Genomic DNA, 67,541 nt, shown 5'->3' on the forward strand with positions numbered 1-67,541 from the left:
AGATACACAAGTTTAAGCCAATTATTACACTTAACAAGAATATTCAATGAGTTTTTGTTATAAGTGTATAAGTGTAATAAACACTTCTTTTATATTTTTCTATACATGTATTTTGAGTGTGAATCGTTGATGATTTTTTTAGTGTTTATGTATATCAAATCTTCTTATTTCTTCAATCTTCAATGACCTCTTTATATGGACGCAAATAGATCCGTTGGGAGGTCAAAATGGAAGATGCTCTATATGAACGTTGTATGAAGGTCACTTCATATGCATTAATAGAGTGACGCTTGCACCCGAGATTTGGTGAGGTTGGTGGGACATGAGAATTTTTTATGGTACAAAGTACATTACTTTATATGGAAAGTATATTTGATTGTGTACTTCTGTAACATCAAACAACATTAACAATTTAATATGTATCTTCTAGTCAAAGGCTTCTTATGCAAGTGGATTGAAGCTTGAGTAGAGATCACATTCAGCTTTCAGAACTTTGGTGAGACTTCAGAGTCTTTGAAGTACGAGGTTTTGATACTTTCAGAAATGTTTACTTTAATACATCAGAGTTGACTTGATTGAACACACATTTTTATCCTTTAGTTCAGAGTCTGGACATTTTCAGAGTTAGAGTCTGTTTCCAATTTTTTGCATACTCAACAAAACGTTAGAGTATAAAATTGTTCTTTATACTTTGCTATCATCAAAACTTAAGGATAGTTGAAGAATCGATTTTGTTCTAACACATAGGCCACATAAGTATTTTTGAGAAAGGGAAGAGGAAGAAGGAGAATAAGCGATTAGGGAAAATTAATTCATGCATGATTGGTTCAAAATTCTTAACTCGGTTCTTATGAAAAAGACATTTTATTAAGAGGTTTTTTAAAAGAATCTGCCAATTGATTAGATGAAGAAACATACTCAGTTATGCATTCCCCTTTTTCTACAGGATCCTTGATAAAATGCTACCTAATCTTAATGTGAGCATGATAGTGAATTACTATATTTTTAGTGAGATTTATGGTGTTAGTGTTGTCACATTCTATTAGAATATCTTCGAGATCAACTCCATAATCATTTGGCTAATGTTTCATCTTGATAATTGGTGCACAAGAACTATATGCGACAACCTATTATGCTTAAATTGTGGATAACTCCATAATTGCTTGTTTCTTGCTATGCCTAGAGACATGTGATTTACGAAGTAGATGACACATACCATACCATTGGTGCTTTTCTATCCAATTTATAACCAGCAAAATCAGAATTAGAGTACCCAACTAAAACATATTATGTTCCTTTGGGGTACCCCATTTATGGTGTGCTAGCAAGATATATCATAACGCGTTTGACCATTACGATATATGATTCTTTGGGGTTTTCTTGAAAACAACCACAAAGATAGACATAAAAAATGATCGTGTGATGAGATGCAGTGAGATAAAGAAGAGAGTTGATCATACTTATGTACTTACTTTCTTCAACTAGCTTTCCTTTTTCATCTTTATCCAAGATACATGAAGTACTCATTTGAGTTAAGATTGCCTTTGTTTTATCTATAACAAATAATTTTAGTTTCTATTTAAAATGCTTTTATTTACTCATGAATGTGTCTTCTTTGGATTGATGAATTTGAAATCTTAAGAAGTGTTGTAGACCCCCCATCACGGACATCTCGAATTCATTTTTCATCATCGCTGAAAAGTCCTTGAACAAGGGTTTGTTAGTAGCACCAAAAATAATCTCATAAACATATATTTGAAAAATTAAAATATCATACTCATATTTTTTGATAAAAATAGTTTTATCAACCTTCCCTTTTTGAAATTTTTTCAAGCATAAACTTGCTTAAACGTTCATACGAGGCTCTAGGGGTTTGTTTCAAATTGTATAGATCTTTTTTCCGTATGAATACATGATTAGCAAAATAAGTATTTATAATACTGAGAGGTTGATCAAAATACACTTCCTCTTGAATGTAACCATTTGAGAACATACTATTTATAATCATTTGGAAGAGTTTGAAATTTATGATGCATGAGAAGGCTAAAAGCATCCTTACAGCTTTTAATCTAGCTACATGGCTTAAGTTTCATTGAAATCTACACCTTCATGTTAATTGTATACTTTTACAATAAGTCTTGTTTTATTTATCAAAAAAAATCCATCGTTGTCAAGCTTGTTACAAAACACTCATCTGATTCCAATCACTTAATTAATTGAAGCTTTGGGAAAAAAGTTCTGAAATGTTGTTTCTCTCAAATTGATTTAACTCTTCTTGCATAGAAAGTATTCTATACCGGAACCAAAAATATGTGTAGTCACAGAAGATGCGACGAAGGAGAGTTTTTGATGCGATGGAACTGGGGTACCTGCAAGGTTAGCATTCCAATACTCAAGTTAATATGTGAATGATGAGACAATATTCAAAGTGTGTTCAACACATTCAATAGCGCCATCTATATATGTAGTGAAGCTGAATAACTAACTCTAATTGTCCGACGTAGAATGCGATGGACCGTTGGATGCATTGGAGGGATGAATCTCCTATTTCTGAATTACTGAAGAACCAATGTCCAGAAGGGCGTTCCAGAAGTTTTAGTATGTACTTGGGTTGGATCCAAGATGTTACGCCAGGAGGTGACTAGTTAAGAAAAATAGCATGCCTGGATCAGATCAATTTGGGGAGTTCTTTCTCTACGGTGGTTGGGCCTCTGAAGAGGGACCGAATTGCCGAGGATATTACTACCCAGAACAATTGCCCCAAGACTTCCGGGGTCTTAGGAACCGGGGGTCTTTTTGCAATATTGGTTGGTCGTATCGAAGGTGTTTCCCGGATGCCTAAACAAATGGAAACAATTGGAATACTCTGTAGAAGTATGTGGTGCATTTAATGTTTCTTTGTTCTTGTCATGCTGTCAGTAATGCCCCAAGTTATCATTTAAGCAATTCATTTAATTGTTTGCATAATTTGGTGACTTCATGAGAATTTGGATATTTTCGGAATATATCGATAATTTGGTGAATTATTAATTCCTGGGTTTGAGAGTTTTATAGCCGATAAAATAATATTAGTGAGATTATTACAAATAATTAGGCATTGTAATTATTTTGTAAATATAGAAATTCTAATTTAATTATTATTTAAATTAAATATTTATTTAATTAAAATATTTATTTAATTTAAATAATAATTTAAATGAATAATTATCTGGGCAATTTGTGTGATTAGAGAGGAATAAGAGATGAGAATGGAGAAGAGAAGAGTAAATGGGCAAAAAGTGCAATATTGAGAAATATAGCCCATATAAATACTAAAATGATGGAAAATGGCAAGGTAAGAAATTCTTCTATACGTGAGAAAGAGGTAGATATGGAATTTGGAATTGGAAAGACTTTGGGAAACCGGCCGTAGGAAGAGAAAGAACAAGGGAAATGCTCCAATTTCGAGGTAAGGGACAAGATTGTCTACTTTTAGGTGGTCTCTAACTTGCAGGATAGTGAGAGTTTATTACCCTCTTGTCAGCGGCATTTTGGAATTTTGATGGGTTTTCCCTAATTTCTCTTTTATGTGATTTATGAGCTACAATATTTTCGTGCTTGGATTGTTATTGTTTTGTTCTGTGTTTTCATCATAAATCCAATTTGTTAATTTTGGACAAATCCCCTTAGGGTTCTATACCTTCAAGGTAAGAGGTATGACCTTTTAATACTATGTAATATATAATTGTTGGCATGTTACGTGTAATTGACTACTTCTGTGTTGGAATTTATCCTGGAGTTTTGAACGACCTTTTGAGAGTCTTTTAATTTCTCAAAATTTTAACCTTTTGGATCTGAATTATTTTCTCATTAGTGGACTTTTTCTGAAATTTTCTCAAAATCAAGAGAAACTTAAAGGCCATAAAGGAAAAAGTTCTTAAACTCTTTTTTTTTATATATATTTTTACAAAATAGTCTAAAAATAATAATAAAATAACTAAATTAACTCTTTTTTTATATTTTTACAAAATAGTCTAAAAATAATAATAAAACAACTATTAACTCTTTTATTATTTTTATAACATAATCTAAAATAATAAAAGAAAATAATTAAATTAACTTCTTTTTTTATATACTTTTACAACATAGTCTAAAAATAGTTACAAAAATAACTATTAACTCTTTTTTATGACTTTTATAATATAATCTAGAATATTAAAAGAAAATAACTAAATTAATCTTTTTTAAAAATATTTCTACAACATAGTCTAAAAATAATAATAAAATAACTAAACTAACTCTTTTTTTATATTTTTACAACATCGTCTAAAAATAATAATAAAAATAACTATTAACTCTTTTTTATGATTTTATAATATAATCTAAAATAATAAAAGAAAATAAATAAATTAACTCTTTTTTTATATTTTTACAACATAGTCTGAAAATAGTAATAAAAATAACTATTAACACTTTTTTACGATTTTTATAACATAATCTAAAATAAATAAATAAATAACTAAATTAAATCTTTTTTTATATTTCTACAACATAGTCTAAAAGTAATAATAAAATAACTAAATTAACTATTTTTTAAATATTTTTACAATATAGTCTAAAAATAATAATAAAAATAACTATATTAACTTTTTAAATATTTTAGAACACAATCTAAAAATAATAAAATAAAATAAAAAGTTAAACTTAATTTTTTTAATTTTTTTATGACATAATATAATAATAAAAGAAAATAAATTTTAAACTCGATTTTTATGATTTTTATAACCTAATCTAAAATAATAAAAGAAAATAAATGAATTAACTCTTTTTATTTTTTATTTTCATGTCTTTAAAAAAGAAAATAATTTAAATATGAATATTAATATTTCTCGACTAATACTTAATATATTGAATCATTAAAATCTCAAATAATTAGTAACTATTTAATAAGACATTAAAATAACAACAAAACTCAATAAAAATATAATAAAAAAACAATGGAAAATAAGGAAAGAATGAGCCATAAAAAAAGGGACAAAAAGCCCAAAAGAAATGGGATGAACCCGAGTCAAGAGGTCCATATTGGGCCTCAACAAACTGGGTTCGGTTCACTAAACAAAAGTGGAAGATGGAAAGAGTTAAATCAAAAAATTAAAAACTCTCAAAACCCATAATATCTCACTTCTCTCCTTCATTCCAGACCCTCTCTTCAAAACCTTAAACTTCTAACACATACCCCTTGAAATCAAAAGATCTGAACCTTGAACCACTATCGCACAACACATAAAAAAAATAACACACACGACAGAAGCAAACAAAAATCAAAGCAATTTCAAATAAGATCCACAGATTACACAGCAAAAACGTAAAAATGCAAACACTGTTTTTCTATTATAACTGCAGCATCAAAATAAAAACTCTGACCAAAAAGAGAAGAGTTCATATTTCAGGCGATGGAAGACAAGTTGAAAGGTCCCTTTCCTTTGGAATTTTCTGTTATATTGAAAAGTTTCTGGTTTTATTACTATAACAATAAGTTGTAAAAGAACTATGTATTGAAAAGTTTTTTTGTTTTATTATGTTACTGTAACAACAAAATGTAAAAGATCTGAATGTATAGAACTCACTTTTTTTTTAATTTTATTTAAATAAATTATGATATAAAAAAGAAATAAAATGAAACTATTTTTGAAATTAAAAATATAAATAGTAATAATAATAATAAATAATAAATAAATAACTCTAATTATAACCGTGACAAGAAAATTTTAAATCTAAATAAAAGGAAACAAATAAAATTACCATCTTTTTATAATTTGTCTTAATTTTAAAATTGTAAAACAAAAATTAAATTATTTTTACTTATTTTCCAACAAAAACAACAAAGAAAAACTTTGTTAAGATCTAAAGACAAAAGTTAACAAGATAAACCAAACAAGACTCAATGTATCTTTAAAATAAAATGCAAACTTTACTTGATTAAAGTAAACCCTTAATGACAAAGTTTTTAAACCTTCAAAAGTTCATATAAGGCAACAAGTACCAATGTAGTGGATTGATAGAAAAAACTGTAAAAAAAATGTATGAATGATATGTGATAGATGTGTGCATGAATGCAGTGATGTGGTTCTGATTGATTAAAAATCAACTAAAAAAACCTAATGAAAGATCACCATCAAAAGACCTAAGTCATTAGTCTTATTATAGACATGTAATGAGTAGAGACCCCAGAGACTCGTTAGAACAAATAAATCAAATAAGGTGACTAAAAGTTCTTAATTTCTAACCTTGATTTAGACCTTTATGACCAAATGAAATAGTCACAAGAAGCTAAATCAAATAATGGGATACAGATAAGTCGAGTGTTTTTAAGTTGTTTTATAGAAATACACTTTTTGCAAGAAACTTCAAAATAGAAAACTTTTTTTTTGAAAAAACGGATTTTTGGGAATAAGTCAAAAACTGGAACTTTTAAATAAATCAGAAATTTGTTAAATATGGAGAAAAATACAGAAAAATCGTAGGTAGACTTAGAAAAGGATTGACCGCCTTATTTCAGGCATATTTAGAGTTTTGGGACTCAGATTGAAACTTGGTTCTAAGAGTTAAAAAGCTAATATGATAATATTTATTTTGAAGTAGAGAAAATGGGTCTAGGGGCACTACAACAGTAGAAATTTGTTGGTTTTTATACCAGACATAGTCTATTTTGGTCCTATGCTGGCCATCATGGTTCAAGCATAATTTGAGTTTCATAAGTCCTTTTGGGATTCCTTCGATTGCTTTAGAAAGAGGGTTGAATGATCTTTTTAATTGGAAATATTCCTAATTTTATCTTAAGTATACAAATTTTGGCGACATTTTGAAGTCAGGCGAAACATTTTGCCCGATGTGAGTACCCGCATGTGGTGTTTGATTCAACTAAATCGGTTAATGTATTAAGTCCTGAAATAAATATCATATTCTTAAAATAGACTCTCTAAGATTCACATAACATATTTATTTGCTTGATCCCAAATCCGTTTGATATTTTAAATAATTATTTGAATATGATGTGTAACTAATAGGGCACGTGATTTTGGGGTTGTTTGATGAGTTTGTGAGAATTATAAAATTTTGAGACACTTTGAACTCCCTGAGTAATTTAAGAAATTCAGGAAACCGCTTTAGTAAATTTATCACTCGTGAATTTTTATTCCTTTTTAAGGTTTTGTGCATTTTGAAAAAATATGAGGTTATGAGCATTTTGAGAAAATAAGAGTTTTTGAGAAAATATGGATTTTGAGAGTTTTTTAGAAACTATGAGTTCTTGAGACTTTTTGAGTATTTTGTAGCAGTGTGATGAGTTGAGAACAATTGGTAATAACATAACTTTATCTTTTATGATAAATAATCAATTTTTTTAAAAAATTATATTTTGAGTATAGTAATTCAGAGAAGAATTACAGTGATGGTCTTGAATGGAATTTGAGATAGTAATCCAGAGACGGATTATAGTGATGGTCGATTATGGCAAGTTACAAACTCAAGAGTGGAACCTTTTGTAAATGATTGAGACTTGCATCTTGTTATGATATTGAGATGATGATTTTGTTGTATGTTGTTTTGTGGTGATCATGCATTCATGTATTTCGAAGATAGGTAGTACTTCGATCTATTCGGTAGCCTCATATCCATTTAGTGGAATCGTTGGTCTAATTGAGAGGCCATAGGCGGGTCTCAGATCCATTTGGTGGGATCGTCGGTTCAGGTGAGAAACCGGGGATCATAGAAGAAATCAGTAACATACATTTGATATTCACACACATAAAAACTTGGTACCACATGCATATAGGTGAAGAAGATGGTGGCATTGCATTGCATTTGCATTCTGACTTGTTTGATTGTGTGTTGAGTGTTATTTTAGAATATTCTTATGTTTGTTATTACTACGTTGTATCATTGTTATTCGTCGTTAATAATTGTTAGATGTATTCTCACCCCATGTCTCTTGTTGTGGCGTCTGTGCTCCTCGGAGTACAGATAACCAGGTACATGAATAACTTATGAGTAAGGGATGGTGTCTATTACCCCTTTAGCTTCTATCATTGGGTATTAGAGGAGTCAATCTTATATGTAGAGTTGGGGATAGGATGTCATTCGTTATTGCGTGATGCTTTTATTTCATTTTGTTGAAGTTGTTGATGAGACTTGATTTTTGAACCTTGTTATATTTCTGCTGCGTATTTGCATGACTATTTGGTTTTTTTAAGTGTATGGTTTGGTGATAGTCTAATACTCGATTTTAATCAAACTATTTAATTTAAATATTCAGTCGGGGAATTAGGGTGTTACATAGTGGTATCAGAGCAGTTCGGTCTATCCGGTCAGATTTTGTAATGTTGTTTATTCCCTAATACCTGACATGTGTGTAAAACATTGTCGGTGCTCATTTGTTTTTCTAACTACTTGTCTGTATGAGCGGGATTGAAATAAGTGGGGGAGAAGCTTTTGCTTCTCTGATATGTTTCAGGTGTGGAGGATTGGTTCCGTGTGCCGCTGATTTCAAGGGTGCGGGTTTTTGGACAAGTTAGTGTCATTTCAAGAGTTTGATGCAAGTGATGAATTGTTTGTGTTGGCCAAGCAAGTGGATGAGCTCATAAAGGATGAGGTCATAATGTTTATGATATTAGCTTATATGAAGGTTGAGAGTAAATTTGTGATTGGTGAGTTGACTGTGGTGTGTGACTTTTTAGAAGTGTTTCCAGATGATATCAGTGAGGATAAATATCCACTTTTGAGGATTAATGATTTGATGGATCAGTTGGTGGGTGCTTGTGTGTTTAGTAGGACTAATTTATGTTCGAGTTATCATCAGATTGGTGTGAAGCCTGAAGATATTCCAAAGACTACTTTCAGAACGAGGTGTGGTCATTACGAGTATTTGGTAATGTCGTTGGGTATGTCTAATGCACTTGAGGTATTCATGGAGTACATGAATATAATCTTTAATCCATATTTAGACCAGTTCGTGGTTGTGTTTATAGATGACATCTTGATATATTCAAAGTCGGATGAATGGTAAGTGGGACATCTGAGGATTGTATTACAGACATTGAAAGGGAACGAGTTGTATGCAAAGTTGTCCAAGTACAAGTTCTGGTTAAGAGAATTGAGTTTCCTTGGTCATGTGATTTCTAGTGGTGGTATAGTTGTGGATCCATAGAATACAGATGATGTGTTACAATGAGAGACTCTGAAGTATGTCGTTGAGATTAGAAGTTTTCTTGGATTGGATGGTTACTACAAGAAGTCACTGCATATGTCAATATTGATGGTTTGAGAGTTATAATTGATCGAACAGTTCAGAGACATGAGTTTAGCATGTGAAGAGACTTATAATAGTGTGAAGTTAAGATGTTGAAGCTGACTAGTAGTATCCTTGAAGAGATCAAAGAGGGTCAGAAGACTGGCGTGGGATTGGTTGGTCGACTTGTGTTAATCAATTAAGATAAGGGCGGTGACTTCATAATGGATAAGAATGGCGTGATGAGGTTCAAAGACAGGGTTTATGTACTAGATGTACCCAAGCTTAAGAAGAGTATTCTTGAGGAGGGTCACATAAGTGGGTTGAGTATTCACCCAGTGCCACTAAATGTATCAAGACTTAAAGAAATTTTTTTGGTGGCCAGGAATGAAGAAGGAAGTAGTTGAGTTTATGTATGCTTGTTTGACTTGTTAGAAGTCAAAGATTGAACATTAAAAGTCATTGGGTCTGGTGCAGCTGTTTAGTATTTCAGAGTGGAGGTGAGATAGCATTTCCATGGATTTTGTAGCAAGTTTGTCAAAGATAACTAGGGGATGTGGTTCTATTTGGGTGATTGTTGACAGGCTAACTAAATCGACTCATTTCATACCGATAAGGATCAACTATACTTTGTAGAAGTTAGATGAGTTATATATTGAGATGATTATTAGTTTGCATGTTCCATCGAGCATTATGTCGGATAGAGATATGAGGTTCACATCAATGTTTTGGCAGAGTGCAAGAGGTAGTGGGTACTAAACTGAAGTTAAGTTTTTCTTATCATCCGTAGACAAGTGTTCAAACATAGAGGACTATCCAATTCTTGTAGGATATGTTGAGGGCTTGTATGCTATAACAAGGAAATGCTTGGAATAGCTACTTTTCACTGATTAAGTTCACTTACAATAATAATTTCCACTCAAGTATTGGGATGGCCCCGTTTGAGGTGTTGTATGGTATGAGGTGTATGATCACTGTAGGTGTTTAAATTGGCTGCATTGTATGGTAAAACACTAGCTGGATTCTAATGTCTTGACTGATGTCATGACATGTTGTGGAGATGTTTGTTTGACTGCATTGTATGTTAGAATATCTAGCTGTACTCTGATGTCTTGGCTGATGTCATGACATTCTGAGTAGTGTACTGCAGGATTAGCTAATACAGGATTTATTGAATGTCAAACTGGATGTTATGACATTCGTCCCTGTCAGCAGATACTGAGGAATAGAACAGGTGGTGTTCTACTATAACTCATTATTTATTATCAGTCTGCCTATCAAGAGGATAACAGACCTGATGTAAGTCTCTATGTGTGAATGTCAAATTGGGCGTTTTGACATTTATTATTGTACGCTGATACTGAAGCATGGACAGATTGATTCTGTACAGTACAGCAAATTGTACAGTCTGTTTTCAAGAAAAACAGACTTAGCATATGGTCCTTGATTTGGATGTCAAACTGAATGTTGTGACATTCATTCCTGACAACGTATGCTATATTGTAGGTTGTTTAGTTTTTCTGTTTCAGCATTTTTCTCAGGCTATTCTTCAGGGATTCAACAGCTAAGAGAAAATTCAGGAAACCAACAACCAAGCTACAATTAATGAACCTAACAAATAGCCTATTTGTTAGTAACCTAGATGTGGAATTTAGGGGAACTCGCGTGACCTTAATTTCAGAAAAATACAAGTACAAGGCCCAAGTGCTGCAATATAAAAGGATGGCAATCCTTCATTCAGAACTGGGGATTTTAGGCGTGAAGATTTAGTGTGTTCATCATACTTCACTGTTGTATTTTTGTGTCTTGTATTAGACGTATCTTATAAGCCAAGCTATTATCACGTAGATGATTGCTTTGGTATAGGGTGTTCATTGAGTTGTAAGTGTTGTGTCACTCTAAGCTTTTAAGCGTGAGTGGTGTGTATCTTGATTAAAGCTGTTAAGCACAATCAAGAGTTGTTTGAAGTGTGACTTCATAATTGTCTTTAATATTGATTAAAGGTAGTAATCACTGAGGTGATTGAGGGGGAGTGAGTAGGAACTCTGATCTTAGTGTAAGATTGAAATTGCATTGGGTAGGGATTAAGTGAAGAGTTGTAAACGGGGGAGTTTAGCTTTGAATTAATACTACTAATAGTGGATTTCCTCCCTGGCTTGGTAGCCCCCAGACGTAGGTCATGTTGGACTGAACTGGGTAAACAATTACTTGTGTTATTTACTGCACTTACTTTTAAGTTCTGCATAATTCTTGTCTGTGCTGAATTGGATGTCATAACAACCCGTGTGACATCGAAAGTCTGATAACTAGAATTTCAATTGGTATCAGAGCAGGCACCCTGCCTGTTAATTTCTGGGTGAGATCTAGGGAAGTTACTTTCTAGTACCATGGACAAGGATATAGGACACTCAAATAGACCACCCATGTTGGATGGTTCTAACTATGATGACTGGAAGCCTCGTATGATAGCCTTCTTAAGGTCTCTAGATAGCAAAGTCTGGAGAGCTATCAACAAAGGATGGGAACATCCAACGAAGACAGGGGAAGATGGAGGCAGTGTGCAGATTCCTGAAGAATAGTGGGACAAGGAGCAAGAGGCATTAGCCCTTGGAAATTCTAAGGCCTTGAATGCATTGTTCAATGGAATCAGTAAGAACATCTTCAGACTGGTGCACCATTGTGAGCTGGCTAAGGAAGTGTGGGATACCCTCAAGGTAACTCATGAAGGTATCTCCAAGGTGAGGATGTCTAAACTTCAGATGTTGATCACCAAGTTTGAAAATCTGAGGATGAAAGAGGATGAGACTATTCATGACTTTCACATGAATATTCTTGAGATTGCAAACACCTCTGGTGGCTTAGGGGAGAAAATGGCTGAAGAGAAACTTGTAAGAAAGATTCTCAGGTCATTACCTAAGAGATTTGCCATGAAGGTTACTGCAATAGAAGAGGCTCAAGATATCTGCAATATGAAGGTGGATGAGCTCATTGGTTCTCTCCAAACCTTTGAAATGGGCTTGTGTGAGAATGCTGAAAAGAAGAACAAGAGCGTAGCTTTTGTATCAAATACTGAAGAGGAGTCAGAAGCAGGATATACTGGAGGTGATGAAAGCATATCAGAAGCCATAGCCATGCTTGGGAGACAGTTCAACAAGTTCGTGAAGAAGATTGATCAAAGAGGTAGACCTAATGTCAAGAACATCTCGTCTGACGTCAGGAAAAGATCAACTTCTGAAGAAAAGTTCAACCAAGGCAAGGGAATCCAGTGTCATGGTTGTGAAGGTTATGGACACATTAGAGCTGAATGCCCTACTTACCTCAAGATGCAAAAGAAGGGGCTAGCTATCACATGGTCTGAGGGAGATTCTGAAAGTGAATCTGAAGGAGAATCTGCTAAACATGTCACTGCACTAACGAGTGTTTGTGCCACTGATGATAACTCAAGTGCAGATGAACTGACCTTTGATGAACTTGCTGCAGCGTATAAGAAGCTATATGTCACCAGTGCAGAAGTGCGTGTACAAGGAGAAAAGCAGAAGAAGCTCATCAAGGAGCTGGAAGATGAGAGACAGAAGCATCTGACAGTCATAGAGGGTCTAAATGGTGAGTTAACCCTGCTGACCTCCAAGCTGGATCAAATGACTAAATCCATCAGAATGTTGAATAAAGGAACTGACATCTTGGAAGAGATCCTAAAGGTGGGACAAAAGTCTGGAACCATATCTAGTTTAGGCTTTGTGAAAAAATCCTCAGCTGAACTCAAACGCCCAAAGGCTGAAGTTCATAAATTCAAGCGGAGGTCACATCCAATGTCTCAACATCAGGGAACCAGGATGAATAATCATCAGAAGAGGAAATTCCAGAAATGGAGATGCCACCACTGTGGGAGGCTTGGCCATATAAAAGCCTTCTGCTACAGGCTTCATGTTTACCCTAACCAAGCCCCTCATGTCAGGCCTAAGCATAAGACCTATAGGCACTATGTCCCCATCAAGAAACGACAATGGTATGCTAGGTTAGCTCACACAGCTCTAAGGGCATCTACCAGAGAAGACTGGTACTTTGACAGTGGTTGTTCAAGACATATGACTGGTATGGAGAATATATTGGTGGATATACAACCTCACACTACCAGTTATGTGACCTTTGGTGATGGTGCTAAAGGAAAAATAAAAGGTGTGGGTAAGTTGGACTGCTCTGGAGTCCCAGAACTGAATAATGTACTGTTAGTAAAAGGACTGACGGCCAACCTCATCAGCATAAGCCAGCTGTGTGATCAAGGATACTATGTTCAGTTCACTAAGGAGCTATGTGTTGTGACAAACAGAGATAATCAAGAAGTTATGAGAGGATCCAGATCCAAAGATAACTGTTATCTGTGGGAACCTAAGCTCTCAAACTTCTCCACAATGTGCTCCTCTGCCAAGGAAGAACAGGAGGTGAAGCTGTGGCATAGACGCCTTGGTCATCTACACTTAAGGGGAATGAAAAAGATCATATCCAAGGAAGCAGTTAGAGGAATCCCAAAGCTGCTTATTGATGAAGGAAGAGTCTGTGGAGAATGCCAGGTGGGCAAGCAAACCAAGATGTCACATCCGAAGCTGGGACATCCTACAACTTCCAGAGTTCTAGAACTGTTGCACATGGACTTAATGGGACCTATGCAGGTTGAAAGTCTGGGTGGAAAGAGATATGCATATGTTGTGGTTGATGACCATTCCAGATACACGTGGATAAGCTTCATCAGAGAGAAGTCAGATACATTTGATGTCTTCAAAGACCTGTGCATCAGACTTCAAAGGGAAACAGACAGTGGTGTTGTCCGAATTAGGAGTGATCATGGTACGGAGTTCAAAAATTCCAAGTTTGATGAGTTCTGCTCGTCTGAAGGAATAAGTCATGAGTTCTCCTCTCCTATAACTCCTCAGCAGAATGGGATAGTTGAAAGGAAAAATAGAACTATTCAAGAATCTGCCAGAGCTATGATTCATGCAAAGAAGCTCCCTATGCACTTTTGGGCTGAAGCTATGAATACCGCTTGCTATGTTCACAATAGAGTCACCTTGAGAAAAGGAACCTCCTCCACTCTGTATGAAATATGGAAAGGCAGAAAACCCACTGTGAAGTACTTTCATATCTTTGGAAGTAAATGCTACATTCTCACAGATCGTGAACAGAGAAGGAAAATGGATCCCAAAAGTGATGAGGGTTTATTCCTAGGATACTCAACTAACAGCAGAGCTTACAGAGTGTTCAACTACAGGACCAATGTCCTGATGGAATCCATAAATGTTATTGTGGATGATAAAGAGGAAGGAATCGATGTCATAGATGATGTTGGAACATTCCTTGATACTACAACAGACATACCAGTCAAGTCTGAAGAAGTACAGGAGACTCCTACTGAATGTGAGGTAGATGCACCCACCAAAATGCCATCTATCAGAATTCAGAAAGACCACCCTAAGGATCTTATCATAGGAGATCCCAATAGTGGTGTGACTACCCGATCAAGGGAAATTAGCTCAAATTCCTGCTTTGTATCCAAGGTTGAACCAAAAAATGTGAAAGAAGCCCTGACTGATGAATATTGGATCAATGCCATGCAAGATGAACTGGAGCAGTTTAAAAGGAATGAAGTATGGGAGCTAGTTCCACGACCTGAAGGGACTAACATCATTGGTACCAAGTGGATCTACAAAAACAAGTCTGATGAGAAAGGAGTAATTACTAATAAAGCAAGACTAGTAGCTCAAGGATACACTCAAGTTGAAGGGGTTGATTTTGATGAGACATTTGCACCCGTTGCTAGGCTTGAGTCAATCAGATTGTTGTTAGGTGTAACATGTATTCTGAAGTTCAAATTGTTCCAAATGGATGTGAAGAGTGCATTCTTAAACGGCTACTTAAATGAAGAAGTCTATGTGGAACAAACGAAAGGGTTCTGTGATCCTAACCAACCTAAACATGTGTACAAGTTGAGGAAAGCCTTGTATGGGTTGAAGCAAGCACCTAGAGCTTGGTATGAAAGGTTGACTGAATTTCTGACCTCAAATGGATACAGAAAAGGTGGGATGGATAAGACCTTGTTTGTGAGGGATGAAGATGGAAAAATCATGATTGCTCAAATCTATGTGAATGATATAGTGTTTGGTGGAATGTCAGAGCAAATGGTAAAACATTTTGTCCACCAGATGCAATCTGAGTTTGAAATGAGTCTGGTTGGGGAACTGACTTATTTTCTTGGAATGCAAGTCAACCAAATGGAGGATTCTATGTTTCTCTCCCAAAGCAAGTATGCCAAAAACATAGTTAAGAAGTTTGGTATGGATAATGCTAGGCACAAGAGAACTCCTGCACCTACTCATCTAAAGTTAACCAAAGATGATGGAGGGCCCAGTGTTGATCAATGTTTGTATAAAAGCATGATAGGTAGTCTTCTATACCTAACTGCAAGTAGACCTGACATTTCCTATGCAGTTGGAGTGTGTGCTAGATACCAAGCAGAGCCCAAAGTGAGCCACTTGAATCAAGTCAAGAGGATTATCAAGTACATCAATGGGACTTGTGACCATGGGATGCTGTACTCACATGGTTCTGAGCCTGTCCTATCTGGGTACTGTGATGCTGACTGGGCTGGGAGTGCTGATGACAGAAAAAGCACATCAGGAGGATGTTTCTTCTTGGGAAACAATCTCATATCATGGTTCAGCAAGAAGCAGAATTGTGTATCTCTGTCCACTGCAGAGGCTGAATACATAGCAGCTGGAAGCAGTTGTTCCCAACTGGTTTGGATGAAACAGATGCTCACTGAGTACAATGTCTCTCAAAATGTCATGACATTGTTCTGTGATAATCTCAGTGCCACCAACATTTCCAAGAATCCCATCCAACACAGCAGGACCAAACATATTGACATTAGACATCACTTCATCAGAGATCTGATGGAAGACAAAGTGATTACCTTGGAACATGTAGCCACTGAACTCCAACTGGCTGACATATTTACAAAGGCTCTGGATGCTACTCAGTTTGAAAACTTAAGGGGCAAACTGGGAATATGTCTCTCGGAGAACTTATAGCAACCAATGATGTTTGGGATGTATTGTTTAATATCTCTGCCTATTAAATAATTGGAAGTGTGCTCTGATTGGTCAACAGATCATAACTATGTCACTTGCAACAAGTGTGGCAACAAGAGGTTAAGGAGATATCCTACCTTGAGGCAGCCTATGCTCCTGCAGGAGTTCAAGGACAATGTTCATGCAGGAGTAGTTCTGGATGTCAGACACAAAATCATGGCATCTGATATGGTGGTACCTACTGTAAAGCAAGAGTGTGTGACTAATTGATCAAAGCTGTGAAGCAAGATCAAGTGGGTGTTGACTTGGTTGAAACTGTGAAGTAAAACCAAGTTTGTAATTCTGTCTTTGTTTGTGTAATTCTGTTTATGTTATGTGGATCTGTAATTTAAAGTGTTGCTTTGGCAACATTTTTGACAAAAAGGGGGAGTAACAACAGGTGATACCCCAGGACAACAGATTGTTTTGCTTATTGCTAAACAGATATTCAGGACAGATATTCAAGATTGTGTTGCAGCTGATGTTCCACTTCTAATGAGTGTGAGTGTGTATGTGTGTGCTGCAATTAGAAGTTTTTATTTAACTTCTGTATGTGTATTGTTTTGTGAAGTTTTTATTTAACTTCCATGTGTGTGAGTGTGTTGCCACTCTGAGTGTATTAGCTAGGTTAATTTCCTGCTAGATGTGAGATTTCTGCTGCTATGGACTCTGTTGTGAGATCAAAGTGTTTTAGCCAAAAATTTGCCAAAGGGGGAGTTTGTAGGTGTTTAAATTGGCTGCATTGTATGGTAAAACACTAGCTGGATTCTAATGTCTTGACTGATGTCATGACATGTTGTGGAGATGTTTGTTTGACTGCATTGTATGTTAGAATATCTAGCTGTACTCTGATGTCTTGGCTGATGTCATGACATTCTGAGTAGTGTACTGCAGGATTAGCTAATACAGGATTTATTGAATGTCAAACTGGATGTTATGACATTCGTCCCTGTCAGCAGATACTGAGGAATAGAACAGGTGGTGTTCTACTATAACTCAGTATTTATTATCAGTCTGCCTATCAAGAGGATAACAGACCTGATGTAAGTCTCTATGTGTGAATGTAAAATTGGACGTTTTGACATTTATTATTGTACGCCGATACTGAAGCATGGACAGATTGATTATGTACAGTACAACAAATTGTACAGTCTGTTTTCAGGAAAAACAGACTTAGCATATGGTCCTTGATTTGGATGTCAAACTGAATGTTGTGACATTCATTCCTGACAGCGTATGCTATATTGTAGGTTGTTTAGTTTTTCTGTTTCAGCATTTTTCTCAGGCTATTCTTCAGGGATTCAACAGCTAAGAGAAAATTCAGGAAACCAACAACCAAGCTACAATTAATGAACCTAACAAATAGCCTATTTGTTAGTAACCTAGATGTGGAATTTAGGGCAACTCGCGTGACCTTAATTTCAAGAAAATACAAGTACAAGGCCCAAGTGCTGCAATATAAAAGGATGGCAATCCTTCATTCAGAACTGGGGATTTTAGGCGTGAAGATTTAGTGTGTTCATCATACTTCACTGCTGTATTTTTGTGTCTTGTATTAGACGTATCTTGTAAGCCAAGTTATTATCACATAGATGATTGATTTGGTATAGGGTGTTCATTGAGTTGTAAGTGTTGTGTCACTCTAAGCTTTTAAGCGTGAGTGGTGTGTATCTTGATTAAAGCTGTTAAGCACAATCAAGAGTTGTTTGAAGTGTGATTTCATAATTGTCTTTAATATTGATTAAAGGTAGTAATCACTGAGGTGATTGAGGGGGAGTGAGTAGGAACTCTGATCTTAGTGTAAGATTGAAATTGCATTGGGTAGGGATTAAGTGAAGAGTTGTAAACGGGGGAGTTTAGCTTTGAATTAATACTACTAATAGTGGATTTCCTCCCTGGCTTGGTAGCCCCCAGACGTAGGTCATGTTGGACTGAACTGGGTAAACAATTACTTGTGTTATTTACTGCACTTACTTTTAAGTTCTGCATAATTCTTGTCTGTGCTGAATTGGATGTCATAACAACCCGTGTGACATCGAAAGTCTGATAACTAGAATTTCAATCACTCTGTGTTGGTACGAATTTGGAGAAAGTGCAGTGATTGAACCTGAGATTGTTCAACAAACTTAAGAGAGGATGAAAGCTTCACAGAGTCGCCAGAAGAGTTACCATGATAAGAGGAGGAAAACACTTGAGTTCTAAGAGGGTGACCATTTGTTTTTTAGTGTTACTCTAGTAATCGATATTGGTCGAGCTTTGAAGTCCCGAAAGCTCACACCATGTTTTGTTGGCCCATACTAGATCTTGAAAGAGGATATGAGAAGTTGCCTATCAGATTGCCTTCCTGAAGGTAGTATGGGGAGGACCAACTGGTGGAAGCATAACTTGCTAGCTAGAGAATCGGATAAAGGAGTCATATCCAGACTTATTCTCTACAGGTAATTTTTAAAGACGGAAATTCTTTTAAGTGGGGGAGAGTTATAACGTCCAAACTTATTATTTAAGCAATTTATTTAATTATTTGCGTAATTTGGTGACTTCGTGAGAATTGGGATATTTTTGGAATGTAGGGATAATTTGGTAAATTACTAATTCATAGATTTGAGAGATTTAGAGCCGATGAAATAATATTATTGGGATTATTACAAATAATTAGGCATTGTAGTTATTTTATAATTAAAAAAATAGAAATATAGAAATATTAATTTAATTATTATTTAAATTAAATATTTATTTAATTAAAATATTTATTTAATTTAAATGATAATTTAAATAAATGATTATGAGTTTGGAAATTTTGTGTGATTAGAGAGGAGTAAAAGGTGATAATAGATAAGAGAAGAGTAAGTGGGCAAAAAAGTACAATACTGAAAAATATAGGCCATATAAATACTAAAATGATGGAAAATGCTAGGATAAGAAATTCTTCTATACGTGAGAAAGAGACATGTATGGAATTTAATTGGAAAGACTATGGGAAACCGATTGTAGGAAGAGAAAGAACAAATGGAAAAGCTCCAATTTCGATGTAAGGGGGTGGGAGTGTCTACTTTTAGGTGGTCTCTGGAATTTATCCTGGAATTTTGAACGAATTTTGATAGTTGTTTGATTCCAAAATTTTAACCTTTTGGATCTGAATTGTTTTCCCATAGTTTTTTTAGTCGGCTGTTTTCTATGAATTTCCCCCCAAAATTGTAATTTTGGAATCTATAATATTTTTCCCAATTTTCTTTTCCTGAGTCGACTGTTTTTCTAAAGATTTTCCCAAAATTAAGAGAGACTTAATTTTTAAGCTATTTTATGGAAAATCACTTTTTGACAGAAACTTCAAAATGGAAAAACATTTTTTGTTGAAAAATTGGATTTTTGGGGAGTATTTGAAAAACTAAACTTTTCAATAAATCGAAAATTTGTTCAATATGGAGAAAAGCGCAGAAAATCGCAGGTAAACTTAGAAAGGGATTGGTCGCCTTATTTCATGCATATCTGGAGTTTTTGGACTCGAATTGAGACACGGTTTGAACTGTTAGAAAACTAACACGACAATCTTTCTTTTAAAGTAGAGAAACTGGGTCTATACGCTCTACAATAATAGCAGTTTGTTGGTTTTTATATCAGATGTATAGTATATTTCGATCCTGCGTTGGTCATCATGGTTCAAACATAACTTGAGTTTCATAAGTCCTTCTAGGATTCCGTTAGTTGAGTTAGAAATAGATTTTAATGATGTTTTATATGGAAATTTTCACAATTTTATCATAAGTATACAATTTTTGGCGCTACTTTGAAGTCAGGCGCTAATTTGGTTAAACTGAACTAATTGGTGTATTAAGTCTTGAAATAAAAATCATATTATTAAAATAGACTCTCTAAGATTTCTGGAATATATTCATTTGCTTGATTCCGACTCCGTTTGATATTTTAAATAATTATTCGAATATGATGTGTGACTAATAGAAAGCGTGATCTTGGGTTGTTTGATGAGTTTATGAGAATGATAAATTTTTGAGCTCCCTAAGTAATTTGAGAAATTGAGGATATTGCTTTAGTAAAGTTATCACTCGTGAACTTTTAATCCTTTTTATGGTTTTGAGTATTTTGAAAAAAATATTTGGTTTTGAGCATTTTGAGAAAATAAGAGTTTTTGAGAAAATGTGGATTTTGAGAATTTTTGAGAAAAATAATGAATTTTTGAGAAACTATAGGTCCTTGGAAATATTTGAGTATTCTTTAGAAACGTGATGAGTTGAGAATAATTGGTAATAATATAATTTTACCTTTTGTGATAAATAATTAATTTGTTTTTAAAGATTCAGAATATAGTAATTTAGAGAGGGATTACAATGATGGTCTTGAATGGCGTTTGAAATAGTAATCCATAGAGGGATTACAGTGATGACCGATTATGGCGAGTTACATGTTCAAGATTGAAACCTTTTGTAAATGATTGAGACTTGTGTCTTGTTATGATTTTGAGATGATGATTTTGACATATGTTGTTTTGTTGTGATCATGCATTCATATATTTTAGAGATAGGTAGGACTTCGGTATATTTAGTAACCTTAAATCTATTTGGTGGGATTGTTTGTCTAGTTGAGAGGCCAGAGGCGGGTCTCAGATCCATTTGGTGGGGATCGTCAGTTCAGGTGAAGGATCGTAGACTGTGGAAGAAATCAGTAATATATCTCTGATATCCACACAAAAAAACTTACATGCATATTGGTGAAAGAGATTGTGGCATTGCATTTGCATTATGACTTGTTTGATTATATGTTGAGTGTGATTTAAGAATATTCTTATGTTTGTTATTACTATCATGTATTGTTATTATTCATCGTTAATAATTGTTAGATGTATTATCACCCCTTGTTTGTTGTTGTGGCGTTTGTGCTCCTCGGAGTACAGGTAACTAGGTACAAGAGTAGTTGTTGAGTAGGAGATACTGTTTATGCCCCCTTTAGATTTTATCATTGGGTATTAGAGGAGTCACTCTGATATGTAGCAATGTGGATGGGATGTCATTCTTTATTGCGTGATATTTTTATTTCATTTTGTTGAAGTTGCTGAGACTTTATTTTTAAACTTTGTTGAATATTCGCTGCGTATTTGCATGACTATTTGGTTTTTGAAGTTTATGGTTTGGTGACACTCTAATACTTGGTTTTAGTCAAACTATTTTATTTAAATGCTCAGTCGATGAATTAGGGTGTTAAATTGTCTCCTTAAGTCGTCAACACGTCACCTTATATACGTGGGTTAGGGATCGATTGCCCTACCTAGGTTATCCAAGTGCTTCTTCATTCGAGGGGATTAACGATACAAAAAGCATGTTACCCTCAGATGGTTTGATCTAGGGGTTGATTTTTGTGTTACTTTTCCCGATAAGAGTTTAGACGCTTTTTTCCCAATTTTGTAATTATTTATTGGCATAATTATTCACTAAATCCTTTAACTTAATTTAATGTTTCTCTTTAGTCCCTTAACTAAAAAATGATACACTTTGGTCCCTTAAAATTAGTTTTGTTAGTATTATTGATTCTTTCCATTAATTTTTCTGAAAAAACTTTAAATGTTGCCAACATGGCATGAAAACTCAACAAATTCTTTATTATTTATTTATTATGATCATCTTTAACTTAAATGATGGGATTTTCATTATTTCTCTATCAAAGTATCTTCCACAATTAAATTTTATCATCACTCCTCAATTTATCATCATCTCTAACCCATTTTTTTTATGAAATTTGATTTGGTCACATTATCAGATTTTCTTCAATCCAGAATATTTCTTAACAGTTTTCCTCATCCATCAAAATCATCTATTGTCTTCCACAAATCAAGAACCGTGATAAATCCATAATAAATAAAGAATTAATCATTGTTCTTCATAAACTCCTAGAATAAAAAACCCTAATCCATCTTTCTGTTACGCGTTTTGTAATAAGCAAAAACAAAAAATAGCAAAATTTCTCTTCCACACTTAGACCACCACCACCCTTAAATCCCTCCGGCCACCTTCACAAAAAGAATTGATTCTAACATTTTTCTGAGCAGTAACAAGATGTGTCCAACATTCGATTTCGTCATATGGACAACGAAGAAGAACAACCTTTTTTATTTCGAAGTTGTAAAGGATTAAAGCCAAGGATTAGATACTAAAATGAAAATATTTTTAATAATTATATTTCCAAGCCAAAATATGTGATCCAACATTAATTTGTTGTCTTTTGATAGAAATTCAGAATGCAGTATCTAATAAAAATCTTAGAGAATGATGCTCTAAGCATTTGAAAATTCGTAAAATGCAATGTAACAGACTAAAGAACAATATAAAAGTGAGAAGATAATGAAAAGGAACAAAACTTGGCCTCGAACGGGTCTGTGTAAGTTATAGAACATAAAAGTCTCAATCACATCAAAATAGATTGAAAATTGGTTCAGGTTCAAAGTATGAAAACAATAGGTAGAAAACGCCATTATTTTAATGTTCTTCATAATAAACATCCCAACCTCATTCAAAACGCCACTATTTTTCCTTAACCCGGAAAACTTTCACCTCGAAATCCCCACACAACAACACCAAACACAAGAACAATGTAATAGACAACAAATCACAACTCAAGCAATGACAACATCACAACAGTTGTTCTGTCTTTCTAAAAATAAAAAATAAAAAATAAATATTTGTTGTACAATGTTGGAGAGAGAAGAAGAAATAAGGAGAAAGAGAAAGATAAAGAAGGTGGCGGCTACAAGTTTCATTAGAGAGCCATTAAGGTTTGTTTCAAATAATGAATATAAACGGAAGTAAGTGTAGAAAATATGAAATATATTAAGAAAATGTGAAATATATTAAAAATAAAAATAAGTGATTTAATAAAATTAAAAGATTCCAAACAAAAAACCATGTTAGATTTTAAAAAGACAACAGTAGTGCCATGTAGGCAAGTTAACGTTTTTTGTAAAAAAATTAATGGAAGAGACTACTTAGGCTAACAGAGTGATTTTAAAGGACTACATTATAATGTTTTTTAATTAAGAAACCAAAGAGAAACAATAAATTAAATTAAATTACCAAAAGATGAATTAAAACTTATTTCTCATTTTCGTATCTTTCTCACATCGTTTCACCTTATTCCTCAAATATTCAATCTCGTTTATCTCATCATTGTTAATGACGACGATCATCCTAAAATATTATTCTTGGGTAGAGTCTCCATATTTAGTCCGTGGGTCTGTTTTTGTCCTAGGGAAGGAGATGATGTTTGATCCTTTGGAGATAGGGGTTTCTTCTGAATGGGAAACTTCGCTGACTTTCGACTGAAAAATGGATTTTTCACCAATTTGATGGGTGTTTTGTCCCTTTGTATGCTTGTATCTTTCAGGACCTAAGGGTTCATCTTTCATTAACCCATTTTGAGAAGGAGGTTATGGATCATTTTCGTATCCATCCTTCACAACTCCATCCTTGTGCCTGAGATTACGTACGCGTATTTAATTACTGGTACAAATATCAAGGGAAAGTGGGTTTCACTTCCCATGATCTTTTCTTCAATCTTTTTGAAGTATATCCTGCTTCAAAGGGTGTTGTTTGCCACATGTTTGTTTCCCTCCGTCGGGTCCAAAGTCATGTTTTCAAGGTCTATATTGAAAGTTGGAAGAATTTTAAGTCTAATAATTACTTTATGGCCATACCTCTTACTCTTTCGACTTATGAGGATTTTTGCTTCGTTTATTCTACTTGTCATACCCCAATTTTGACCCTAAATCACAGATTTCGTACATTCATCATAGCTATTGCATCTCTATATAGCATACCATGCATTCCATACCGCATAGTGCCTAGAATATCAGTCGAAATAATTTTTTCGGATCTACAGGAAAATCGGTTGAATTAATCGACGAATGTGCGTCAAATCGGTGGACGATTTTTTTTAAAATCAAGCTTCCAGATATCAGCTTTATTAATCTACGTTTCACGTAGTTTAATCTGGTATGCTCGATTTATTTTTCAACTAATTTTTCGGCTACTTTTTGATCAGCTTGAGCCTGTTTAACCGGTCAAAATTTATTTCAAAATTAAAAGAAACACTGTATTTTTCTAATAAATTTATTTCGCACCGATCATTTTAGTGCATTCATTTTAACTTTTCATGCATTTTTGCGCCTGACTTTTTTTTCATTTTTAGTTATTTTATTTTTATTTTTTGTCAAAAATATCCAAAATGATTAAATAGGATTAGCCATATTTTCATTTTCATTTTATTATTTTTATTTAAATTTATTCAAATTCATTTGTTCTAATTAATTTAGACTCATTTTAATGTTAAATATTAAAATAAGGGCATTGTTGGTATTTTAATTAAGTCATAACCCTAGTATATATGCTTAATGATGCTGAAAGTTTTGGAAAGACGGAGACCAATACACACACCAGTGGTGCCTCCATCTAATTTCAGATCCCTTTCTCTCAAATGTCATTTAAAATAAAAAACTACATTTCATAATGTTGGTCTCTTGGAAGCTATGGGTACTCCTATAGGAGTGGCGGGATGAGCGATGGTATCGGCAACGTCATTCCAATCTTGTCTCAGGTAAGAAAACATCAACATTCAATTTCTCTTTGTAAGCTATTATGTTATTCTTATTCCAAGCATTGTTTTGTCTCAATTAATAATATTCAATTAAATAAACTACTGACTTTTCTTTTACATAGGTGTCTTTGTTTTTGTTCATAAATTAAAAACATAAGTATATTTAATTTAATTAATCACACATCATAGTCAAACAATATATAGAAACCACTGCATCACCTCATACATGTGTATATTTTTTTCTGATTTTTTATTTATTTTATACATACATTATATATGTATTTTTCGTTTTGAGTTATATATCAATATATACTTTCTGTTTTTTAATTTTATCTATATATATACTTTTCTATTTTGTAACTTTTATGCATCATATATATATATATATATATATATATATATATATATATATATATATATATATATATATATATATATATATATATAATTTTCTTATTCTATTTTATTATAGTTCTATTTTTGTTCTATAGGAATGTGAATTCATTACGGGTAAGCTGTGTCTGTTGTGTTTTATGTTATTTTTTACTAATTATTTGGAGTTGATGTAAAAAATTGTAACATTGTTGTAATAATAATATATTTGATTGTTGCTATTATTTATTTTTTTTGTTTCATTGCATTATGACTTCAGAAGTTTAAATTAAATTTAACTTCCGAAAATCATTTGGACGCATAGATTTTGTTGCTCGGCTTCTTATAGAGTAATTCTTACATGAATTCACTCTAGGTTAGCTACGAGGTAAATTCAGTCGCTTTCAATTTCAGTTGTTTTTTTCAGTCTCGTGGCTTACTCTTGGGCCTTCTTACAATGAGCTTTTTTCTTTTCGAGTGCTCGCATTTACTTGTCTGCATTTCAATTACCCTCAAATCAATTCAAACTGTTTTCTTAAATAAAGCTGGAAGAAAAAGATTACTTGGGTGAAAGGTCCAGTCGTAATCCCGAATATGAGGCCCAAGTTGTAAGAGCTTGTAAGCCCTATGTATTCGTCTTCTCTTCAAAATATTTGTAAATATTCAAACGTCCCTTTCTCAATAAAATCTGAAGAAAAAGATTACCCTGGATGGAATATCCAGTCGTAATCCCGAATATTAGGCCCAAGTTGTAAAAGCTTGCAAGCCATAAGTATTCGTCTTCTCTTTAAAACACCTCAATATTCAAACCATTTTCATAAGTAAGAAAAAGACTACCTGGATGAAATATCCAGTCGTAATCCCGAATATTAGGCCAAAGTTGTAAGAGCTTGCAAGCCATAAGTATTCGTCTTCTCTTCAAAATACTTGTAAATATTTAAACTTCTTTTCACAATAAAATTGAAAGAAAAAGATTACCTGGATGAAAGGTCCATACATAGTCCTGAGTATTAGACCCAAGTTGTAAGAGCTTGCAAGTCATAAATACTCGTCTTTCAAGCCCAAAAATACATTCAACCAATCAAACTTTTTTTTCACCGTCGTGCGATTGATTAGAAAAACCTTTTCATAAACGAAAGACATCTTGTCTTAAGATGATGTAAAGCAATGATTCGTCCATAATTGTTGAGTTGAGATAAGTGACGTTGTTTCCAAATGTTGATTTGTAAATCCATTCGATGTGTGGTATACGTCATCTCCTCATCTGTTTTGGGTAAAACAATGTTTTCCTTCGATTATATAATATAGCTTTCGCTAAAATCGATCAACAAATAAACATTTTTCTACCCAGAACTACGTAAGCCTTGAGTTCTCTATTGAGATACGTAGGAGCAGGATTGCGAAATCTTGTCAGACCCTTTAATAAAAAACCTAGGTTTAGTCCCCTTCATTTCCAAATCCAAAAATATCTTCTCTTTTCTTTTGGTCCTATTATTATTTCCCACCTAATAATTTTAGAAGCCTAACATTTCCAACTAACACTAACGCGCACAACTAACCTAATGGTTCCCGTTGAGTACAACTGACGTGAGGGGTGCTAATACCTTTCCCTTGCATAATCGACTCTTGAACCCTGATATTGGTTGCAATGACCATAATCATTGTCATTTTGTTTTTTGGGTTTTACGGATATTTCCCCTTTCCTTTTTAGGAATAAATAAAGTTCGGTGGCGACTCTGTTTAGTCAATCATGCGAGCGTGGGACTGCGCTTCGCTTAAGTCGTGTTCTCATTTTTCGAGGTACGACAGATGGCGACTCTGTTGGGGACAACATGTTTCCCTAAGTGAGTCAAGCCTAGTTAGGTCGTTTGTGTGCTTTTTTTTGTTTACTTGTGTGGCTTTTCTTTATTGCTTTTGTTATCTTTATTGTCATATTAATATAAATTTGTTGTATTGGTTCCATTATGCTTTGGTACTTGGATACTCTGATTGCAAACCTTGTGGGAAGGACTTTTTACTCGAGTCTCGAGTAAAAACATAAGATAAGACGAGGTTGAGTAGTGCGGGTCTACGAGATGAATTTCTCGTTGGGTCAGTGTGAGAACCTTACTTAAGAGTAGATTCCTTTTGAGGATGTTGTCGCTCAGCAAGTAAGTTGCCGTAAGCTTCAATATTTTCTTTAGGATCCATGACTCTGAGGACCATTTGTAGAACCTTAATCCTTTGTCCAACTAGGAAAGATGGTCACGTAGTGTGGGTCTGCAAGATGAATTTCTCATTGGATCGATGCGAGAACCTCACTCAGAGTAGATTCTTTGGATGGAGTTGATGCTCGGCAAGTATGTTGCCATAGGCAACAAATAGTCTAATGGATCCATGACTCTAGGAACTTTTTTGAAACCCTAGATCATACCCGGTGAGAACCTATTCGTGGAAAGAAATCAGATTCATCAGTACCTCAGACTTTTGAACCTGTGTATTGAGGAAAAAATAAATATGCATGGCTTACATTGCATTCATTCACATTCCATTGCATATGCATCTCATCAGAATGCATGTCATTTTCCAGACAAAATACAAAAAAACTCATCCATCCTTTGTCCATGATCAGCAAAGTGATTCCCGACACACGTTTAGAACAAAGAACCATGTCTCAGGAGATGATGGACGAGCTAAGGAAAAGTCAACAAGAATTGAAAGAGGAACTCAATCTTTTGAAAATCCATATGGGATGGGTCTTGGAAACCCTGCAAGCCATATTGAGAAAAGAGGATCATCACATACCTATTGCTGAAATGAGAGGATCTACTGCTCCACATCCATCCGGTGTTACCCCGAGTCAAGGGAAATTATATATGGAAACTCCTCACCTACCAGCATATGGACCTCCCTTAGGATGTCATCATTAACATCCTCTGACTATTCCTCCTCAAAATCACTGAAGTCAGGTTCAGAACAAAAACCAGAATCAGAACAAGGGGAACAAAGATCACAACGACCCGATTCCAGTGCCATATAGCAAACTCTACCCCCAGCTGATCCAGAATGCTTTGGTGAACCCTCGAGCTCTCACACCTACGTCACCATACCTTCCGTGGTACAATCCAAATGCAACATGTGAATTTCATAAAGGGGTAGTAGGACATGACATGGATTCTTGCTTAGCGCTGAAAGCCTTGGTACGAGAATTGATTAACAAAAAGAGCTTAGTCTTTGAAGAAGATCACCCGAAGGTCAAGTGCGGATACCATACTTGAACAATGGGGAACTCCATCGAGGAATGCAAGAATTTTAAGTTCAACCTGTAAAGATTGATTGACACAAGGTCACCAACACTCAAGGAGGAAGGCTCGGGTACATATATCTTAATTTCTGGGCCAGATAATGAGAAAGGAAAAGGACCCCCGAAACCCCTCAAGGTTTTGTACCACAAGGAAGAGATCAGGGATGTGGCTAACAAGATATCATCGTTTCCTAGTAAGAGCATTGAGATATCGCCTTGGATTTCCAATGTCATGATCCATGCCAACGGAAGTAAAGGAGAAGTGAGTAATGGATCCAAGAGGGTTACGTCCAACGATGAGATTGAAGGAAAATAATTTGAAGAACGTCGTGCCAATGTCAAAAAGCTTCTTGATCCCAACCTTCACATGGCTGAAAATGAGCAGTTAGCAATGCCCAAAGTGCCATACCAGCAACCACCATCTTTTGGTCTTCATTACCAACGATCCTGGTTTGCTTCTCATCCAAATCAACAAGCCCAAGGCCCGAGATATCGAAATAGGCATAGGAATCAAAATAACTTGGAAAGAAGAAATGATCCTCGTCATCCAATCCTCATGACATATAACCAACTTTTACAGCCTCTGATTCAAAACTCGTTGGTGGTTCCCAAGTATCTTAAGCTGGTTCCACAACCTTACCCACTCGGGTATGACCCAAATCTGAAACGTGGATATCATGCCGGATCAGAAGGGCATTCAACTAAATACTACAACGCTTTCAAAGCCAAAGTACAATAGTTGATTGAAAACAGGTACATAGCCTTTCAAGAAGTAAGCTTGGTGGTAAACGTTAACCTATCGGCCGGATAAGTGCAAAGATCTCAAGGGGTGTCCCCCGAAGTTAATGGATCAAGTTTGAAGAAGTCAATTCCCTAAAGCTGATAATCATTTGACTGTTTCAGCATTTCTTTTGTAATTTCCTCGCATTTTGATTGTTAATTTCTTTTAAACATTGTTATTTTCTTTGAATTGGTAAGATTAATGAAATGTTTATGCATCGTCTGAATTAATCCATTCGTATTCACTCGTTTTTCATTTATGTTAAAAGCAAAAATACTTCTCTCATTCACTTTTGTTTATCAAACTGTTATGTTAACAAAGATTGGAAGGAGGATGATGAAAACGAAACACCTGAAATTGCTGTGGCATGCTTTTGAAGAAAACCTTGTCGATGATGTAAGGCATTGTTTCAAATCCCCAAACACTGAAGAGATAAGGAGTTAATCCCTAGTCAACCACTTTGAGCCTAGAAGTTGGTGTTTCTTTCGGATTTAAAACCCTTAGTCTTAACCTGGATCAGGGTAGTTGTGTTTAGATAGTTTGACCGTGCATTCGATCTTTCAAAAGAATTCGTCCATCTGTACGCCCTCCAAATAGGTTCAACCACATGTTATCCTTCACGCACATGTTGAAGTGTCGAAGAAGCTGAGAAAAGCTAAAATTAGTGTTGGTTGATCCTCATCCACCAATAATGTGGCAGTCAACACCTTTCAAACCAGACAAAAAAGTCTGCTAAGTCAAATACCACAAAATGACTTAGGCAAAAGTTAGGGCATCCCGATGGACTGAAAGCTTCAAAGAAGTGGTCCAGGAAAAATTAGGGATAAAGAAAAACAAAAAAAGAGGTCCTCAAATCCTCAACAAGACAAAGAAAAATAAGGTGACTGTCATTTCAAGAAAATATCATCTTGAACTCTCATCCTTACCATCACACCTTTAAACCCTCTTGGAAGTCGAATGCGTGTGTCGAATTAACTAAATGTAGGAATTGGAGATCATCAAGAAGAATGGGTAGGTTAAAATTAAATTTGAGTGTTATATCCTTTTGTTTAAAAAACTATGAACCAAACCACGTTACAACCTTTAAAAGACCTAATTGAGGCAGGATCTATTTTGAAAGCATATAACAGCAAGGTTGCGTTAACCTGACTCCAAACGATCTTTGTTAATCATTTGATCACGTCATCTTGCACACTGTGAGTGACTAGATCATCATTGTGTTCTTATCATTGACTCACTCACTATATTTCACCCATTCATATCAATAAATTTTGATTTCAAATTTTTGCATAAACACTGCATTAAAATTACCATTTTTTGAATGAGCAATCTTATTTGCAAGTCAACACTTAGCATTAAAGAAATTCCAACAATATATAGTTGAGTAACATGATAAAGTGAAAGAAGTCCAATCAAGGGAAACCACGTTGAGTATCAGTAAATCCGAGTCAATCGCCCCAAGGTTCAGTTAACTAAGAGTAATTTGCTTCAAGACTCAAACTGGGGAAAGCCACCTCAAAAACTCATTGAGTCCAACTATCCAAGGACAATCAATCAGAAGTCTATCATTCGAGATTTTAGTTAATCAGGGTCAGATCATTATAGTATTCAAACATTGGGGCAAGCCATCTCGAGATCATCTCATGTCAAGCTGTTTCAAACTCACTTTCAAGGTGAACATTTTCAAAGATCCAACAGACTGGGGCAAGATGAGCCACAAAGGGGCATACCCCCTTCATGCTTTCAAACTGCTCAAACAAATTATGCCATACGTCAACAACTATTGAGTTCGAGACGAGTGTGTAAAAATCATGCTAATATAGTTCATTAATCCTAAAAAAGGATCCCATTGGCTAAGTTTGTGGCTGTCAAGATTGATAGAATTCTCCTTTGACAATATCTATCACATATATTTGGTTGAGTTCTTGGTGTTGAGGAATCATGATATCCATAAAAAGCCTCTACAACTCCCAGTCCACTCAAGTGTCCGCATTCTCATAATCATGATCATTCATATATCATGCATAAAAAAATTCAAATCATGAATAGCCGAAATGTACTTCGTGCCCATTTTGCATTGACCCAGGTCTTGTTGTTGATCCTATATTCTTTGACCTCTAATTCTAGTTTTTCTTTGGTGCCCTTAAACCATCATCCGGTTTCTGTAGTCATTTTCAAGTCCAACTCAGTTGGCACCTATCAAAAAAATTGTCCATGAGGTTCAATTCATTTTTGGATTATCCTATGAATTTCCGGATTACTCCTTTGTTTATTGATGTATTTCCATAACTTGTCTGATGTATTTCCATATGTTTCCTCACCTATCTGATGTATTCTCAAAGATGTCTGTTTTGTATCTGATGTATTTTCAGAATTTCCTCGATGTATTACCGGATGTGTCTGTATTCTGTTGTATCTCTAGAATATCACTTGTAATTCTGACGCATTTCCAGAATTCGTTTCTTTTACTCTCCGATGAATTCCCGGACATGTCATTTTTGTTCTGACGCACTTCTAGAACCTCTATGTCATTCCCTGGCATTATTTCAAGCATTATTGGTGTCTCCTAAAATTCAGTTGCCACTAGGCATTATTCCAAGCTCAGTTGTTACTAGAACTCATTTTAAACCCAATTGTTGTCGGCATCACTGTCACTCTGTTTGTAAATATAATCGTAATTGGTATCTGAAGTTTGGTTGTCGCCAACATCATTTCAAGTCCAATTATTGCTGGCAAACTCCATTGTAGCCAGTAATTGTTTTACTAAAACATAGTAAAATAATGATAAATAACATGTGAAACGAGTCTAAAAACATGATGCATTTTCACGTTATCATCCTAACAAGAAGCGTGTTAAGATTAGTGTTGTTGCCACCCCAGAAAAGATCGGGTAAATGGGAAGAAATTAGAAAAGGTTAACCCTAGGAATGATGTTGTCGAAGGGTTAAAATGCGTGTTTCCTCGTTTACCTTCTTGTTCAGCCGATCCTTCTCTTCAACACTGTATGAGATTAAAAATCTTGTCCCTGCCAAATATTATGCTTTTGTTGGCCGCCTTCCTCCCTCTGGTCGTCTTGAAATAGTAAAGCAGATAACTACCTGAGTTATGAGGATGATGCCTTTCCTTAACCAATAAGTTGTTGAGCCCAAAGAGTTTTTGGCTTCCTCTGTCTTGCCTTATGATGTATATTTGTTGAAGGCTCAATGTGACCTTGCTGAGATGAAGAAGACGAGTCTTGAAGAGGGTCACATGGTGTCGCAAGGTCGTGTAAAGTATTGGTCTTTGTTGTCTGAAGAGAGGCATCTCCATGGATCCTCAAAAAAATTATCTAAGCAGGTGGAGGGCCTTGAGGATTAGCTTAGGAATATGGAAGATTATGTTTTTAGGGTGAAGTTGAATCAGAAATCATGTCCTCCATTATGCGTGGTGTTATGGAAGAGCTGGCCGGATGGGAGAAGGGTATGTTGTTAAAAGAGGAAGTTTTTCAGGGTCAGTTGATTAGACTTATTGAAGGTATATTTCTTGATATCGACTCCTTGAAATAAAGTGCTTATCGGAGTGTCTTGTATCAATTGGAATCTTTAGCTCCAGATCTTATTGCTTTTCGTGCTTCCTTCCATCTTTTTTTATTACTTTAACGTGTATTGCTCCACCGAATACCTGTATGCATAATATTTTATGTAGTTCTTTTGTAATTTTGGAAATACCTTGTTGTATATAGCATTTTTGGATGTTTGTGTTTTACTTTCGTCTAGTGAGATGCTATTATGCTTCTTCATTTTTACAATGCTCTGCGTCATAGAAGATCATTTCCGACTAAGGGAAGAGGATCCCCGTCCTTGCCCCCGAGGTGTGACTCAGATCAAGGTGGACGTCTCAAGGATCCCCCACGCTCGTCCTTAGATTGGCTAGATTAGACGGAGGGGTGCGTCAGCTACGTGTAAAACCATGTGTTTCTTTTACAAATGGGGTATTTGAATGATGTATTTAAATGTGCAAAACGTCTTTGATAACACCCTTGGGGGAATTGGTTGATATAGTCGGACGTGCAAAGTGTCTCTGACAACTCCCCTGGATTTTGAAGGCGCATGAGGCGCCATGGGGAATTGATTATTATGGTCGGGCGCTCGAAGCGTATCTGATAGCACCCATGAATATTGAAGTTATAGTACCCCCATAACACCACTTCCACTCAACACAATTTGATGCCTAAGATTTTTCCTAGTCGCAAATCTATTTTGAATCATCTGCCAAGAAAACACAACCACTTTAGAAGGCACCAAACTCTATAAATCCTCTAAAGGACTGCATCATACTTATTTTTTGGCGGACCGACCAGAGAAGTAAGGTAATTGTAAATGGATTTCACCAAGAAGCCACTTACAAGGTCTGAATTTCAAACCCAAACATCATATTTATCAAACTTCACAAGCCCCATAAGGAGACCAAGTAAAGACTGCATAAGATCCTCCTCTAAAACCAAAAGAGAACGCCTCTAAGAGAACCTCTAAACTCAAACTCCCACTCTCAAACTCCAAATGAGCTCGCCACCTGTTTTTTTCTCAGAGAGGAGAAATAAACCCTTAAAAGAGACACATAACGAATTTGTGTCAACCCATACATCATGCGAAAACCTAGTCAAATGTCGTCCTCAAGCCTCTTGATATAAGAGGCAGCAAACCAATCAGACTCTGAATCAGGTGGAGACCCATTAAGATAGATCCCTCTCCACCACTGAAACATCCTCGAAAGAGCCCCAACCCTACCCCCCATCGACGGATCAAAATAATGTGAGTCATACCTAGATGAAACATATCTTTCCATAACGAAGGCTCATTGTGAAGAATCTTCCACCTCTGTTTACTTAACAAACTAAGGTTAACCAAAATAAAAATCCTATGTAGACTAACCAGCTTCTGTCAAACTTACACTGACAACTTCATAAAAGAAAAAAAAAACACCAAAATAGAATTCAACACCAAATTCAGCAGAACCACCTTTCTTATAAGACTTACGAATATATTCCTCCATGAAGGTAATCTCTTAGAGGCAAACTAAATGATCTCGGGTCCCTTTCCTCCTCAGGTTTGCACCCACTAAAAGCCTAATATACTTAAAGAAAGATAATCCACCTTATAGTGCAAAAATTCCTTAGCCCTATCCAAAAAAGGTTTACCCACATTAACACCATACAAACAACTCCTGGAAAAAATCACTTTAAGGCATGAGGCAAGCTTAAAATTTCTAAGAACCACCTTAATATTCAAAAGGTTATTGTGAGAATTTGGATCGAACTCTAATCTCAACATAGATAACTTGATGTTAACTTGTATTCTAAGTTAATATGTTTAATTGGGCCTTGTGTTAAGCCCAATTATTTAAGTTAGCTTATTACTTAAGTTAGCTTAGTAGTCTATAAATAAACTAGTTCTCTCAAGTTGTTGAGAGAGGTTAGTTGTTGGTATTCACTTGTAATCTTTAACCCTTTTATGAGAAAGTGAATAGTAAAATAGTTTTAACTAATTATTTTCTTCTTCTTCTTCCCTCTTCTCTCTATTTTGTAAAACCTAATAGGATTTCTTATGTTTGTTTGAGAAACTCAATCTTTATCTCATAACTTTGTTTTGTCATTGGCGACATTGTTTCACAACAAACTAATACGGTAGCGTAGAGGAGAAGATATAATCAATAAAGTATGAGATTGAGAAATTCACGCGTGTGAATGATTTCAGCTTGTGGCGTTTGAAGATGCAAGCCCTTATTGTTCAATAGGGTTTGTTAGAAGTGTTGAAAGGAGCAGACAAGATGGATGTTGCCATATCGGAGAAGGAGAAGACAAAGATGGTCGAAAAATCCCATATTTACATTGTATTAAGCCTTGGTGATAAGGTTCTTCGACAGGTTTCAAAGGAGAAAGTACAACTGGTGTGTGGACAAAACTTAAAGGTTTGTACATGACCAAATCGTTGGTCAATCGCCTATACTTGAAGCAAGTTTTGTATTCATTCAAGATGAGTGAAGACAACTACTTGGCTGAGCAACTTGATATGTTCAATAAGTTGATTCTTGATCTTGAAAGTATTGAGGTCAAGATTGATGATGAAGAACAAGCGATGATGTTGTTATGTTCTCTACCTAAGTCTCATGCCCATTTCAAAGAAACTCTCTTGTATGGAAGAGATTCGTTGACCTTTGAAGATATTCAATATGCCTTGTACTATAAGGACTTGAACAAACAAAAGGAGCAAAATCCTTCGACATTTGGTGAAGATTTGTCAGTTAAGGGGAAATTCTTAAAGAAAAATGGTAGATTTGAGAAGAAGAAGGGAAAAGTTCTACATAATTTTTATGGTGGTAATGCTCATTCTATTAAGTGTTATCATTATAAGAAGGAGGGTCATACACGAAAATCATGCCCTGATTGACTGAATAATCATGGTTGAAAGGATAATGGTAATGCAACCATTGTGCAAGATGGTTATGAATCATGTGATGTCCTGGTGGTTTCAAGCAACGACTTTAGAAAGGTGTGGATTATGGATTCAGGTTGTACTTGGCATATGAATCCTAACAAGGATGTGTTTAAGGAATTATGTGATCAAGATGGTGGATCAGTGTTGCTGGGAAACAACAAAGCATGCAAAATTGCAGGTATTGAATCTGTGAGATTCAAGCTCCATGATGAGTCAATAAGGTTATTGACTAATGTCAGGTATGTATATGATCTTAAGAGAAACTTGATTTCTCTTGGTGAATTCGACAAGAAAGGACATGTTTTCAAAGGAAAGCAAAGTATCATATGGGTAATGAAGGGGAAGAAGGAAGTCTTGAGAGGCGTGAAGAAATAAGGCTTGTATACCCTTGAGGTAGAGGTTATAAGTGGTTCATCAGATGTGACATCCATAAAACATATGTCGAACACTGAGCTATGACATAAGAGACTTGGCTATGTTAGTTAAAGAGGCTTGGTCGAATTGTAGAAACAAAATATGTTGTGTGGTCACACAGTCTAAATACTTGAGTTTTGTAAACCTTGTGTATTTGGTAAATCCTGTAGAATGAAGTTTAACAAAGGTAAAAAAAGAACTCATAGATCCCTTGATAACATTCATGATAATCTTTGGGGGCCTGCAAGGAATCCTTCACACTTAGGTGTAAATTATTTTCTATCCATAGTTGATGATTATTCCAGAAAGTTACTGGTATTCATTCAGAAAGCTAAGGATGAAACTTTTGGAAACCTCAAGAGTTGGAAGACCCTGGTCGAAAACCAAACTGACAAGAAGGTCTAGAGGTTGAGGACCGACAATGGTCTTGAATTTTGCAATGAGGCTTTTGACAGCTATTATGCTGCGCCTGGTATTGCAAGGTACAAAATTACAATAGGGACTCCTTAACAAAATGATTTGGCTGAAAGGTTTAATCGAACCATTTTAGAAAGAGTGAGGTGCATGTTAGTTAGTACGAGATTGAAGAAGGTGTTTTAGGATAAGGCGGTCATGAATGCACCTTACATGATAAATAGGTGTCCCTCGACAAATCTGGGGATGGTCGAAGAATCCACCTAATCTCGACAGACTTAGAGTATTTGGCTACTTAACCTATTCTCACGTTAGGCAAGACAAGGTCGAACCTAGAGCTCTTAAATGTGCATTCCTTGGATACCCTGAAGGAGTCCAAGATTATAGGTTGTGGTGCTTAGATCCAGGTTAAAGGAGGTGTATCATAAGTTGATTTGTAGTTTTCAATGAAGTTGAGATGGCCTTTAAGAAAACTGATGATATTGGTCGAAGTATCAAGATCTCTAAAGAAGAGTTGGAACATGAAGATATTCATGTTGAGGTGGAACATGTTAATGTTGAATTGCATAACCTAGTTGTAAAGAATAAATCCATTCAAATGCTGCTTTTTATGGTGGCGAAGTTAGATCTAGAACTTTAATAGATGGATGTGAAGAATGCCTTCCAGTATGATGATCTAGATGAAACAATCCTCGTGAGGCAACCTGAAGGGTATGTAGAGAACGGAAAGGAAGATTATGCATGCAACCTAAATAGGCCATTATATGGCCTGAAAAAATCTCCTCGACATTGGAATAAGAAATTTGACAAGTTCATGGCACACATAGGTTTCACTAGGAGCCAGTCCGATCATTGTGTTTACTTCAGATTCCGACTTGGAAATTCACCTGTTATTTATTTACTTTATGTGGATGACATGCTCATAGCAAGCAACATTATTGAGGATGGTATGAAGGTGAAGGCTGAACTCGATAAGGAGTTTAATATGAAGGATCTGGGAGTTGCCTCCAGGATTCTTGGGATTGATATTTGGAGAGGTAGAAAGCATACAAGATTATTCTTATCTCAAGAGACATACCTGAAAAAGATTATCGACATGTTTGGTATGTCAAATTCAAAGCCTGTTGTAACATAGACTAATCCTCAGTTCAAGTTAAGTATAACTCAAAGTCCTAGTACTGAAGTAGAAAGAGCCTATATGAATGGCATCCCATATGCTAGTATAGTAGGTTCTTTGATGTATGGTATGGTCTGTACGAGACCATACATATCGTACTGATGTCAATTTGTCATTACATGATTTTTATGAGTATTTGCGATTACTTCGATGAAATGTCAAATTAAAGATGAGCTAAATATGAAGATGTATGAAGAAAATGAAAAAGTTGAAGAAACACCGAAAAACCAAGAAATCGGGAAAAAATTGTGAAGAAACTAGCAATTTTCAACACAATGTACATGTTGACGTCCTATCAAGTAAATTGATCATATATGGAGTTTCGTATCTCGTTTTGACGCGAGATTTTTTGAAAAATGAAGCTAAAAGAAATATCTATATTCTGGAATAATCACATGCGCGATGGAAAGGATTGCACATGATGTAACATGTTCAAAATCACGCGCACGATGAAAAAGTATCACGCGCGTGATGAGCTATTTTCTAGGCTTTTCTGACACGTTTTGACCGCTTTAAAAGATGAATTTAGGTATTTTTTAGGCGTTATGCACTTTACATGAAAAAGGACGAAACTTGGCAGTAGAAGTATGATTTTTACAACATCAAGGGTGACTTGGAGAGCATTTGAAGCCCTTGAAGGTCAATTCTTCAAGGAATCTCATATGCAATTCTTCTTAATTATTTTTGATATTGTATTTTGAATTATGAGTAGCTAAAGTCCTTTAGATTAGGTTATATTTTGATGAACTTGTTACAATATTATTGGGCAATATGTTGATTTGACTTTGCATGAATTCTTTGATCTATAATTATATTCAATTGTTTCTTGTTCGTGATGACTTTTATGTGAGATACTCTTTTAATATGATTTTGGGCACATATGGAATACTGGTAATTAGTCTATGTGATGAACCTATGACAATTGTCATGCTTACGCTGGTTAACTAGGGATAAGAAACTCTGAGTAGTGACTAGTGAATTCACACTCTGTTGCATCATCTAATCCTGCTTACGCTAGTGGACTAGGGATATGAAGCTTTAAGTAGTGATTAATGAGCTATTAGCTAGGGATTGGTTATAGCAATTTTGTTAATTCTCCATGGAATTATAGTGATGAGATTATTCATGTAAGGCATCAAACATCAACAATAGAGAAATAGGGGATTCTATACACAACCTGACCACTTTCATAATTTTGTTAGAACAATTTATTTTATTTTCGCATTTAAAACTAAAAAATCCCCATAATTTAGTATTTTCTACGCATTGCACAATATTATCTTGTTAAATAGTAGTCCTTGTGGATTCGATCTTTTTTATTAATTACTATGACATTATCAGTACACTTGCTGAGAAGTCATCACATACAGAGTGGGCCTTGTAAGCAGGTATATGGTCAATCCTGGGAAGGCGCACTGGCAATCATTAAAGTGGATACTAAGATACATATATGGATCTCTAAATAAAGTTATGATTTATGGTGGAGCCTTGGGTGATGATAGCAAAATTGAAATAAAAGGATTTGTCGTCTTTATTTATGCAGGTTGTATGGATTCCATAAAATATATTTCGGGATATGTGTTCAATATGTTTGGCACAACAATTAGTTGGAAAGTGACACTTCAGAAGGTTATTGTATTATTAACCACTGAAGCAAAGTATATTGCCATCACTAAAGCTATAAAAGAAGCATTGTGGCTTGAAAGTTTTGCTAAGGAGCTAAAACTTCAAGGTCGAGTTATCACTGTTAAATGTAATAGTCAAAGTGAAATACACATGTCGAAGAATTCATCCTATCATGAGAGAACCAAGCACATCGATGTGAGGCTGCATTTTATCAGAGAGATAATCGAGCGCGAAGAAGTTCAGTACTGAAGGTTTCGACTGAAGACAATATTGTTGATATAATCACCAAGACATTGCAAAGCTGTAAGTTTTTCCACTGTATGCAGTTGATAAAGCTGCATGGAGAAAGTTAGTTTGTTCCCTTGATGTTTGTAGAGTTTGTTCCAAGATGAAGATTTGTGAGAATTTGGATCGAACTCTAATCTCGACAGGGATAATTTGATATTTTGATAGGAGTTGTGCATGTTGTAGTCGAAGTCAGTTCAAGCATGTTGTCGAAATATGTTTACTTGTATGCTAAGTTAGTATGTCGAATTGGGCCTTGTGTTAAGCCTAATTGTTTAAGTTAGCTTGTTACTTAAGTTAGCTTAGTAGTCTATAAATAGACTAGTTCTCTCGGGTTGTTGAGAGATTTTAGTTGTTGGTATTCACTTGTAATCTTTAACCCTTAATGAGAAAGTAAATAGTAAAATAATTTTAACCAATTATTTTCTTCTTCTTCTGTCTTCTCTCTCTTTTGTAAAACCTAATACGGTTTCTTGTGTTTGTTCAAGAAACTCAATCTTTATCTCATAACTTTATTCTGTTATTGACGATATCGTTTCACAAAAGTTATCAACAGACAGAACCCCCATAAACACAATATCATTCGCATACTAAAGATGAGACACTTATAACCATTCACTCTTTACCTTAAACCCTTGAAAGATACCAATCAAAACCACTCTTTCCAAAGTAACACTCAAACCCTCAATCACCACCATAAAGAGGAAGGGTGTCAAGAGATTTCGTTGCTTAAAATCTTTTTGGATACTAATTTCTTCCATTGGATACCCATTCACAACAAAGAGAGGTTATCCGATAAGATACGAGCTCTAGTTCAGGCTCTCCACCTATCATCAAACCCAAATCTCATCAGGAAGTAATCCAAAAACGATCCATTAACCGAGTTAACAAACCTGTTCAATATCACAATTTGAATATACAACACTCCCTTTTTAACCTCCTAACAAAATCTAACCCATCCCCAAATTTCTCCTTAACAAAAGCTTATGCTAAGTCAAAATTAACTTCTCCATAATCCCTGTGAGTTTAGGAGGAGAAAAGTCTCTAACTCTATTAAAATGTCAAAGATAATATTATATTTTATTTTGAATGGAGAAGCATGTGATAACTTTGGGCCACACTTGTTTGTTTTAATCCAGACTATTTTATCATGGCATATTTAAATTTAGTTTAAATTCAATTTTGCTACTTAATTGTACTTCTTGAGTTAGCCAAAGACTCTACTTGAGTTTATTTAGATATACATAAGAGTTGAGTGAAAGTTTTTCATATTTCTTTGTGATTTATCATTGAACTTTTGTTCAGTTTCATCCTGTTTGCTATATTGACACTTCCCCACACATCACCCTCTCACGGTCACACTGATGTCTCTCATCCAACCATCCATTTTCCCCAATTGAACCCACTCCTTCTTTTAAACCCTAAATTCAATAATACACAGAAGTTATCATTTTACCATTTTTAGGTGAGTTCCTTTCTCCTCAATCCATTTGCACGTTTGTTTTTCTGATTTCAATGTGTATTTTTAATTGTTCAAATGTTTTAAACATGTCTTTAGGTCTGAATTGATTTATACCTTGAAATCTTTAAGTTATTATGGTTGGTTTTGGCGTTTATGATGTTATTAACATGAAAGAATCTTGAGTGAAGTTACTGCTACTTATATTATATGAATGATTGCTTGTCAAAATTGTAAGTGAATTCATGATTTGTTTGAGTTTGGATTATGTGAATTAATGAAAATTGCTGAATTTACAAGTTGTTGCTGCTTTTATATTCAATTGGGGGCTGATTTGATTCTCTATGCTTTGTTTAAACTCATTATGACAATGTTTAGTAGATATAGCTTTATGATGTGAACTTATCTTAGTCGAATGGAACCATATATATACTTTTGTTGACTAATTACAATCATAGGCTCCCTTAGCAATGAGGAACTCATCCTTCTGAAAAGTAGGAATTAGTAAGGAGATAACAAGTGAGACGTCTGCAATGAAGCAATAACACGATACAGATATCAGATATAATCCATATCTGATACGGAGTTACATTCGTTTAAAAAATTTAGAGTACGATACGTTTAAGATACATATATAAAAAATTAAAATTAAACATTAGTTCAATAATTCTCTAACAAAACCAATTGAGCTTGCAAATTTTGATAGTAATTAGTAAAGGAATCATGAGAAAAAGAAAAGATAGTTAAAGTTGAAAGAAAAGTAATTAAAGGAAAAATTTGATTCTTATAACTGAGAAATAAAAGTGATGAGGTGATTAAAGTTGAGAAAAGAAGAATTAAGGATGAGGAAGATTGATTCGTGTTCTAGAAATATGAATAGTCATGAGATTAACTAGTCATATCTGCAGCGTATCAGACATGTCTGGCTAGTATATCGCGACGTGTCTCCACCGCCGTATCGCGCTGTGTTAAATTTTTATATTTTAAATAAAAATTTTGAATATTCTTTCGATACGTATCAGCAGCGTATCGGAGCATATCAGCATATCAGTTTGTATCGGATACGATACGACATAGATTTTAGAATGCCCGTGCTTCATTGGACTCCTCTTACGGCATGACATCTGACCCACCTTACCCATCAACTAAGTTCTCTCATGTGACTCTAGTATGAGAGGCTTAGTATGTTGTCCCCCGAGGTTCATTGAGTTTATCTCACCTGTTATCCTTATTGATTTTAGATAGAAAATACATATTAGAAACCGATAAGTATGTTCGGGAGATGCTTGATATTTGTACAATTATGTCGAGAATATATCGGTTCTCACAGCCCGGTCAAAGTCATAGTTTTAACAATGTATATATGCGTTTAGTTGGTTTAAATATCTATTTATCTTGAACTGGTAACTAGATAGACCAACTTTGTTGGTTTAAATATCTATTTATCTTGAAATGGTAACTAGATACACCAACTTTGAAACTCTTGATACTCTTGATAGAGCTTTACAGTATATTGTGATCCCAATCGATTCTAAGAAGTAGACTATGCAGCTTAGTGTAGAGAATATCCGGTTCACACTAAAATATACACCTACGAAATTAAATTCTCTAAAAACAATAATAAGGTAATGTTTAGTATTTATATTCATCAAAATCATATCAAATACTATTTTTACTATAAGAATATTATGAGCATACTTATGCAAGATTAAATGTTAGTGTCTCTAAATAAGATGCAACACACAGACAAAGAAAGAAAACAAAAAATAAAGTTTTAGAAAAATAAAGTCAATGGTCAACTAGTCTCATAATAGGTCTATGTCCATTACTAAATATGTAAATGACATGTTTTCATGCATACTTTTTTGTTGAAGCTTTCTATCCATTCATTTCTTTCTCTCTTTTCTTCATCAAACAAAGACTAGATCAATGCTAACCTCTAAGAATATTTCTAAAAAAGTGCAATAAATAAATAAATGGATAATAACCATAGAAACAAAAATAGAACAGAGTGAAAAACAAATAGAAAAAATTAAAAAAGAAAAAACAAAGCGGATAATTCTCCAATGTTGTCTCATCTTTAAACATTGTGAAACACATTGTGTGCCTTTTTGTTTTCTCTGAGTTGGGAAACCATAACACAAACAACCACAACAATGGAGAAGAATCTTGACGAACATTCCAACAGTTTCCCTCAAGAAGATAAGGAAAACAATACCAATGCCGCCGCCGATGACACGCCTCGTTCTCCGTTGCTGGAGACTGAGGACAACGTCGTCGGCGGGGACGGAGAAACTGAAAAGGATGGTGATGTAGATAATGTCGAGGGAGAGGCGGAAGAGGAAAAGGAGGAGGAGAATGAGGAAGGTGTAACCGTCGAGGATACACCTGAAACTCCTCCAAACTTGGAGAAACTTTCAGAAGACATTGATAAATTCCTTGCTGCTACACATGATAACAATGACAATGACGAAGAGATGATTCCTGAATTCATTGACAAGTTTTTAGATCTGGTGGAAGAGAAAATGATGAGGTACGACTCTAATCAAACAAAATGGGGTGAGGATGTGGAGGAAGATTCATTGTTGTTGGAAGGCGTGAACCGTGTTTCAAAGCTGGTGAAGTTGTTAACCACAATTATCACAGAGTTTCAATCTAGAGAAGAAGAGAAAAAAGGAGGTGAAGAAGAAGATGAAAAAAAAGAAGGAGATGAAGAACAAGAAGAAAAGGAAGAGAAAAAAGCGAAAAAGGATCGATCAATATTGTTGAACCGGGTTGGCGTGATTCAACAACGAGCGATGTCGTATTTGGAGGAAGAGTTCCGTTTGTTAATGGAAGAATCTAGAATCCAAAACAAATCAGATTCAACACATGACTCTAAAGGGAAACACGCTGCAGCACCAGAGTCACCAGAATCAACGGAAACGGTTATGGATTTCCCGGGTTTTAAGGAGGAGGCCATTACAGTTTTGAACAAAATAGCGCGGGAGATGTTATTTGCAGGTTATGATTCAGAATGCTGCCACGTGTACACCGTTTCGAGAAAGCATGGTTTCGGAGACGGTTTACACAAGCTAGGGTACGAAAGGATCAGCATGGAAGAGGTTCAGAGAATGCAATGGGAATCATTGGAGAGAGAGATTCCAACGTGGATCAACACGTTCAAAGAATGTGCCACCGTGTGGTTTCCCGGAGAACGAAAACTCGCTGCATCGATCTTCGCCGAGCATCCGTCGGTGGCTGACACACTCTACACCAACCTCACGCGCGTCGTGGCGTTTCAGCTTCTCAACTTTGCTGAAAGCGTCGCGATGACAAAACGTGCGGCAGAGAAGCTCTTCAAGTTTCTTGACATGTACGAAACCTTGAGAGACACGATTCCAAATCTCGACAAACTCTACCCTGAGGAAATCGTCGATGAAACCAAAGCTGAAGTGACATCTGCAAAGAACCGCCTTGGCGAGGCTGCTGTGTTGATATTCTGCGAACTTGAAAACTCAATCAAATCGGATACTGGAAAAACTCCGGTCGCAGGCGGCGCTGTTCACCCACTAACTCGCTACATAGTAAACTACCTGAGACTTGCGTGCGAGTATAAAGACACATTGGAAGAAGTTTTCAAAGAACATTCAAAGATCGAGCGTTCTGATTCAACAAGTAGGCCTAATTACGACAATCAAAGCCACAACGACAATCAGAAGCCGAACGAGAAAGAAAACGTGTCCCCGTTTGCAGCACAGTTGACACGTTTAATGGAATTACTCGACACGAATCTCGAAGGAAAAGCAAAACTCTACAAAGAAGTTCCATTAAGTTGCATCTTCATGATGAACAATGGAAGGTACATTGTTCAAAAAATCAAAGGATCACCTGAAATCTACGAAGTAATGGGCGAAACATGGTGCCGTAAAAGATCCACAGAACTGAGAACTTATCACAAAAACTATCAAATAGAAACATGGAGCAAGATATTGAGTTGTTTAAGTCCAAAAGGTTTGAATGATAACGGAAAAGTTCATAAGCCAGTGCTGAAAGAAAGGTTCAAGAGTTTCAATGCATTGTTCGAGGAGATACATAAAACACAAAGCACTTGGGTTGTGAGCGATGAACAACTTCAATCTGAGCTACGAGTTTCAATATCAGCACTTGTGATTCCGGCTTATAGATCATTTCTGGGTAGGTTTTCGCAGTATTTGGATCCGGGGAGACAAACCGAGAAATATATTAAGTTTCAAGCTGAGGATATAGAGACTTATATTGATGAGTTGTTTGATGGGAATCCTCATCATCAAGCTATGGTCAGGAAGAAAGCTTGAGATTAATTAATTTTAAAAACTTTGATTTGATATTAAATTTTAAATTAACACCAGGAACTATACTGATATATCAAACAAGGGAGTGCATGCATGTGTATGTGTATGTATGTGCTTTGAAATTTGTATTTGTATGTATGACATTTAGGTTAATTTCTTTTGGTGATTGTGGTTTTTTGTTATTATTAATTGTAATTGTAATTGTTGTAAAAGAATTTGGGTGGGGGAATTTTGATCATTTGGATATTATAATTGATTGATTTCTGATGATGGCCTTTTCTTTGTATAAGAGATTAGGTTGATTAGCTTTTAGGGCAAGTTCCTCTCTTGTATTCAATCACTTCTTCACAATTATTATAAACTTTTTTCTTTCAATTCTCTATTCAGTTCTTTTTTTAATGTAAGTTTTCTTGTGCTTTATTCACTTATTTGCATTTACATGTTTTTATTTCATCATTGTTGTTTATGGAGCTTGATTTTTTTTTTCAATTGCAAAATATAACTTTATTAATCATTAAACCCAAAGCATAATGTCCAACCCTTTATTAATCATTGCTGGGATTTCGTATATTTAACCTTATTAAAATGACCTACAAATTTTTGTTATAAATATTACTTTTATTAATTGATTAAAATATTATCTAATATCCAAACAAAATAATCTAAACAGCTATAAAACAAGAACATCAAAGAAAATAATTTTAGATAGATTTTATGTGATATGGTTAAGCATGTATATTTATTTGGCCAATGAAATTATAAGCAATAAGACAAAAATGTGTATTACATTTATTTATTGTGTGTTTATTACTCTTATTTATTGTGTGTTGATTAAGATAAATTATTTATTTTTAATGAGGTGATATTGTTGATTTGAATAAAAATTTAAAAAAAAAATTATTAATTAATATTTTAGTAATATTATAAATAATTATATTTAAATAAATTGAAATTAAATTTAAATAATTAATAATTGAGATTAATTACTATACACTGTCAGTGTAAAACGTTTTACACCGTCGGTTCATCACCATCACCCGTTTGTATTATTTTATAGATTTTTAAAATAAAAGTCAAACTTCATTTAATATTCAATGTCTATAATTAACTGATGGTGTAAAATCCTTTTACACCGACAGAGTATTTCAATTAATCTTTTAATAATTATATTTTTTACAGAATAAATTTGAGTTTAATATTTTTTGAAAGAATAAATTAATTATTAATTAATAATTTTAATTTATATCTTTAAGAAATTAATTAATATAATGTTTAAATGAATTATTTTGGACTTTGTGGCCTAAGTGCTTAGAGTATCCAGACCCATGTTCCTTCACAGTTTCAAGTATAACACCTTCAGTCCCATAAATTGTACTCAGTTTCTCCTTGTGTGCTTTCTGATTCTCAATAGTTGTAATTCGAAATATGTTGCTAAATCCTTCAGAGCTTGTGGTAGTTATAGTCAGTACTTGCACATCAAAAAATGCATGATACTTGAAAAATGAGTGGGTTGCAACAAAGAACTACGAGATCGCATGACAGTTGCCACCTAATATACGAGCCAAGTTACACTCAGTTAAAGAACTGGAATGCATCAAACATGTAACAACTCATACAACTTATATACATGAAGAACAAACTGTTATGTACCAACAACAAAAAAATTAGAATAACTACCATAACTAAACAACCATTTCAATAATTGCTCTACATGAATCCAATGTTTATAAATAATCAAGAACAAGAGTTATTTGCGTAGCACATTTAAAGAAATACGTTAAGAGACGAAATTGATTGATGAAGAGTGAGTTTTGTTGGAAATGAGAGTTTGAAATCAAGTTTGTGAAAGTGTTCGCTGTGAATTTTGGCGAACAACCTCTGGTTTACCAAAACTTGTAGAATTGGGTTACTTGCAGGATCAACCACACAAATCCTAGGACATGTGCAAATCTAGATGGTCTTTGAAGATGTTTAGAACGACTTTTGTATCTTTCATTTTGGTTCTCTAAATGTTTTATGTCGAAGAAATGTTGATTAAAGCGTTTAAAGAGATGTAAATTTGACGAAATAAGGTAAAATGGCCGAAAATAAACTGACGAAATGTAAAGTGTCGAAAATAAAGCGTAGAAAGGTAACAAACAGGAAAACGTAAAGGGAAAATATAAATAACTTTGTTTTCTATGAAATATAACTTTGAAAGAAATTGGTGTTTGTTTACACATACATGTTCCAAATATGACTCTTTTCTCTCACACGGGTACTTTGAGTGTTTTTAGGAATTCTGTACAAGTAATTTTCACACCCTTTTTCCGATAACAACTACCCTATTTATATACAAATAACATAACTGTTACTAACGACCAAATCCTAAAACTGTGACACATGACTTTCTTCCTTTCGCCAGATGCTTCCACGCGTCTTCTGCCAAACGTCACAACTCTTTTGAATTTGAATTTGTACTTTAAGTCGAAATGACGTCTTCCTTCAGGCTTTTTGTCGAATTGTCGATATACTACAATGTTCTCCATGTCTGTCAAAGGTGTCTAGCTGTAGATATCTTGTCGAAATGTCGAAACCTCCATTTTGTCGAAGTGTCGAACCATACTTATTAGCCAAACGTTTATCCCATGTTGTTATTTGTCGGAAGAAACATTTTGTACACCAAATCCCATGGCGTCGAAAACGCATGTATACAAATTGCCCCCCAGCAAAGACGTTTCGACTGTGTTTTCTGGAGAAACAGTCATTTGTTGTCAACCAATGTTTTGATGCCATGTCATTTAATCTTTATTAAATCTAAGTCTGATAATCTCAATTTCCAATGCAGATCCATCATTACACTTTCTTCACAATGTCACGTCTAGCCCACGTTCACAGCCTACTACCATCATTCCCTCACATCATGGTCTCTTTTCAACTTCCACCTCTTTATCATTTCCATCATAAATGGCCACGTGTCCCACTAACATCATTACCATCCTAAAACGTTTCAACATCTTCTTCCTATAAATACCCATAAACCTTTTCTTTAAACCTTTTTCCGCTTCAAATTTCCTTTCTTCATACCCATTTCTCAAGCTTTTCACATTTTTCTGAGAAATCTTCCTAAGTTTTTCCTAGCAATGGCGCCTCAAAAACCTTCAAGCAGCAAACATTCCAAGAAGAAACAAGACTCAGCTTTCTCTCCTGTGCATGATTTAAAAGGACCAATGACCATTGGAAATCAACAGTATGTTCCAGAACCTCCCAATGAGAAAGAGAAAGAATGCATCTATAAATCCCAGGTATTAATCCCCGTTCTTATTTCTGGAAACTGTCATGCTATGTTAGGTCCCCTTCCAAATTTAGAGATTAAACCAGATCGCTTAAAGGAATTTTTTCCATCTTACTTTCACACAAAACCCATAGGCGCTGGAAGAAAACCTCAGCCTAAAGAGAAAGTTGTAGAACAAAAAGACTCATCGAGTTCGACGGATATTGGAGAGTTGGACTTAGCCTATTTGAACTATCCCAGGATATTTAGAACTTGCCCATGGTCGAAAGACCCTTCTGACTACGTATCTTGGTTAGATAAAATCGAAAAAGTTAAAGGGGCTTTTTGGAAAGAGGTAGGCATTTTCGACCTTATCCAGTTGTCGAGAGTAGGACCCAATATTTGTCCAAATATGCTTTTAACTTCTCTCTACTTCTGGGATAGTACTTACAACACCTTTCACCTCCCTTGTGGGATGGTTACGCCTACCCTTTTCGACGCAGCAGCCATTGTTGGTCTTCATCCCAATGGTATAGATTTTGACCCTACTGTCTTAAATGAAGATACCATTGCTTTCGAGACTAGCCTTGCCCCCTACTCCTTATTCATGTCCTATTATCACGACAAGAGTACCACTGAAGTTTTAGATATCGAACACATAGCCTTTCTAACACTGTGGCTATCCAAATATGTGTTTTGTTCTCGCTCTCTCCAGGTTGCTAAGAGATTCATTACCATAGCCAATCAGCTTCATGCAGGCACAAAACTATGCTTGAGCGAAATGATTCTGGCGAACCTTTATGAATCTCTGAGTGAGAGCGTACATCTTTTAAAAAACACCAAAACCCAAGGTAAAATCAACTTATCAGGACCTTTCTGGCTCTTGCAATTATGGCTCAATGCCACATTTGAAGCCAATCTTCCTGTAGCACCAGAAATAGATGAAGAAGAAGTAAAAAATAGGACTGTCAAATGGCCAAGGTTGGTGCTAATAACGCCAACTGACGAAGGAATCAGCCTTCGACAAGCTTTCAAAAACTATGTCATGATGTTTGCTAAGAGTTATCAATTTACTTCGACCATGGCACCTTTTGCTGATAGAAAAATTGGACCTAAGTGGTTTACCCAACAACTGCCTTTGGAGATGCAAAAGGATGAAAATATATTCCTGAATGTTTGGGAATCATTCTTAACCCCTAGGCTCCTTTTTTCTTACCGTAACACCACTAAAAACCAAATTGCTTTGATAGTTTATCAACCCAACCTTGTTTCTAGACAGTTTGGCCTAATCCAGATAAAACCTCGACCTATATTTCCCAAGAAAGGATCCATCATCTTTTATAACTCCCTTCATACTGAAGATTAAGGCAAAGAGTTGTCGAAGAAACTAGCTGATGAGTCTCTCGACATTCGACCAGTTATATTTCGACCATCATTCTTATGCACTCCTGAGTTTGACGAATGGTGGAAAGATTACTACTCCAACAGATTTTTCGACGCAACTGCCTTTACTACACATTTGACAAATGCTTTCGCTTTTGTGCAGGATCGGACCAAAAAAGGTATTCAAAGACACATTAGGGAAATACAGAAATTTCAAAAGTATTTTGAAACTGCGTATAAACCTGATGATCTTAGTCGAACCATACACGAAGCAGCAGCAGAATTGAAACGCAAACTGACGGAGAAGTTTGAAAAACTGTCATTGCCTTCAAACCTTCGACCAGAGGCGCGTTATGACCTGGCTTTCAGCTGTCATCCACCAAAATTCCCTCCTTTGCCAACCGCTGAATTTGGGGTGGCATTTAGCCCTCCATTTCCAGATTGGTTTGTTTGTGGGGACTTTATGAAAATTCTCCGTCAACAGTACAAAAAACCTGCTGAGCGTGTGGTTCCGACTAAGTATCATCTGGGCGAATACTCAGGACACCTTCATATTGGAATAGAACACGTTCGCGTGGAGGATCCCATTCTTGAAGGTGTTCACAGAAAAACACGATTTTTTTTCTTTTGTTATTCTAACTATATTATCATGTATCTCTTACACTTATTTTTTAATCTCCTTTCTTTCCTTAGCCGTGAAGATCCCTGCTAAGAAAGCTGCTGTCGAAGCGTCGCCCAGTACTGCTAAGAAGCCTTCGACAAAGGTACAAAACTTTTTCTCTTCTTATTATTCCTCTTCCCTTTTTCAAAACTAACTGGCTTTGGCCTGCATGACTAGGTAAGTCGAAAATCCCCAACAATCCAAAAGAAAAAGAGTGAAGAGGAGAAAGGCGAGGATAAAGTCCCTAATGAAGAGTCTGGTGACGAATCTCCAGAGTTAATCCCTCCCCCTCAGAAGAAGAAGAAACTCACGAAGGTCTCTTCCCAAAGATCCATCGTTAACCCAATTAGGAAGGATTCTGCCAGTACTCCTCCTGCTAAGCTTCAGTCGAAAGACACGGGGAATGGGAAATCCGGCTTTAATACTGAAATTCCTGAGGTAATTTTTTATTTCGACAGCATATGTTCACCTTTCCTACATCTTTTCTTCTAAATCTTAGAATTTATTTTTAGGAACAAGTGGCTGTCGAAAGAACGCCTGAGAAAATTCTGGAGGAAACAGCCCCAGAGGAAGATATCCCCACAAGTGACCATGACATGCAAACCGTAGTAGAATTCGACACTACAGTGGGTGAAGCTTCTGAAGATGAAAATCCTCCTCATCCAGGATTGAATGTTGCACCTCAGGGTGATGACATTGACATGGAGGTTGTGGTCGAAGATGATCCTGAAGATGGAGCTGCCAGAGATGGGGACAACCCATCGAAACAAACAGAGGCTGAGCATACTTCGACGCGAAACACTCCACCTGCTCCTGACCGGACCCAAGGGAGTGGCAAATCAAATGGTTCGACCAGCTTCTCTCGCGAGGAGCTTGAAAATCTCAAAGTGCAAAGACCTTTGGAGTATCTGAAAGCCATGCTTAGCACCCGTTTTAATTTCCAGGATTCTTCGCAGAGTAGTTCGACCACTTCTGGGGCAACTTCTGAAGCACCATCACTTGGCAACATCTTGACCAAAATTAAAACGAAAATCCTTGATGTCGATTTGTTTAAAGTCTTGGAAGAGAATTCCCTTGCTCATATTGATCTTAAGAAAATTTTGAAGCAAGTGAATGTCCTGGAAGCTTCTGCTGATATTGGAAGTTTTGTGATGGAGCTGATGACTCTCATTGACTTGGCCACTGCAGATCTCCATCGTCAAAGAGATCTCACCAATCAGATCTCCTCCAAGTCTAAAACTCAAACTGCTGAATGGGATGCTGTTTCGACTTCGACTGACAAGGTTTCAAAATTGCAAAAGCTTTCTGAAACTTATGTCAAAGAAGTTGCTGCTTGTGATGACAATATCCAAAAATGGAAAAAACAGATAGCAGCACTTCAAGAAAAGATCTCTCAAGAGGAGAAACGTAAGGCATCCATACAGCAACCCAAGCAGAGCGAGATTGACGAAGAATTGAGGGTGGGTATTCGACATGCAGAAAAAGCCCAGCAACTTAGTCAGGAGATTGAGACTCTCTACTCACAAGAGTCTTTGTGATCATCGACTCCAGTTTCAGAGGCAGAAATTCGCCACCTTGAAGGATACTTTTGCCAATTTTAATTTGTAGTCGAATTTATTTAGCAACTCTCAGCCCTTTGAGGCTTTCTTTGTAATAACTTTTGAATGCCATTTTTATTTGGCCCATCTTATCACAATTATGGTTGCACTTATTCTATTACTACTTTTACTTCCTGCAATATAGGCTTATACTTTTTCAAATACTTGCCATTTATTCTTAGGATTCTCTTATCCTTCTCTATTTCTTCTATTTCGTACGCGCCGTTTGAAAATGTTTTCAAAACCTGGAAAGGTCCTTCCCATTTAGGAGACCACTTTCCCATTAATTTATCCTTTCGATCCATAGGAAGGATTACTTTCCACACAAGGTCACATATTAAGAAGGTCTTGAATCTTACTTTCTTATTGTAAAATCTTTCGACTCTCTCCTTTTGTCTTCTTATTAGGTCTAGCGCGCGCAGCCTTTCCTCGTCTAAATCAACTAGTTCGTCCATCATCATACTCCAATATGTATCTGGTGGGATTTCATGATGCCTTTGCACTCTAACCGACTGCAGATATATTTCGACTGGCAAGACTGCATCATGTCCGTAAGTCAACTTGAATGGAGTCGAATTCGTTGCCTCTTTGGGGGACGTTCGATAAGCCCACAAGGCTTGATCCAAAGTCTTATACCAATTTCTAGGTTTTTTCCCCACATGCTTCTTAATCAAGTTTATCACTACCTTGTTGGCTGCTTCAACTTGCCCATTGGCTTGAGCGTAGTAAGGTGTCGAAGTAAGGAGCTTAAAACCTATTTCTTGTGCAAATTTCTGCATGTTTTTACCAGTGAACACAGATCCTTGATCTGTTGTTATTGTCTCAGGTATCCCAAATCTGTAAATTATGTATTTTTGGATAAAGTCTATGACTGCTTCTTGATCCACATTCGCCAATGGTATAGCTTCAGTCCATTTTGTGAAATAGTCTATCCCGACCAAAATGTACCTTTGTCCTTTTGAGGAGGCTGGTCGAATTTCCCCAATTAAGTCCAACGCCCATCCTCTGAATGGCCAAGGTTTTATAATTGAGTGCAACTCACTTGCAGGGACATGGGGTATGCCTGTATGTACTTGACATTCCTGACAACCTTTTGCGAATTCGACACAGTCTTTCAGCATTGTTGGCCAATACATTCCTTGTCGAAATAATAGCCACTTCATTTTGTGACCTGCTTGGTGTGCGCCACACGCTCCACTGTGTACATTCGACAAGGCTATGTAGGCTTCGTCTTCACTCAGGCATTTCAACAAGACTCCTTCTGCAGTCTTTTTGAACAATTCATTTCCCAAAAGTACATAACTCAAAGCTCTGTATTTTATCCTTCTTTCTGCTTTCTGATTTGGGTCTTGTAGATACTTCTTGATAGGCTTTCTCCAGTCTGTAATTCCTGAATCATCTATGTTGAGTATCTCAAAGTTTTCTTCGTCACCGTATCCTAATCTTATTGACTCCAGATCTGATGGGGACAACTTGGTGGATACGACTCTTCCTCTGACTTCAATGGCTTCTTCTAACTTTTCCTTCGACACTTTGTATCCGGATGCTAGTTGAGCAAGATCGTTCGCTTCTTGATTCTCCAACCTGGGAATGTGCCTGAAGACGACATTGTCGAACTCCTTGAGAAGTCTATTGGCTATTACAAAGTACATGATTAAACTTTCTTTCACGCACTTATACTCTTTCGTCAACTGCTTTATCACCAGTTCGGAATCACCCATTATTTTGACTCTCGTTGCCCCCAATTTCAACAAGATTTCAAGTCCAGCGATCAAAGCTTCATATTCTGCTTCATTGTTTGAACACAGACTTTCAACTTTGTACTTGAATTTTGTTGGAATTCTGTTAGGAGAAATAATCAACATCCCCACTCCCGTTCCTTTTTTATGACTGGAACCGTCGAAATACAATTTCCAAGGTTCTAATTCGACGTACTCCACATCTTCGTTTATAGAATGGTCGGCTATGAAATCAGCGACCACTTGTCCTTTCACCGCTTTTAAAGGCAGATATTTCAAGGAGTATTCTGTTAACGCTAAAGCCCACTTTCCAATTCGACTATGTAAAATAGATTTAGATAACATATACTTTATTACATCGAAATGGGAAGAAATATATACATCGACAGGTTTTATATAATGCTTCAATTTCATACAAGAGAAATATACACATAGGCATAGCTTTTCTATAATGCTATATCTAGTTTCGGCATCATTTAGGACTCTATTGAGATAATAAATGGCTCTTTCGACGCCATTCTCGTCTTCTTGACACAACATACTTCCTAATGTTTTGTCTGACGCCGAAATGTACAATCTCATACTTCTTTTCCTGCAAGGAGACATCAGGATTGGGGGACTAGCCAGGTACTCCTTGATTTTGTCGAAAGCCGCTTGCTGTTCTTGCCCCCATGCGAAGTCTTCCTTCTTTAGTCGAAGTAGAGGAGAGAAAGCTTGTGTCTTCCCACTGAGGTTGGAGATGAATCTTCTGAGAAAGTTGATTTTCCCTAGCAGAGATTGCAACCCCTTTTTGGTTGATGGCGCTTTTGCTTCCATTATGGCCTTGGCTTTATTTTCGTTTATTTCGATCCCCTTCTTGTGGACCACAAAACCTAAGAAATCACCTGCCCGCACACCAAAAGCACATTTAAGTGGGTTCATTTTCAAACCAAACTTCCTCATCCTTTCAAAGGATTGTCGAAGATGATCTACATGACTTTTCCCTGAAACAGACTTAATCACAATGTCGTCAATATACACTTGCATGAAAGTTTCGATAAAGTCATGAAAGATGGAATTCATGGCACGTTGGTAAGTCGCTCCAGCGTTCTTTAAACCAAAAGGCATTACTACCCATTCGTACGTTCCTATTGCTCCAGGACAACGAAAAGCCGTTTTAGGAACATCTTCTTCAGCGATAAAAATTTGGTTATAGCCAGAGTATCTGTCTAACATACTTAAGTACTCATGGCCGGCTGCAGAATCTATGAGCATTTCTGCCACTGGCATAGGATATTCATCCTTTGGGGTAGCCGAGTTTAAGTCTCGAAAATCAATGCATACCCTAAGTTTGCCATTTTTCTTAATTACTGGAACAATATTTGCAATCCATTCGACATACCTGGTTGTGCGGATGAACTTGCATTTTAGAAGTCTTTCGACCTCTTCTTTTATTTTCGACAGGATTTCTGGTGCGAAGCGTCTCGGAGTCTGCTTTACTGGCTTCTTTCCTTCCATTATCGGCAACTGCATTTCGACCAAACTTCTGTCAAGACCAGGCATCTCGTCATAATCCCATGCAAAACAGTCTTTGAACTCTTTCAGCAACTGGACTATCTCGACCTTGAACTGGGGGTCCATTTTTGCACTTATGTAGGTTGGTCTATTCTCTGCCCCCACTCCTAAGTTTATTTCTTCTAATGGGTCCTGCGCCACCATCTTCTCGTTAGTTGACACTGGATCTTTTTCGAACCCTAGAGGTTCGTCGTCATAAATGGCGTCAAGCTTTTGGTGTTGCCATCCGCCCATTTGGTTGTTATCGTGATCTTTCGCAACGTCTTCTTGGGGACATTGTTTGTTGGAGTTTTCTTGGTTGGCTTTGACAGCCATATATTTTACTTCAGCCTCGAGGGCCTCTTTGAGTTTGTTTTCGGCTATGTAAGCCGTAATCTTTTCGATCGCTGATTGTTCACTCGTCATCGTCAAATTCGCTTCCCCATCCCGTCGGCGCTATATGAGTGGTTCCCCATATGTAAGTTTCGCCAATTACTTCTTTATCCCACTGGAAACCATGTGTAGGATGCAGGTACATAGAGCAATAGGCATTGTCTGTCGTCTTCAAGTCGAATTCTGTTGGGCTGCAAGGAGGTATGTGAGCCAGGTTCTTGTCGAAGCTTTGGCTGTTGACACTGTTTACCTCTGTCATGAAGTAGCTTTGGTCAGCCTCGATGTTTTCGACGATCCCATCTGGCCTCCATATGGCTATTCGCTGATGCATTGAAGAGGGTACAGCTCCTACGCCGTGAATCCACTCCCTACCAAGCAGTAAGTTGTAGTTGGCCTTTGAAGCGATGACTATGAACATTGTAGGCCTTGTTATGGTACCCACAGTTAAGTTCACTTGGATGACTCCCATAGTTGTTCCTATCTTCCCTTCATAATTCGACAGCACCATGTTGTGAGGTTTCGCGTCTGAATCGTCTTTTCCAATCTTCTTCAGCATGTAATGGGGCATTAAATTCACTGTCGCTCCCCCATCCACCAGTATCTTATTCACACCGACATTTTCCACTTTCCCTTTTATAAACAAAGGTTTCAAATGCGCTTTCATGGAATCGTCTGGTCTTTCGATGAAAGCGTTCTGCTCTTCGACGCACCCGTTATTCATCACGTAGTAACAGACGGGCTTGTGTGCCATTGTTTCCTCTTCCATCTCGTCTTCTTCATCTTCGACCTCCATGACTCTATCATAGTCTCTAGGGAGAACAGAGACCACGTTGCAGATCACGTTGAAGGATGATTCTGAGTCAGAGTTGAAACTGTCAGTTACTTCGTCATCTTCCTGCATCTTCGCCTTCGCCGTCACTGGTTCGACAGCTCTGCTAGGATTGATCTGGAGGGGAGTCTCTCCTCTGCTCCTTGTCTGACGGTTGTTACTAGATTCTGCTTCGTCTGGTCCATTCATGTTCTTTTTTGCCACCTCTATTTCTGCCCTCTTCTGCCTCTGGAACCTCCTCCATTGGGATCTGGACATGGGGTTTTTGCCTTCGTAATTCTCTGAAGGGTATGGTCTTGGCTTGTGTTTTTCCATTTCCTTCTTGCCCTCCATCGACGCGCCTCTCTGAACCTCAAACTTTCCCCATTTCTTCTGCCCCTGGGCGTCTCTAATGGGTTGAACCCATTTGTCGTCCGTTGCTTTGTCAGATGGTTTATAGGTGTTCTGGCGTCTCTCTCCGTGCCTCCACTGGTGGTGATCATGTGAGAAAATTCTTTACTTTGAATTAATTTTGAATGATAGCAAATTATGTGATCATCATACAAATGTCAGCTGTGCATTACATTACATGATACATTTGTGTTTTTATTGTGGTTTTATCCCATTCTATTGTTGCATAACTGTACATAAAGACCTACATTGACACAACTCTTAAAATAACACATAAAATCCATTTTGTGTCAGTATGCATCAACACATAAGCCCATGCATCGATACATACAGCATGTGGTATATCATAAAACTCTTTTTGTTCAGTATGCATCGATGCATACGAGTCATGCATCAACACATGAAAGGCAAAAGGCTCTATGGATCGATCCATACGATCCCTGCATCGATACATGACCAATTGAAACAGCCTGTGTATCAATGCATACGCATTAGGCATCGATACATGTTAGTGGAAAGGTCATATACATCAATACATACAAATTATGCATCGATACATGATTAATCCATTTCACCAAAAACTCACTTATCTTACAGTATGCATCGATGCATACTCTCATGTATCAATGCATAAAGCTGTTTTGTGCTCTAACAGTTTCTGTTTTTGCTGCATATATAAGACATGTTATGGCAACAGTGGAAAATACGAATTCTTTGAGGGAAAAACAATTGAACACAAGATCAAAAAGCAGTGTTGTAGCAATTGTTGGGGAGCACATAGAAACCTGAAAGAGACTTCATCTTCTTCATCTTCTCAATCACTTTTCTTCAAGAACATCAATACATAACCATTCTTGTTCTCTGAATTAAAGATTTATCGAGATAACGTTCAGTGGTACGATCAAGGATCTAGCTGTGGTTTTCAGTGGAACGATCGAGGATCTAGCTGAGTTGAAGATTGAAGGGGGTTTCGAGGAAAAACCTACTGGTTTATCCTTCAAGAACTGGAGTGTTCTTGAAGGTTTGTGAGTCACGTTTGCAGAACAGATTCAGCCGCAGCGTTGCGTTTGGAGATCGGGGGATTTCGCAAGCAGGTCGTGGAACCGGTGAATTGTTTGCAATTTCGTGCAGGAAATTCTTGATCGTGCTCAGATCAAGTGAAGGTTCATACAAGAAGAAGTTCTTGGAATTTAGAATTCTGTCTTTGTATCACAACCTTGTATCAACGAATTCGGCAATAATTGATAATCAAAGTTCTCAATTTCGTTTGAAATTGAGAGGGAGACGTACCCACACGCGAGGACGACGTGGGGAACTTCCTTACCAAATCTCTGCGTATCGTATTCTTACCTTACTCCTCTTTACGTTTAAAACAGTTTTCGCAATTTCAGTTAGTGTGTTGTGATTGTTCCTTTTGCAAGACAGCAGTGGCAAGAAAACCTTTTTAATTAAACTCTACTGCTGTTCACCATTGATCACACACACACCAACTGTTTGACAAAATTGTTAGCTGGGTTTTATTCATTGGAAATAGACTTTAATGATAAGTGCATTCAATTAGCTAAAATTCTGGTGTTGATAGTTTCTGTCATTCTTATTCAAATCCAGCATTAAACTCGTGTGTCCGGTTTTCTAGTAGCGGTTCAGAATAGACGGAAGTCGATTCGGGACTGATATTTTCCGCCAACTTTAAAAACTCTGATAAAACTTTAAATCCGTTAAATTTTAAAGAGGTGATCTATTCACCCCCCCTCTCGATCACTAGCCACACCGTCTAACAAGTGGTATCAGAGCGCTGGTTCGCTGGTGCTCTGTGGCTGCCTGTAACAGTATGGATTCTGAACCAAAGGGGGCATATAATAGAGCGCCTATTTTCAACGGTGAAAATTACGGCTACTGGAAAGACTGCATGCGAGTTCATATAAATTCTGTGGATAGGTTAGTATGGGCTGCCATTGAAAATGGTCCGTTTCAAATAACTATGACAAATGCGGCTGGCGCCATAGTACCTAAACCAGAAGATGATTGGAATGAGAAAGATGAGAAAAAGTGGTCGTGTGATTGGAAAGCTCGAAACATGCTAATTTCAGCACTTGGTGTTGATGAGTATTATCGAGTATCCCATTGCACGACAGCTAAAGAAATGTGGGATGCTTTAGAAGTTGCCCATGAGGGTACTACTGAAGTAAAACAGTCCCGCATTAACACACTCAATCAAGAGTTTGAGCTCTTTCGCATGAAACAAGGAGAATCTATCTCCGACATGCAAAAAAGATTCACTCATCTAACTAACCGATTGAATGCGCTTGGAAAACCTATTTCCAATGAAATTGCTACTAATAAAATTCTCAGGTGTCTTAGCAGGGAGTGGCAACCTAAAGTAACAGCAATTAAGGAAGCCAACGATCTAACAAGACTTACGATTACAACTCTGTTTGGAAAGCTGGAAGAACATCAGCAAGCATTGGAAAGTCTTGAAAAATATGAGAACAAAAGTAAGAAGGAAAAGGAGAAGAAAAGAGACAAAGAGGGAGAGAAGAAGCCAATAGCTCTTGTGGCCTCTAGCTCTAAGTCCTCACGAAAAGAGCAAAGCGACAATGATTCAAGTAGTGGCAAAGACTCGGATGATGAGGAAATGGGACTGTTTGTAAGGAGATATAATAGATTCATTCGAAAGAATGGAGTCAAGCATTCCGACAAAAATCTCATGAAGTTTCGAAGACAATCTATAAATTCGAAACAAGAAGAGAACAAGAAGAGTAGAGGAAGAGGATCCTGTTTTAATTGTGGTAAATCTGGACATTATAAAACGGACTGCCCTATGAAGTATAAGGATCAAAGAAAAGATTCACCAAAAGGGTACAGCAAACAAAGAAGAGCGTACATTGCATGGGAAAGTGATAGTGATTCATCAAGCACACAAAGCTCAAGTGATGGTGATGAAGCCGCAAATCTGTGTCTTATGGCTCACTCAAAAAATATGTCCTACCACAAGAAGAAAAACAATGACAAAAAGGTAAAACAAGCCTATTACAATAATTTCTCTTCCATGTCATTTTCGGAACTAAAAATAGCTTTTGAAAAACTGCATAACGAAGTTGTAGATGCTTTTAAAAGACTATCTTCCGACAAACATATTTTTTTATTTTTGGAAGGTAAAGTAAACAAAGCTGAAATTGATTTAGAAGCATTGAAAGCTAGTATTGCAGAAAATTCAAAAAATATTGATATTGATGGATGTAGTAGAGTTAGGTATTGTGACGCTTGTTATATTTGGCAAAAAGAGGTAAACACTCTTAAGGTCAAATTAAAGAAGGCGCTACAACCTAAAGTTACTTATGCCGTTGACTCTAGATTGTTTAAGAAGTCATTAAATCCTCCATATGCAAAATACTCTTTTATTCTAAAGGATTCAATGAACAAGAAACAACAAACACATCATCATGGTTTATGTCATTATTGTTGTCATGCTGGCCATACCATTGAGAAATGCAAGTTTAGGAGATTTCTTGTCCCTAAAGGTATTTATCAATGGAAGCCAAAAGGCAACCATGTTAGCACTTACCCACTTGGACCCAATGAAAATTGGGTACCAACTTCTCTCTTTTGATATTGTAGGATGAGTGCCTTGCCTCCGCAGATAGAAGGTGGTTTCTTGACAGCGGCTGCTCGAGGCACATGACCGGTGACATATCGCTTTTTATAGACTTCAAGGCAAAGAAGAAGGGATATGTTACTTATGGAGACAATAACAAAGGAGCTATACTCGGCAAAGGTAGTGTAGGTAATCCCTCCACCACTACTATTTCAAATGTCCATCTAGTAGAGGGACTTAAACACAATTTGTTAAGCATAAGTCAACTATGCGACATGGACTATAAAGTTTCGTTCACAAAGACTTGTTGCATAATTGAACATGCTGAACAGAACATTGTGTTTAAGGGTGTAAGAGTAAACAATATCTATATGCTTGACCTGTTTGATGTACCTTTGACAAGTACTAAATGTCTAGTCACCTTGAATGATGATTCTTGGCTATGGAATAGACGTTTAGCGCATGTTAATTTTGATTTGCTTAATAAGGTTGTATCTAAGGATCTAGTAGTCGGTCTACCAAAAATAAAATTTTCAAAAGACCACCTATGTGACGCGTGCCAAATGGGAAAGCAAACGAGGGTCTCTTTTAAATCTAAAAACGTAATTTCAACTTCACGACCCCTTGAGCTTCTCCATATGGATCTCTTTGGACCTTCTAGGACAAAGAGCCTAGGTGGAAATTACTATGGCTTTGTAATAGTTGATGACTACTCTAGATTCACTTGGACTATATTCCTTCATAGCAAAGATGAAACTTTTTCTGCGTTTAAGAATTTTGCAAATCTGTCCCAAAACAAAATGAATTCCAAAATAGTTACAATTCGTAGCGATCATGGTGGTGAGTTTCAAAATTATCACTTTGAGAAGTTCTGTGGCAAGTATGGTATTGAGCATAATTTTTCAGCTCCTCGAACTCCACAACAAAATGGCGTTGTGGAGCGTAAAAATCGTGTTTTAGAGGAGTTGGCAAGAACAATGCTTAATGAGGGTGGATTACCTAAATACTTTTGGGCTGATGCTGTTAGCACAGCCTGTTATGTTTTAAACAGAATTTTAATTCGCCCTATTTTAAATAAAACTCCTTATGAACTTTTGAAAGGAAGAAAACCAAACTTGTCACATCTTCACGTATTCGGTTGTAAGTGTTTTGTTTTGAATAACGGTAAGGAAAATATTGGGAAGTTTGATGCAAAAGCGGATGAAGGTATCTTTCTTGGTTACTCACTGTCAAGTAAAGCATATAGAGTGTATAATAAGCGTTTACTTACTGTTGAAGAATCTGTTCATGTTTCTTTTGATGAGTCTTATCCGAAAAATGTCGGAAAAGGTATTTCTTTTGATGACGCATGTGTATCTACAGAAGACATACTCAAGGAAGCTGTTGAGGAAACTGATCAGTCCAAAACAGCTGCCTATGAGAAGGAGGAAGATACTAGTCATGAAGAAAATGAGGAAGAAAAGACAGCTGAAGTGAAGGATCTTCCAACAGCTTGGAAATCCTCAAAAGACCATCCCATTGACAACATCTTGGGAGACATTTCAAAGGGAGTAATGACCCGTTCTAAGATAAGTAATTTTTGTTCTCACTTCGCGTTTGTTTCACAAGTAGAACCTAAAAATGCCAAAGAGGCCTTGATTGATGAATTTTGGCTAATGGCCATGCAAGAAGAGCTTAATCTGTAACACCCCGATAAAAATATGATAATTATTTAATTTAAGTTAATAGTATATTTATTAATTTAATTAAATAATTGGATTATTATTGGAATTATTATTATTGGAATAAAGTTGGAATCAGTAAAAAGTCCCATTTGGTAAAAAAGGTTTTTTTCACGTGAAAAGGGAGAAGCACAGAAAAGTGGAGAAAGGGCAAAGAGGAAGAGCAAGAGAACAAGGGTCAGAGAAAGGGAAAAGCTTGAAGCTAAAGGATTGCCGGATTTACTCAGGTAAGGGGGGTTTATCGTCGTTTAATGGGTATTATGGGTTAACATGTACTGGGTAGTGATAAACCATTGAATCGACTCTAATTAGAATGATGAATGTTGAAATTTGTGAACTTTTGGATGAATGAGATATGAGTATAATTGAAGAAATTCGTAGGAATTGGATGTAAGAAGATTAGAGAGTGTGAAATTGAATGTGTATGATCTGTGTTAGACAATATGAGTGAATGTTGTGTAAAAATTGGACTGTGGAAGGTTGGATCTGAGAAATCTCGTAGCAGAGAAAACCCATAGCAGATCTGGAATTGTGGTTTCTGGTCATACGCGTATGGCACTAGGCAATACGCGTATGAGATGGTCTGGAGGGAAGGGATCTGGCGCTGATACGCGCCATACGCGTAGCTTGTGAGTGGTACGCGTATGGGGTGAGGCCATACGCGTATGGAGGAAGAAGACGATGTTTTAAACGTAGTTTTGTCTCTGTTGGTACGCGTATGGGAGAAGTGGTACGCGTAGCATACGCGTATGAGACAGGTAATACGCGTATGGGCTTGGCTTGGAAATGGGTCATACGCGTATGGGCATGAGGCATACGCGTATGGGCAGAAGTTTGTTTTCTTTTGAGCTGTTGTTGTGCAGTTTTGGTCGTTTCAGCTGAATGATGTAATTTAGCTGATGTGTGATATAGTAGGGATCATTTCCCGTTGTTTTGAGCAGTATAGGTATTAGTAGAGTGTGCTAATACTGTGATTTATTATTTGGCATGACATGATGTGATTATGTGATAAATGTGCTGATGGTGTATGATGGTATGCATAATGCTGTGAATATATCTATTATGTATGCAATTGTGGATTGTTGTTGATGTTTGCATGCTAGGTGATTTGGCGTGCATAACATGGCCTTTATGGTGGTAGCTAATTCCCATGGTGAGGAATTAGTGAGTTGTTTATGGCTTAGAGTGTGAGCATATGTCCATTGTGAATTGTTGTTGATGTTTGCATGCTAGGTGATTTAGCGTGCATATCATGGCCTTTATGGTGGTAGCTAATTCCCATGGTGAGGAATTAGTGAGTGAGTCACTAGGTCTCAAATGAGTGGGACTAGTGAGCTTGGTAGCCGTATCTGGGTTTGATCGGTGAGGTTGAACTATGTGTTCACGAATAGTCGGTACCGCATGCATTGAGTCTCATTTCATAATGTATGTATGGCGTATAATATGAATGGATGTATTCCAATATTATACGTGTGTTTTGTGTTGGGTTGAGTATGGTTATGATTTTGAGTTGATGTTGCCGTTGCTGAATGTGTGATCTGATTAGGGTGATAAAATGTGTTAATTTACTTAGCATTACATGATATTTTATAATGCTTATTATATCGATTGAGGAACTCACCCTTACAACTATGTTTCAGGTAGCGAGCAGTGATTGAGTAGAAGCTAGTGCTTGGAGTCTAGTGTAGTTCCTTAGTGGGTCATGCTCTGGTATATGTAACATCGGGAAGGGATGTTTTACCTTGTTTTTATTTTGGTGGTTGAACAATTTTACATGTAATGTGTTACATGGATTTGCATGTTGTTAGATTTATATCCGCTGCGAATTGTGAAATATCTTATTTTGATTAATAAATGAGCATGACAAACTATTTTGGTGAATGGTGTGAAGTGTCAAGTGTGACACCCTTAATTGCATATCTACTCTGATTTATATTTTGTTGTTTTAATTAATTATTGGGGTATTTAAGAAGGGTGTTACATTAGTGGTATCAGAGCATAGTCGGTCGAGTCGAGTCGTAATTATTCTGTTTCCCTGTATGTGATAGGTGTTGTGTAACCCTATCCGTACTTATTGTTTTAGCTTGTTGGGTTTTCAGAATAGAGATGGCTGGAAGAGGTAGAGACGACGCTGCGATTGCTGAGGCTCTGGGTATGCTAGCTGGAGTACTTGGAGGGAATCCGAATGTTGTGGGATTGGGAGCTGCTCGTCAACTGAGTGAGTTTCAGAAGAACAATCCTCCAATGTTCAAGGGAGCATACGATCCAGATGGTGCTCAGAAGTGGTTGAAGGAGATCGAGAGGATCTTCCGAGTGACTGAGTGTGCCGATAACCAGAAGGTCAGGTTCGGTACGCATATGCTGTCAGAGGAAGCAGATGATTGGTGGGTTGCTGCCCGCACTGAGTTGGAAGCTGCTGGGAGTGCTGAGATCACTTGGGCGGTGTTCAGAGAGAGATTCCTGAGGAAGTACTTTCCAGAGGATGTCAGAGGAAAGAAAGAGATAGAGTTCTTAGAATTGAAGCAGGGCAACCGGTCTATTACTGAGTATGCTGCTAAGTTCACAGAGCTGTCGAAGTATTACACTCCCTATGATGATGCTACTGGGGAATTTTCAAAATGTGTGAAGTTTGAGAACGGGTTACGTCCCGAGATCAAGCAGGCTATTGGGTATCAACGGATTAGAGTGTTTTCTGACTTGGTCGACTGTTGCAGGATTTACGAACAGGATACCAAGGCCAGGGCGGAGAGCTATCAGCAAAGGGTTGATAGGAAAGGCAAGAATCAGAATGATCGTGGGAAACCGTATGCAGCTGGCAAAGGTTTCCAGAGGCAGAGTGGGATGAAGAGACCTAGTGGGGGAGACTCCAGTGCCCCTGCTAAGTGTTACAGATGTGCTCAGGCTGGACATCGTATCCATGAGTGTACCAGTGCTGAGAAGAAGTGTTTCAAGTGTGGCAAAGGTGGTCACTTGGCTGCAGAGTGCCGGTTGAAGACTATGACTTGTTTCAACTGTGGAGAGGTGGGTCATATCAGTCCACAGTGTCCTAAGCCGAAGAAAGAGAACCAGTCGGGAGGCAAGGTCTTTGCTTTATCGGGTTCTGAGACTTTTGCAGATGATCGTTTGATCCGAGGTACGTGTTATATTAATGGCTTTCCTCTTGTAGCTATTATTGACACAGGTGCGACTCATTCTTTTATCTCTTTGGATTGTGCTGTGAAACTTAACTTAGAGATATCTGAGATGCATGGGAGTATGGTGATTGATACTCCTGCGAAGGGTTCAGTGACTACTACTTCAATTTGTTTAAATTGTCCTTTGAGTATTTTTGGTAGAGACTTTGGGATGGACCTCGTGTGTCTTCCACTAGAACAGATTGATGTTATCCTGGGTATGAACTGGTTGGTGTTTAACCGAGTTTATATCAACTGTTTTGATAAGACGGTGATCTTTCCTGAGACTGAGGAAGGAAAGAGTTTGTTTCTATCAGCAAGGCAGGTGAATGAGGCAGTAGCAGATGGGGCAGAGTTGTTTATGCTGTTAGCGACTTTGGAGGCTAAAGATAAACTGGTGATTTGCGATCTAGCCGTGGTGTGTGATTTTCCTGATGTGTTTCCTGAAGAAGTGAATGAATTACCGCCAGAGCGTGAAGTTGAGTTCTCGATTGATTTGGTACCTGGTACTAGGCCGATATCGATGGCTCCGTACCGTATGTCTGCTGTTGAGTTAACTGAATTGAAGAGTCAGCTGGAAGATCTGTTGGATAAGAAATTTATTCGTCCGAGTGTGTCGCCATGGGGCGCACCAGTGTTATTGGTTAAGAAGAAAGAAGGTACTATGAGGTTGTGTGTGGACTACAGGCAACTGAATAAAGTGACGATCAAGAATCGGTATCCTTTGCCGAGGATTGATGATTTGATGGATCAGTTGGTTGGTGCGAGTGTGTTCAGCAAAATAGATTTGAGATCGGGGTATCATCAGATACGTGTGAAAACTGAGGATATTCAGAAGACTGCTTTCAGAACAAGGTATGGACATTATGAGTATTCTGTAATGCCTTTTGGTGTGACTAATGCGCCTGGGGTATTTATGGAGTATATGAATAGGATTTTCCATCCGTACCTAGACAAGTTTGTTGTGGTGTTTATTGACGATATTTTGGTGTATTCGAAATCTGAAGAAGAGCATGCTGAACATTTGAGAGTGGTTTTAGGAGTTCTACGAGAAAAGAAGTTATTTGCTAAACTGTCCAAGTGTGAATTTTGGTTAGAAGAGGTTAGTTTTCTTGGTCATGTGGTTTCAAGAGGTGGTATTGCTGTTGATCCTTCTAAGATAGAAGCGGTATCTAAGTGGGAAGCTCCGAAGTCAGTTTCTGAGATAAGGAGTTTTCTTGGACTTGCAGGTTATTATAGGAAATTCATTGAGGGATTTTCTAAGTTGGCGTTACCGTTGACGATGTTGACTAGAAAGGGGCAAGCGTTTGTTTGGGACTTAAGATGTGAGGAAGGTTTCCAAGAGCTAAAGAGAAGGTTAACTACTGCTCCTATTCTGATATTACCAAGTCCATCGGAACCATTTGAGGTTTACTGTGATGCTTCATTGTTGGGTTTGGGTGGTGTTTTGATGCAGAATAAGCAGGTTGTAGCTTATGCTTCGAGACAACTGAAGGTTCATGAGAGGAACTATCCGACACACGATTTAGAGTTGGCAGTTGTGGTATTTGTTCTGAAGTTATGGAGGCATTACTTGTACGGGTCAAGATTTGAGGTTTTCAGTGACCATAAAAGTTTAAAGTATTTGTTTGATCAGAAAGAGCTGAATATGAGACAGAGGAGATGGTTAGAGTTCCTGAAGGATTATGACTTTGG

The 67,541-nt window shown here is 36.5% G+C and overlaps 1 protein-coding gene across 1 annotated transcript; it reads left to right on the forward strand.

Annotated features, from left to right (window-relative positions):
• Window positions 1–40,975: 40,975 nt before the first annotated feature.
• Window positions 40,976–45,953, forward strand: LOC127126458 (exocyst complex component EXO70B1). Its single transcript, XM_051055391.1, has one exon. The coding sequence runs from the start codon at window positions 43,422–43,424 to the stop codon at window positions 45,579–45,581; it is 2,160 nt and encodes a 719-aa protein (XP_050911348.1). The 5' UTR covers window positions 40,976–43,421; the 3' UTR covers window positions 45,582–45,953.
• The last annotated feature ends 21,588 nt before the right edge of the window (window positions 45,954–67,541 follow it).

The sequence above is a fragment of the Lathyrus oleraceus genome, chromosome 1 (assembly GCF_024323335.1).
Source record: "Lathyrus oleraceus cultivar Zhongwan6 chromosome 1, CAAS_Psat_ZW6_1.0, whole genome shotgun sequence".
Classification (NCBI taxonomy): Eukaryota; Viridiplantae; Streptophyta; class Magnoliopsida; order Fabales; family Fabaceae; genus Lathyrus; species Lathyrus oleraceus.

Bases quoted from the DNA above. Each gene is read 5' to 3' on its own strand.
- LOC127126458 (XM_051055391.1), top strand. From the start codon at position 43,422: ATGGAGAAGAATCTTGACGAACATTCCAACAGTTTCCCTCAAGAAGAT.